We start from the raw sequence: 72,089 nt of genomic DNA on the forward strand, positions 1-72,089 counted from the left end.
AATCTGAAAAGATGGGAGAGTACTTTAGTATCATGTTTGTGATCATCTTAATGATTTAGAAATCAAATCACAATTAGTCCTCTAAAGGTCATCTTAGTGCATTCTTATGACTAAGAAGAGGAGTCATGAATTGTTGAAATGGTTAGATCAGGAAGATGAGTCATACTTCGTTCCAAAACAGTTCTTAGAGTCATACTCCAAGATTGTAACTTGAGTGACATATCTTAAAGAAAGGTTTAAAACACTTGTCAAATGTAAGAGTAAAAGTGTCCTACTCTTGTACATTTGAAATTGGTAAGTTGTGATGTTTTGGATAAAACAAAGACCAACTAAGGCCAATTGTGTGAAGTGTTTGTCTTGATAAAGAATCCACACTATCTCTTGAATATTTGGCAAGATAGTATTATATGTCAAGAGGATAGTGGGAGTCTTAAAGATCCTAAAAAGAATTTCAAGAACTAATCACGAATAAAAACTGAGGTTCTTCCCTAGCACACGACTTGAGGTTTATAACCTATCGTGTTGACATATTCTGTGCCCATTCCAGTTAAAGTTGGCTTTGCATAGGAGTTCTGAAAGTTCTCAATTGGTTGCATAACAACTTGGAAGCAATGGCAGGCCCTGTTCTGCCAGGTGGCAAGAAGTTAAGATTGCATAAGTTCAGTCCATATGAGTTTGGATTTGTCATTATCCTTGTCTTGTGACTATGGTTTTGACGATTCACATGGATAAGAACACATACACCATAAAATCTAAGGGTCATAAGGTTTCTCTCCGATTCATGAAAATGATGGTGAGGAAACACTTCCACCAAGTAGATTTGAAGCAGATGGCAAAAGGTCTAAACAATTAAGACTATGATTACGGCATCCCTTTTCATAGTTCTGAAATTGTTTAGACACACATGCATGCTATCTAAGGAAAGGTGTATGATTTTGATTACGACATCCCTTTTCATACTTCATTTCAGTTTTAAAGGCTTAGATTGAGACCTTAATCATCTTTAGTCAAGAATATATATATGAATTTCATGTTGGATTGGTTCAACTTAAGGAAATTCTATATATTGCGTTCTCAAAATTCGATTATGATTACGGCATCCCTCTTCATAGTCAAATTTTGAAAACATGGCAAATAAAAATATTGTAGCAAAAGACTGGTCTAGAATCATGTCTTTATGTGAGACATCATGAATCGTGTACCATTTGCTTTGGGTACAGGATCGATTGCATGTGCTATAATATTTGTCATTTCTAAATTTTTCCAAATGCCCAGAGGCATTAAGAAGGGAAAAGGTCGAGAAATGGATATAACTAAAATGATTAAGCAATTGTCGAGGACAATCTGAGGTTTACCAAAGATTGGTTGCTCAGGGACAGTTGGAAGTATAATGCTAATTTTGGAAGGACCATATTGACATATTCTGAAAAGAGGCATCTCTTATTCAGAAGTGATAGTCAAAATGAGAATATGGAGTTGTCTCCATAGGTGGAAGTTATATGTGTAAGATTAGAAAACTTAATGCAAGAAGCATGTCCAAAGCAATGTACTTTGAATATGAGACTTAGTTTCCATGGAGTTGATCTCCATTGGAATACCTTATAATGACTGTTGACAAGTCTTTGTGACTTTGTACATATTTATTACAGGAGGGTCAGTGCATATAAGTTTAAAATCTAAACAGATTTCGATAAATGATAGGAATTTGAAATTCTCACATTTTTCGATAAGGATTTGGGAGTGTGAAATTAGAATCATTGAAATTATGTTCAATTGGTTTATTTCACAAAGTAAGGATCATAGACAAACATAGAGTGCATAGTTGGTGTATGGCAAAGCTATTGTTTAAGAAAAACATAGTGTACATGCTTGGAGCATGGGACAACTAGTGTTTTTAATTCAAGTATAAAGTTGATAAAACCGAAACAATGAATAATGAGTAATCAGTATGGTGATAAATAAAAGTGTTTATTTATATTCATAGGGTTTGATACCATATTTGATTCATTTATTCTTGTGTTTCACTTTGCATGTTTTGACTTCGAGAATAACTAAGTCGCTCTTCCTGAATGATTAAGTTATTCAAACCATCCACAGTCGGTCATATGTTGGAAGTAGATATGAATCAAGACTGTCATGGGTTGGTTTGTAGAGGTCCAAGTTGGTGAACAAAGTGGTGCTACAACACTCATGAGTGCTCATAAGTTCTGAGTATTGGATTCAACTCGCGCTCATTTGAATCACTTCATGGATTTTATCACGAGTGATCATGAGACGATAATATCTTATATTCTTCAAACCTAGAGATATGAGTTGTTACTATGAGTTGATTATACATTGATTGCACGAAAACGCATTGGTAACTCGATGTTATAAAACATGTCTTTGTATATGATTCAACAAGTAGTAGAACAAGCCATATGAGTCGAAGTTTATCCATTCCTTTTACCTTCGGGATAAAAGCGATATCTGTGGGCCCCTCGATGATTTAGCGATGACACATGTGAGTGCTTGGCCAAGCCAGGACTGATTTGATTTGTTCAATCCATCAGTCATCATAAATCGAAAATCGCGAAACAACAAATGGACAGAGAGAATGATTATAATCCATGTCTCAGTCCATATGATATCTAGAATGGAGGAATATATGATCCCTTATCTAAGGGACAAGTCATTGAGAAGGTCAGAGTTCGACAGCGGCTTTAAGAGCTACGATTGCCAGTTAGGTTTTGAAGTTATACTCAATAATAGTTTTAGACTTATCCAAGTGGGAGACTGTTGGATTAATGTCTAAGTCCATAACTATATTTGGTATGTATTTGACCCGACCCAGCATGGTCCATTTGGGTTGCACTTCACCGGCACAATTTATATGGATAGTCTTTTAAGAATAGTATATTTATGATTTATATTAATATATTATAAGTTCTAATATATTAATATGGAATCATATTATTTAATTAGTATTGATCAAGAATTAATTTAGAATTAATTAAGTGATAAAAAAGAACTAATTAAATATGGACTCTTATATATATGGAATGGGCCAAGTTCATTTAGGTTGGGCTAAGCTTTCATGGATGGTCCATGGAGCTTTTAACCCATGGATCCTATGTAAATGAAAGGTCATGGGTATTAGGGTTTACATGGATGTAACCCTAATCCTCCATAATATATAAAGGGGTCCTTGGCTCACAAAATTGGCACAAGTGTGTGAAAATAAGAGTGGGCCGATTTTAGTGTGCATACATATTCTCTCAAGTTCTTCCAAGGTGTTTTGGTGATTTGTGATTCCATTTGAGGCTTCCACACTATTGGGGCTAAGCTCTTAAAGCTTGAAGACATCAAAATACATCAAAAGGTATGTCATCTAACTAGAACTTTGTAGTATAGGTGCTTCATAATATGCTAGTTAGGATGAAACCTTGGAATAGTTAATATTTGCATGTATAATAGAGAAAACATAGATCCAAGGTTTATAGGGTTGCATGTACACCATAGGAGTGTTAGAATGCTCAAAACCCAACAGATAAGTCATGCGAATGTGTAACACTTAGTTCTTTGCGTTTTTTAGTCTAGACCCTTGGGGGTGGAAAGTTTTTCGGATTTAGTCCCTAGGGCCAAAAGCATCAGTTTTAGGATAGATGGGGTATGCTGGGCATACTCCTTATACGTTGGGCATACTCATGAAGAAAGATCGCGAAGTTCAACCACATACACTAGGCGTACGTGGAGTACGCTTAGTGTACGTGAGCGGATCAAAAACCCTATTTTAAGGGATTGCACCCTATATAAGCCATAAGATAGCCTCTTTTTTCCTTGCTTAACCAGCCTCCATACCCTTGAAAACCTTAATTCATTCCTTTTCCTTTGTGTGACACTTGCTCTTGAGAAGCTTTTGTTGGGTGGTGTGCATCTTGAAGTGGTAGAAGAAGAAGCTTAAAGACTCATTCTTTGGAAGAGAGCCTTGAGTTCCAGCTAGAGCACGTTCATTTCGTGGCTTGTGACGTATGAAGTTCAAAGCTTGTCATCTCATTTCATAGATCTATTTTTTGGCTTGTTTTTGGTCATTTTAGGTCCTTTTGGTTGGTGATTGTGAGCTAAGGTCGTTTTTGGAGCTTATCCTTTTAGATCTGGACACATTAAGGGCTTCTTGAGAATAAAGGTGCAAAATTTATGGTGGATTTGGTCTCATGCATGTATTAAGTCATTTATTAAGCTCTTTTGAGCTCTAGATCCCCATTAAGCCATGCATGCACATAAATTTGGCAACTTCACGTGATAAACCACCTTAAGGAAGTCAGATCTGGGTTTGGGTTGAAGTCTTAATTGATTAAGAGATGAAATTGGAAAGTTGACCAAGCTGGTGACTACGTGTGGCGTACAAGCATGTATGTTGCATGTACAAGCCCTTTAGCTAGTGCGATGAGTGTACGAGCTGAGTTGGGCTTAGATTGGTTTGGGCTTTCGGTTTTGGGCCATGTTGGTCTTTGGTTGTCTTGGGCCTTGTTGGGCCATCTGAATTCTATTATTGGGCTGTTAAGATTTTATTGGACTTTATTGCGTAAAGGCCCATGAAAGGGATTTGGCCCAATTTAGAAAACTGGGCCATATTTGGGCTTTGGATTATTATTTCGGATTTTGGGCTTTATGGACAATTGGATTGGGCCTTGGCCTTGGTCCAAGTTGGAGGAAGGCTAAAAAGGTCTTTTACCCTAATTTGGACTTTTAGTGTGAGTCGGGATCTAGTTATTAATTTGATGTTATTATGGTAATTGATAGCGTAGGGATTTTAGCGGATTTGCAGTCAAAGATTTATCCGTGGGTTTCAGTTGTCGGAGGTGAGTCTCGTCACTGTATTATGGGTCGAAGGCACCAATTTTGGCCCATTGGCTTATGTATTATTGAAAGACCAAGGGGTGGCCCTTGGCACTGTATGAAAGACCCGGAGGTGGCTCCTGGAAACTCTGTATGCAAGACTAGGTTCGGACCCTGGCAGTTAAGTAGATAGTTAGTTGTAGATAGTAGGCTAGTTATCTTTGTGATGCTTGCATGGAAGACCAGGAGGTGGCTCCTGGCACTTGTCTGGAATACCCAGGGTATTTGCCCCCGACTCGGCAAGGAAAGACCACGATACGGCTTGTGGCACATTGGCAAAACCATGATATGACTCATGGCAGAATGGCAAGACTATGGCTTGCACATAGAATTCTCTATTGTATGTATGTTATGTGGTATTTTGGGGAACTCACTAAGCTTTATGCTTACGGTTTATTGTTTATGGTTTCAGGTACTTCCGGTTCAAAGGGGTAGGCCCGACATGATCGCAACGCATACACCCATGTTTTTCCGCAACTTTATGATTCTGGGATTGTACTTTGATAACTATTTTATTATCAGATACTTCTAGATGTTTATTTAAAAGATAAATGGGTGTTACAAGTTGGTATCAGAGCCTTGGTTTGAGGGATTCGGGCATACCCTCGGGTGTGTTAAACTCAAACTGAGGGTTTGGTAAATTTTTCATAAAATAAATATTATATTAAAGGTGTTTCTAAGAAAAGAAAGAGATGCGATGCGTGCAATCGGCCGAGCTCAAGTAAGTGATTCCCAGAATACCCATACATCATTATTATGTTATATGTTATGAGAATTACATGCTAGATTCGGGATAAGGATCTGCTCAGGATTTTATGCTAGGAGAGATACCTTTATATGTCTGATTGTTGATCTTTTTGAATTGAATGCTAGTATGGTTTTCTAATGATTGGAAAGAATGGCTTGATTAGTTGGCACATTGATTAGATTTCCGGTGCCAAAATGCTGCTTGTTTTTTGCTTTGTGGAACTTTTAAGTGATGTGAGTTAGCTATTAAGTGAATATGTTAAGTCACATGTGACAAAGGTTGAATAATCTCGGATTGATGGATTTGACCCTATTGCGATGCTCTCGTTTTATTCTAACCGTTGTCGGGATGAGTCTGTTGCTTGAAAGATTATCTAAGGTTTGTTCCATGTTATTGTATTCATGAAGTAGTTAACTGACATTATTAGAAGTTCTTCAGCAGCTGACGGCAGGGTGAGGTCGGGAACCTAGGAAAGCGTAGGGAGTGATTTTAGTGGGTTAATCGCGTTGTGTAGCGAATATTTGGGTATCAGTTTTAGAAGGTGACTTAGAGGATTTGGGATGATTCTTGAGGAAAGTATGCATAAGTTTGGAATGTAGTATTGGGCCCATACTACTGAAAGAACAGGATCCCTACTCGAATCGGGGAGAGTTTCGGAGAATCTAGGAAGCCTGTGGGATGGGGACTCATGGTTATGTTCTGATCTATTGCATGATTGTTTTTCAGTATGGTGATGAGCACTCAGGAGGGAGGTTCAGGTTCTGGTTACAGCTTAGGTGCACGTATTGAGCCGATTAGCGAGCAGATGCGGGAGTTCATCTCGTTGGAGATTACCTGCGGTATTTTGGAACAGACTCCTGTGATCTTTGGTACGTTCAAGGAAGGGATTTTGGAGACTTTGGATGAGCATCTGGGCGCATTCCGTACTGAGATTATGGCTATTTTTGGAGCTCACACTCTTTCTTTCCGGGAGTTTTGTGCTTGCGGAGCTCCCGAGTTCATTGGGGAGAAGGACCCCATTGCCAATAGGAGATGGTTAGTAGATATGGCTAACACGTTCAGGACGAGCTTCTGCCCCGAGGGGTCGAAGGTCAGATTTGCCTCCTGTCGTCTAAAGGGCAGAGCCCAAGATTGGTGGGAGGAGGTAGATTTCTCCTTGGGAGGCGAGGCTCTGGAAACGATGTCTTGGGATGAGTTTGTGACCCGGTTTAGGGCTGAGTTCACACCAGCTATTGAGGTTCAGTAGTTGGCGAGGGAATTTTAGGACCTTCGTCAGACTACAGAGACTGTGGCAGACATCACTCCCAAGTTCCGGGAGAGGGCATTAATGATTCCACATTATGCATCAGATGAGGAGATGAAGAATGTAAGGTATCATGATATGTTGAGGGATGACATTAGTAAATTCGTAAGTATTTCAGGGTGCAGGACCCTGAATGATATGATTGCTAGAGCCCGAGATTGGGAGATCAATTTGGAGCATCTGGGAAAGAAGGAGCCAGAGCATGTGCAGGAAGTTGAGCGTCCTCCGAAGAGACCCAAGACATCAGATTAGCGATTGAGGGGCTAGTAGGGTCGTGGTCAGTGCAGCACATGTAGGAAACAACATGATGGGGTTTTTCTTTCTAGGGAAATGGGATTCTTCAAGTGTGAAAGGGTTTTTCATGTCAGTCGGGATTGTCCTCAGGGGACAAGCCCGTTATGTTAACACTGTAATCAAGTGGGCTACAAGAAGGCCATCTGTCCGATTGAGGGGTGGAGCAGTGAGTGCACCTGCTCCAGTTAGTTTGAGGATCACTAATGGTCGTGAGGGTAAGGCAGGAGCCCCAGCAGAGAGGATATGAGCATTTAAGTGTTAGTTAGGGGAGACCAAAGTTCCATCAGGTGCTATTACGGGTATGTTATCTTTTACTTTCTTCTTGGATATTATCGGTATTTATATTGCTTTAAAATTTTGTATTGGTTTGGGTAAGCATTATGTCTGGTTTGGTTCTCTGTTATTGTCTGGTTATACCATCAAGAATTTTATATGCCATTTTTGCATGTCATGAATCATTAGTGGGCCGTATCTAGTTGAGCGGGTTTCAGTTGTTCGGTTGTTGTTCCGATTATTTGATGGGATCAGTTCAGCGGTATCGGTTGGAAGGTCTATGGTCGGATTAGCGAGTTAGTTCTCCAATGAAGTCAGAGTTTAGTTGTGTTAGCATTTGATCGGGTGCGATCGACGGTCGTCTATGGCAGAACCTTCAGATTCAATCACTACCGTTCTAGGAAAGGAGCGGTAGCAAGGAGATGGTGGTGTCAGTCGCACGATTTTGATTGGTCACTAGAAGTGCCAATGGAATTTATTTATTGCAAGAGTTATGTTCTTTGTCACCAGCATAAAGAACATAAGGATTTGGTGCTATATCATGGGTAGCAATTGGGGTCGTTAGACTTGCTGAGATTTCGGGGAGTGTTCATCTGGAGTTCAGGAGTTGTGCAGTCATTCGGATTGGCTAGTGATGGAACAATAGTATTGGTAAGCGCAGGTTGTCGGCGATTCAGTTCATAAGGAGGTAAGATGGGTTGGGAATCCATCACACTTCGTGAGCTGGGAAAGCTTCGACGAATCCAAGTGGGGGTTAATCGTTCAGATTTCTTAAAGCTGAATCAGGCGTGAAACAAGGATGAGTTTCACATCTCTGTCGGGAGGGAAGACGACTCAAGTGGTCGTCTGGATGGAAGATTGTGTAAGTTGGGAGTTCGGGAAATTTCCAACAGCTGGGTCTTCCTTGTAATGGATAACAGGTATATAGATGGATCCGTGTTGAGGGTTGTGTTAGAGCCTCTCTACCTATTCTTGTCTAATAAAGGCTTTAGGGTTCGAAGCATGACCCAAATACCTTATTGGAGTATAGTCAGATGTGTGTTCGACGCAGGATGAGCATGTATGGATTGGTAGATAAGCAGTAAGACCACGGGCAGTGTCCATGGCAAGGTTGGAGTGTTGTCAGAGTGCGAGGTGGCCCATAGAATTCACTAGGTTGGCAGATAGTGTTGGAGTGTTGTAAGACTTCGGGGTGACCCGTACCATTCACTAGGTTGGCAGATAGTGTTGGAGTATTGTAAGACTGCGGAGTGGCCCGTAGCATTCACTAGGTTGGCAGATAAAGTTGGAGTGTTGTAAGACTGCGGGGTGGCCCGTAGCATTCATTGGTCCTTGAGTAGCAATGATAGCATGGAAAATATGTGATTTAGTTTGTGGATTCCTTAGATGGATTAGACCAGAGTAGGTCAGTTTGTAAGACTGTGGGAAGGCCACAACATCCATGGAATTAAGGAAGTGGTGGGACGTATGAGGCCGATTGTGATATAAGACTACATTTGTTCATGTAGCCTTCACATTTAGCATTGGATTTGGTGGCGTCAGGATTGACGGTCGGTTATGCTCGGTTGGATCAAAAAGGTTGTTGGATCCTTATTGGCGAGATGGCTATGGAAATTATTGTCAGATGAGGCCTTCATTCGGAAGTCGTGTGGTGTGACTTTGTATGATTATTTGACTCAGAAACCGGGTAGAAATCCAGTGAATCGGTTAGTTGGTTGGTAAGTTGGGACTAGGGAGGTCTTGGTTGCTTTCGAAAGTAGTTAGGGGGCGAAAAGAGGATTCGAGGGGGTATTAGTGATTTGGGACTCGTGTATGGAGTCACTTGTTATTCGGAGAATATGCTAAGTCACTTTCAGCTTGGATTAAATAATCTCAGAGTAATTGATTGGACCCTGCTGCGCAGCTATCGTTTGAGTCTAACCGTTGCATGGATGAGTCTTCTACTCGAAGGATTATATGAGCCTTCTGTCAAGTAAATCTGTTCCACTGCAATGTATGGTTAGGGATTTTGTTTCCAATAGAATAATCAAGGTAATCAAGGGTTGGAAGTGTTTTGTTTAGTTTGGAATTCAATGTGGACTTGGTTTGGTAGTGGATCAGTATGGGCGGTCTGTCGGGAAGTCATATCAATTTGAGATTTCAAATTTCGGGCTAGGTAGAAGTGGTTTCTGCAAGGGATTAAGGAATTGTTCATCATTAGGTTTGGAGATATCTGCTAAGGTTAGGTTCAGTGGCCTTGGGAAGGCCGTTGTATGCTCGAAGTTGTAACTGCGTTCCTCATGTTGTCTAGCGTGCCTGGGATGGTAAGGAATGATTTCGAGGATGAAATCTAAAGTAAGTGGGGGAGAGTTGTAACACTTGGTTCCTTGCGTTTTTCAGTCAAGACCCTTGCGGGTGGAAAGTTTTACGGATTTAGTCCCTAGGGAAGAAAAGTGTCAGTTTCAGGATAGATGGGGTGTCCTGGGCATACTGCTTGTACATTGGGCGTACTCATGAAGAAGGTTTGTGAAGCTCATCCACGTACGCTGGGTGTACGTGGAGTATGCTTAGCGTACGTGAGCAGATCAGAAACCCTATTTTAAGGGATTGCACCTATATAAGCCATAAGATAGCCTATTTTTTCCTTGTTTAACCAGCCTCGATACCCTTGAAAACCCTAATTCGTTCCTTGGCCTTTGTGTTTTGCTTTTGAGCTCTTGAGAAGCTTTTAGTGGGTGTTCTGCATCTTGAAGTGGTACAAGAAGAATCTTGAACACTCATTCTTTGGAGGAGAGCCTTGAGTTCCAGCCTAGCACCTTCATTTAATGGCTTGCGAGGTATATAGTTCAAAGCTTGTTATCTCATTTCATAGATCTATTCTTTTGCTTGTTTTTGGTCATTTTGGGTCCCTTTGGTTGGTGATTGTGAGCTAAGGTCATTTTTGGAGCTTATCCTTGTAGATCTGGACACATTAAGGGCTTCTTGAGCATAAAGGTGCAAACTTTATCGTGGTTTTGGTCTCATTCGTGTATTAATCTCTTTTGCGCTCTAGAGCCCCATTGAGCCATGCATGCACAAAAAGTTGGCAACTTTACGTGATAAACCACCTTAATGAAGTCAGATATGGGTTTGGGTTGAAGTCATAATTGATTAAGAGATGAAATTGGTGAGTACGCGGGACGTACAAGCATGTACGATGCGCGTACAAGCCCTTTAGCTAGTACGCTGAGCGTACGAGCTGAGTACGCCCCGCGTACTTAGCAGCTTGGGCTTAGGTCGTTTTGGGCTCTCGTTTTTGGGTAATGTTGGTCTTTGGTTGTCTTGGGCCTTGTTGGGCCATCTGAATTCTATTATTAGGCTGTTAAGATTTTATTGAACTCTCTTGGGTGAAGGTCCATGAAAGGGATTGGGCCTAATTTGGAAAATGGGGCCATATTTAGGCTTTAGATGATTATTTTGGGTTTTGGGCTTTATGGACAATTGGATTGGGCCTTGGCCTTAGGCCAAGTTGGAGGAAGGGTAAAAAGGTCTTTTACCATAATTTGGACTTTTAGTGTAATCGGGATCTAGTTATTAATTTGATGTTATTATGGTAATTGATAGCGTGGGGATTTTAGTGGATTTGTAGTCAGAGATTTATCCGTGGGTTTTAGTTGTCTGAGGTGAGTCTCCTCACTGTACTATGGGTTGAAGGCACCAATGTCGGCCCATTGGCTTGTGTATTATTTAAAGACTAAAGGGTGGCCCTTGGCACTATATGAAAGACCAGGAGGTGGCTCCTGGCACTTGTCTGTAAGACCCAGGGTATTGGCCTCCGGCTTGCCAAGGAAATACATGATTTGGCTTGTGGCACATTGGCAAGATGTTGATATGGCTCATGGAATCATGACAAGACTATGGCTGGCACATAGAATTCTCTATTGTATGTATGGTATGTGGTATTTTGGGGAACTCACTTGTAACGCCCGTAGATCTGGGCTAGTCAATTTAGAGATAATAGGGGTCGAAAACGACTTTCCGACAAAAGATTATTTAGAATAAATAATCTTAACCAAGTTGTACAATATGTCTCAAGGGTGTCGTACATATAAAGAACGCCGAAATCCGCGTTATAACGAAGGAGTAAATAGTGAATTTACGATAAAGTACTTTTTAACCTTAGTGATCTAAACAAAAGTTGTAGTATACGTTCAACCGAGAACATACAAAAAAAGAACGCCCAAATCTGACTTCGTATGAGGAAGTTATGATTTTTCTAAATTTCAGCTTAGCAGTATGCAGCCTGGAGTTCGAATATTAGATCGAGCGATTTTTAGACGATACAACCTAAACGAGAATCGAATATCTCGATAATAGTAGCGTAACGATAAAAAGACAGATGAAAACGGACGTCGGATGAAGAATTTATGAAATTTTAACGGACTTTTCCTGTCCCGGCCTGTTAGAAATATAACTTTAAAAATAAAGTCAAAATTAGCCAACAGATTCTAAACGAAAGTTGTAGAGTACGGTCTCGCCTACGTGTGGATATAAAGAACGTCAAAAACGGAGCTCGTATGCGAAAGTTACGGATTTTAGAAGATAATTAGTTTTTGGGGTAATCTGTGAGTGACACGTGGCACAATCTGGGCCACAACTTCTTCCCCACGGCTTTGCATGAGATCGCGACATGTGGCACATTACGCCTAACGTAATTTTAAGTACGCTTAGTGTAACCCTTAAAAACCCACTACGCTCAGCGTAATTCTTGAGTACGCTCAGCATACTCGGCGTTGGCAGCCTATAAATAGAGGCACAAATCTCCCATTTTCTTCACACCTTTCATCCTCTTTCTCTCCCATTACCCCCAAGTCATTTCTTCCTTTCCCTAGCACTTCCTAAGTGCTAGAGGCAAGTGCCGGAGCGTCGGAAGGCTCCGAGAAGAAGAGCTTTCGGCTCAGAAGTTCTGCCCACGCAGAGCCCGGTTCTTCGCTAAACTCCAATATAAGTGAGTTATGCCTACCCTATCTTTAGTATAGCTTATGTTTCAATATAGTAATGTTATTAGGAACTTATAATGAGTATTTGGGCTATTATTATGAGTTATATAAGTGTCGTTATAATATCTTTTTAACCACTCGCGGTACGGCGAATCTGGTTTAAAGTGCCGCATAGGGTTGTTGGATTTCAGAAGTGCTATATGCCAAAATGGTCCTGCCCTCCGATGTTTTATGTCTGGCCCTTGTCTGTACATAGTGGGTGAAGAGTATTGTTTAAACGCTTATATAATATTAATAATAGCTATACTATTAATTAGTCGCGATTAACGTTCGACTAAACCCTAGTGGTATTGATACTAGGTTTTGTCAAGGGAAAAATTGTTTTGAGATAACGAAGTGCTGTCCGAGTACCGAGTCACCACCTTACCAGGTGAGTGCATAGTTACTTTCATCTTACACATAGATATGAAGTATTTTATATAAATTACGTGTCATGTGTGCATATTGTCTGAATACTTGCTGTCTATGCTGGGTGAAAGATTTTTATACATGTTTTAAATGATTTAAATTGTATATGTATTTTATATCTACAAAATGTGTTGGGTATAACATGGGTAGATGTAATAGTTGTTGTGTGACAAAATAAAATAATGAGAAGCCTCGATATAGATGTTATTGATGATCCACTCATCTAGCAGAGTATAGATGACGACCCCAGACTTCTCTAGACAGTCCAGTGGGACTCTAGCAGGCTCGTAACTTGTAAGAGTTTTTGAACTATGTATTCAGTAGGTATTTTTGAACTAAGTGTTCACCAGAGATTTTGAACTAAGTGTTCACCAGATATTTTGAACTACGTGTTCACCAGATGTTTTGAACTAAGTTTTCACCAGATGTACCCTGAAAGACCCTGGCGACTATGCGGACTTAGTGCCTAAACCCTGGTGACGATGGACTTCGTGTCTATTCCTTAGGATAATCCTTAGGAATGAATTAACAAGGAATAGCTGATTCTTAGGGTAGATCCTTAATAGTAAAAAAGATAACGGGGATGGGTAATTGGGTTAACTGTTTGATGATTAAACATAATAATTATATAATTGTGGGTTGAAAACCCTATGTACTCACCAGGTTTCCTAACCTGACCCACTCAGTTCATTTGTATCACAGGTGTCGATATGAGGTTACATTACACTGAGAGATTAACGAGATATAAATCCCTAGTGATAATGAATGTAAGTTCTGTTTATGCTTATGTTTTTGTATTGACGATGACATCCCAAAGTTTTAAAATGAATAAAATACATTTCTTCGGAAATGCTTTGATAATGTAATTATCATGTTTTTCTGGGAAACAATTCCACAACACTTTTTTTAAAAGGTTACTCTGATTTTCAAAGTAAAGCACAAACAAATCGGTTTTTTTCTGGCCATGAAAATGGGGATGTCACAGTTGGTATCAGAGCATTAGTTTAAGCGAACTAGGAATATGGATTTATTTCTAGACTTAAACTTAGAATGCTAAGCAATGATTGTGATGAGTGTGTCTAATAAAATTTAGGTAATACACCTTAATAGACACAAGCACTAGCTTATTTAGAGAAGATGCCTAAAATGCTTTTATGTGCTAACTGATTTATGATGCTTTATGATGTTATTATTTGATCGGATCTATGGTCTGTTGCCGACCGGATCTGGAAATTTTATGTGTTCAGATTTCTAAACGTTTAATTACAAAATTAGAACTGGCATGTAACTTTTCGGAGTAATAAGGAGGAATACGCGTCTAAATCTTCCTCTATCTATATTCTCGTCTCGATACACCAAACGTCTGCTTTGGTGTATAGAATGTCATGATAAAGACTCGTAGAGAATTGAGTAAATGGAGGAAATGAAAAGGCTTATGATAGTGAATGACACCTATCATAAGATATCGTAAGAGTGGTATCTTACTTTTAGAATATGTCTGATGACATAATAGTACGTTCAGAGGAGTATGGTACGTACGAATGTACTGTTGGGTTATGAGCATTCTAACACTCCTAAGTGTACATGCAACCCTAAATACCTTGGATCTATGTTTTCTTTATTATACATACAATTATGAACATCCAAGGTATTATCCTAATCTAGCATACAAAATAATAAATATAACAAGATAGAATACATACCTCTTTGATGTAGAATGTCTTCATGAAGCTTGAGTGCCTAGTGCCCCAAGTGTGACATCTCAAATGGTTCACACAACACCAAATACACTTGGAATAACTTGAGAGAAACTTGAACACTCCTTGAAATCGTCTAGCCCTCACACTCACACATTAGTGCACGATTTCTTGAGCCATGTGATTCTTTTATATGGTGGCTATTAGGGTTACACCATGTAACTCATAACTTTACCCATTCCTTATGCTCCATGGATTTTAACCTCCATGGAGTATCCATGGGTCACCCCATGGACTTAGTCCAACATAAGGAATCTTGGATCACAAGCCCACATATATAAGAATGAATGATTTACACAATCAACCCATATATTTAATTAGTCTCCTTTTGATCACTTAATTAATTCCAAATTAATTCTTGATCAATACTAATTAAATAACCTTATTAATATATTAGAACTTGTAATATATTAACCAACCTTAAGTGTTATTTCTCTCATTATAGTCTATCCAAATGCATGATGCCATGCAACCCAAATGGACCATGCCGGGTCGGGTCAAGTCTTACCAATTATAGTTATGGACTTAGACATTAATCCAACAGTCTCCCACTTGGATAAGTCTAAAACTATTATTGCGTATGACTTCAGGAACCGATCAGCAATCGTAGCTCTCAAAAGCTTCTGTCGAACTCTGACCTTGTCGATGAACTATGACCTTTGTCAATGACTTGTCCATTAGATAAGGGATCATATATTCCTCCATTTTAGATATCATATGGACTGAGACATGGATTATCAATCATTCTCTCTGTCCATTTGTTGTTTCCCGATTTCCGATTCATGATGACTGACTGATTGAACAAATCAAATCAGTCCTGGCTTGGCCAAGCACTCACATGTATCATCTTTAAATCATCGAGGGGCCCACATATATCGCTTTTATCCCGAAGGTAAAAGGAATGGATAAACTTCGACTCATATGGCTTGTTCTACTACTTGTTGAATCATACACAAAGGCACGTTTTATAACATCGAGTTACCAATGCGTTTTCGTGCAATCAATGTATAACCAACTCATAGTAACAACTCATATCTCTAGGTTTGAAGAATATAAGATATTATCGTCTCACGATCACTCGTGATAAAATCCATGAAGTGATTCAAATGAGCGCGGGTTGAATCCAATACTCAGAACTTATAAGCACTCATGAGTGTTGTAGCACCACTTTGTCCACCAACTTGGACCTTTACAAACCAACCCATGACAGTCTTGATTCATATCTACTTCCAACATATGACCGACTGTGGATGGTTTGAATAACTTAATCATTCAGGAAGAGCGACTTAGTTATTCTGGAAGTCAAAACATGCAAAGTGAAACACAAGAATAAATGAATCAAATATGGTATCAAACCCTATGAATATAAATAAACACTTTTATTTATCACCATACTGATTACTCATTATTCATTGTTTCGGTTTTATCAACTTTATACTTGAATTTAAAACAATAGTTGTCCCATGCTCCAAGCATGTACACTATGTTTTCTAAACACTAGTCATGCCATACACCAAGTATGCATACTATGTTTGTCTATGATCTTTACTTTGTAAAAATAGATCAATTGAACATCACTCCAATGATCCTCTTTTCACAGTCCCAAATCCTTACTGCAAATGCAAGAATTCCAAATTCATGCCATTTACTGAAATCTGTTAGATTCTAAACTTATATGCATTGATCCTCTTAATGATTATGCACAAAGTCAGAAAGACTTGACAACAATCATTACAGAGCATTCCAAAGGAGATCAGCTCCTTGGAAACATCCTTCTTTCATTAAGTTTCCTAATCTTACACAGATTGAATAATTTCTAACTTTGAAACATTTCCATATTCCATTTTGACTATCACTTCTGAACAAGAGTTGCCTCCTTACAGATTATGTCAATATGGTCCTTCCAGAATTAACATTATACTTCCAACTGTCCTTGAGCAACCAATCTTTGGTAAACCTTAGATTGTCCTCGACAATTGCTTAATCATTTTAGTCATATCCAATTCTAGACCTTTTCCCTTCATAATGCCCCAGACATTTGGAAAATTTTAGAAAGGATGAATATAGCACATGTAATCGATCCTATATCCGAAGCATATAGGACACGATTCATGATGTCTCACATAAAGACTAAACCAGTCTTTTGCTATAATTTTTCCATTTCAATTTGCCAAGTTCTCAAAATTCAGATTATGAAAAGGGATGCCGTAATCATAATCGAATTTTAGAACGCAAATAATGGACCCATATATAGAATTTCCTTATGTTGAGCCATTCCAACATGAAATTCATATATATATCCTTGATTAAATACGATTAAAATCTTAATCTAAGCTTTTATATACATGTAGGCTATTAGGGTTTGCAACTAGGAAACCCTAATCTGACTACTTAGGCCCTAAGTAGCCCATGGACTCCTTTAACATATCCCTTGGACGAATTCCTTATGGGCTTCCCATAGAATTCGTCCAACCTATATATTATTAGGTGATTCATTGCCTAATTGTAATTATCTTATAATTACAACTCCAGTCCCCTAAGTTTAATTAATCTCTTTTAGTCACAAAATTAATTCTTAATTAATTCTTGCCTACTATTAATTAAACAATGTGATTTCTCCTTTAATATATTATTCTTATAATATATTAATAAATCATAATTAAACCTTTCTCTCCTTAATTCATCCTACATATTGCTATGGTGAAGGCAACCCAAAAGGACCATGTTCATAATCGGTCAAGTACATATCAAAATAGTTATGGACTTAGACACTAATCCGACATTTATAACATTTATAAATCTTTTAAGAATACTTCATTTTTATAAAATAAGGTTTAGAGTTTGTTAAGCTTATAAAATCTCAATTTTAAACTTATATAATATTAATCATGAAATTTAATGTTTGTTAGTTTTAACGATAAAACTCAATTTACTTTCAAAATAATTTTTACCATATTACGTTAAAAGTAAATTTCGTTAAAACAAAACTCTTTGCGATGCTTATTTATGTTCAAAATATTATTAGCATGTGAAAACTAATTTTAACAATCAAAACAAAATATCAATATAAATAAAAGCAACACAACCATGCAAAACAATTATAACATATGTGCATAAACCAAATCATAAACTAATAAAATTTTTATGTGCCATCAGAAAAATATCAAGTTCATTCCTAAACGAACTTAAGGGACTTTTATCTTACAATATATTCTTATGCTCCATCTTCATTTTTGTTACATTTTTATCAAAATAAATTATTTCTAAAACTAATATATTACTTACAAAAATAAACAAACTGAAAACTATCTATTTAATTATTACATACCATATGAATAAATAATTATTACAACTATTTTAAAAAATCAAAGACAAACACAAACACAAACACAAACACAAGAGGTCCACCGCTACATTAAAACAACATTTTATTTTTCTAAAACAAATTTTGTGACCAAAAAATTCATGTAAACTATTGTCACCAAAAAATAAAATTATAAAGTTAAAGAAAATATGTATGCTTTTCTTAAAAAAAGCATATATGTTTTCCAAAAACAAAGACAATAACAATTATAATATAATCTAACCAAGCTTTCAAAAATGGCTCTAGTACTAATTGTTAGGGTTTTATTCAAAAATAGCCTAAAATAAATACTTAAAACTACGAATTTAGTAATGGAACCAATTTTATGTTTGAATAAACTAAAACAATTTTACTCACCAAGGACCGTTTTGCAAAGGTAGGAAAGTTTAAATCAACCATAGAAGGAAAGAGTTTACAACATTTGAAGACTTTTATTCTCATAGGAGATTCGAAGTTGATTAAGCGTGGCAAGAAGCTCCAAATGAGAAGCTCTCTACAAGTATCCACCAAGAAAGGATAAACCAAAAAAACATGCTAGTCTTCACTTATATATTATTTAATCCTAAGCCTTAAAGTATATAGAAAAAATACCTTCAAAGGAGAAGCAACTGACACCTTAAACTCCATGCTACACAAGGATAAGGAGAAGAAGCGAGAGAACCTAAGTGCTCTCAGTTTTGGGAGTAAAAAGAAATAACTCCAAGAAAGCCTTTCTTCATGTCTTTTATTAGTCATAAGCAACTATATAACGACCTTACATATCTAAGAGTGTATGTAAGTCCATATAAGAAGGCATGGGGCGTTCAAGAAAGTCAAACGCTCCAAAACTCCACCCCTTTTTGTACCAACGACTTTATGATGTAAAAAATGTAGCAAGATGTGTCTTACACTCAAGCCATTAACTAGTAGGTGAATATAAACTAAGTGAATTACTCAAAGTGTCCAAAAAGTTTTAGACAACATATATATACATACCATATGATATATTACTAGTTTTGTTCTCTTTTATTATTATGACCTAGAAACAATAATTCCCAATATGTTGATAAAATATTATTTTCATAAAATAAAGTTTTCCAATTAAATACAAGTGTTGATTATATTTATTAATAATCAAATTATACTAATAAATAAACAATTGGTAGTAAATTTCTATATGGTGTGACCCTATAGGATCATATGTCATTAGCAAGATCATTATATAATGACTCTTCGGCAAGGATCTATCAGTTTCATGAATGGGTCTGCGGAATTTTAATCTTTATAAAATTCTTGAATACTAATATATCCAATTTTAACTACATCACGAATATAGTTACACAACCTTAGAATGTGCCTCTTTTTCTAATGTGATCTTGTTTCCCTGTCTTGCGCGTTGATACCCTATATGTAATAAAAGATCTGTACGGGGTCCTGAATGGAAGGGACAACCCTAGATCCTCAATGAACTTTTTCATCCATGAAAACTTCTAAAGTATTAATGCATTTCAATTCTATAGTGGATTATTCAACAATGGTTTTTTTTGATATTATTCCATGAAACCTCACATCCATTGATTTTGAAGACATATCCTGATTGTGATTTGTAATCATATCGATCTGTTTGGAAGCTAACACCTATGTAAAACATTACATTAAGATGTTCTTCTAAACCTCCGATGATGAGGAACATTTTTTTGGTTTTTCATATGTACTTTAGAATGTTCTTTACACTCATCCAATGAATATCTACAAGACTTTGTTGGTATCTACTACTAATTCTCAAAGCATACAATACATATGGTCTTGTGCATAGCATGGTATACATGACGGATCTAATTGCAGAAGTATATGGAATACCATTCATTTTTTTAGTATACGTATTGTTCTAAGGCTTTGAGACGGGGTCACAATTGTGTCATGTTGTATTGGAATGAATCCTCTCTTAGTGTCTTGCATCTTGAACATTTTCAAGATCTTATCAACATGTGCACTTTGACTTAAACCTATTAGTTACCTTGATCTATCTCTATATATCTATATTCCAGTTATGCATGCCACCTCTCTTAAATACTTCATTGAGAAACACTTCTCGAATGAAGAATCGGTAACTTTCAAGATCCTTGATTTAATCCATAAAATGGATATTTTAAGCTTATACATTTTATTAGGATGCTTTGGATCAACAACCTCAATTTGAACCATATAGACATCTTCAAGCAAGTTTTCATTAAATAAAGTGGTTTTGATATCCATTTGCCTATCTAATAGTCGTAATATACGACTATGGAAAAAGTGCCCTAACATATTTAGTTATTGCAATAGGAGATAGAGTTTCATCATAATAAATATCATGAGTTCCTTTTGCTATAATTTTTGCTTTAAATGTGTTTAGATTTTCATTCATATTGGTTTTCTTCTTGAAAACCCAATTAATCCTTATATTCCTACTATGAGGAAGAAGATCAACCAAGTTCCATAGTTTATTAGCATACATGGATTGTATCTTAGTATTCATGGCTTCGGGACATTTGTTAGATTTAGAATCCAAAAAAGAATTTTGGTAGTTTATGGGTTCATTAAAATCCATCGTGAAACAAGTTGGATATATGTGCTCAAGAATCATTTTCGAATGATGTTTTCCAGCAATATATGATCCTATAGGGTCGCACCGTTAACAAGTTGTCAGTTATGGGATATTTATTAGTAATTTGATTATTAATAAATAAACTCAACTCTTGTAATTAATTAGGGAATAATTATTATTTCTGGAAATAATATTTTCTAAAGAGAAAAACAACTAGTAACTCATAGTGTATGATTTATATGTTGAGTACATCTTTTTGGACCCTTTGTAGTTCATTTATATAGAGCTAGTTTTTTATAAAATGAAAGACGTACATGCTTGTATAACGTAAAGATTACCAAACATCAATGCATTGACTTTCTCCTACAAAAGTAGTAGGTGTGTGGAGATGGGGTGAGGTTTCTTGTAGAGCAACCTTTTACGCATCTAAGACTCTTCCTTTAGCCCATGCTTTCATTATGAGAGTTATGGTGCATCATAATTACACGTGACTATAAAAGAGACCTAAAGCTTTCGTTTTGGAGCTAGTTTTTAGAAATATTTTTCTCTCTTTAAAGCATAGAACTGTAGATTCTTTTCTCTATCTCTATCTTCCTTCCTTTTGAAGCTAAGTGAATATTTGGTTCTTAGAAGTGCTTCTCCGTTAGTGCTTATTTTTGATACAAGAAGTAATTAAAGGCTTAAGAAGTACTTCATACAAGAGACAACTAGCATTTTTGGTGGCTTAATCTTGTTGGTGGATACATTATATAGAAACTATATTATTGAGTTTTTCCCATCATCATCAACCCCCCAAAACTAAGTGAGATCAAAACCATCAAAGGTTATATTCTTAACATCCTATGGTTGTAATAATATTTCTAGTTCATGTATATGGATCCTTTTCATGGTTTGTTAAAATGGTCGAAAAATAATAGTTATTTTTAACGTTGCTTTTGTTGTCGCTTAAAATTGTTTTATAAAAAAGGATCATTTTTAGCTTCCTCGAAAAGCATCAATGGTATCAGAGCCTCTTTCACATCTTAGAAATATACAATTAAGTGTATGATAACCTTTGGTTTTGGAAAATATTCTTGATATTTCTTTTGTCAAAGAAATTACCAAATATATTTTCTATGGAAACTTGTTTTTTTTTTATATATTTTTTATCTTTCTGTAACCAAGTTTTTTATGCAATTGGTTGTATAAAGTTGCCTTAGAAAAACAAAGTGTTTGTTTGTATATGTCATTTGATGTTATTTTGTATAAACAAGCCATTAGAACCATTTTGTTGTTTTTGATTAATATTTATTTATTCATAAGATTTAATAGATAAATAGTTATTTTTTATTTGTTTATTTTGTATGTAATAGATTAGTTAGACTTGTTCTATTATTTTTACGAAATATAACAAGCTCAATAAATGACCACCTGTAGATGTCTTAAGTACTTGACACTATAATCTAAACGTTGAGCTTATACTCTTGGTTTTGGACTTAATTGTACTCTTTATGGTATAAGTGTCATGACCTCTACAACACATGGTGCCTTGAAGTTTTTTTTAAAGCAAGAGTTATCATGGTATGTGGGAGCTTGTAGACATTTTTAAGTGTCCCTTAAGTCATTTAGGAATGACTTAATAATTCTTTTGTTAGCTCACAAAAGTTGTTACTAGAAAATGGTCTGCTTTATACACTTGTGATGCATGCTTGTACTATTTAATTTTTATTTGTTATATGTTATGTTTAATGTATGAAAATGGTTTTTACACGTTAAATAACATTTTATCGCAAATTAACATAACATAGAGTTTGAGAAATAAATATTTAGAAGATAACATAAGATATTTAAAAATGAGTTTTATTAATGTATTTTAAAATGTTTAATATTGGTTTTTTTATTAAAAAAGTGGTTTTTATTGTAAAACTATTAATAGCCAAATTTAAAATATTTAAAATGGTTTGAAATGTGTTTTCATCTATATCTAATTACATGTCTTTTATAATAAGTAAGAGATTTATTTAAGGGACCAAAACTCGGTTTATAGCGATATAAGGTCAAACTATAATACTAGGTATTATTTTTCCGTCAAAATTTTATATATGATATTAGATTTTTAAATGTAACGCATTGTGTTGATATTATGTTTTATGCATGCTAGATGTGATTTGGAATATAATCATCAACGATTAGTTTTTGTTTATCAAAATATGATTTTTTATCATAAGTTATATAAAATGAGTTTATAAAGAAAATGAGTTTTATTCTACAAATTCATAATGTCATAAGTTTTTGATTATTAAAAGGAGATTTAGAATTATGATTTTAGAACTCATCCAAAAATCCATGTCTGAACTATAAAATACAATTTTATTAAAGACTATAATCGATTCTTAAAGCGCTCTATGATTAAACCATAAATATAAGATATTTGTTTATAATTGATCGCGAGTATTGATTAAGAAAACAAAGTTTTATTTGGAACCTAAAGAACCTTATATAATAGATAATTTTTACAAAAGCGACATGAATTGTGGGATGCATGAAATATTCTTAAGACCATGGTTTTATATTTATAAACCATATATACAATTTTTTCTTTAAAATGTAAATTGATGTCGTCCTTTTCGATGAACACTTGGTCGTTATTTGTCTGGTCCTTGTGGCATAGGGGTCACCTAGTTATTATGATTTTATCTTATGATGGTCGAAGTTGTTTTCGAATTTACTGGTGGGTCACCTAACCACTAGTGAATGTTACTGCTGCAAGTTTTCGAAGGTAGGAAGACTTGATTCAGAATCTTGTGTGATAAAGGTCATTAAGCATAAGAGGCCTGAGGTGTAGATGGGATCAAACGTGACAAGTTTAAACAAAAGTTGTTTATAATCCCATTATATACGAATTAGATTTGATGTAATTGGTAATCGATACTCGCCGAGTTGGATTCAGATGACGAGATAAATGTCACCTAACCATTTACTTGTTTCGCAACTTGGATCCTAAAATTTAATAAATTAATGTATTAATCTTACGCCCCAACAAAACCTCTTTCTTGTTAAATTCTAAATGAAATTTAATAAATTAATGTATTAATCTTACGCCCCAAAAATGTATTAATTTTTAAAGACTAAATATTGAAAATACTAAATGAAATTTTGTTAAATTCTATATATGACTGCTAATAATCTTACGCCCCAACAAAACCTCTTTCTTGTTGACTTTCAAGAGATAGTAACATTTGATGGTTATAATTTCTACAACTAGTATCATGCCTTGACATTTTTCCTCAAGGATAAAGAGAAGTTATAGATACTAAACGACCCCTTTAACAAACAACCTCTGCAAACCAGATAATCTGATCATGATGCTTGACGGAAGCATTATTGTGATGATGTTGATGTGTCTCACATAATACTGAAATAATGACCCTTTGACATGTAGAAGGGATTTGTTGAATTATAATGGATATCATATGTTTTTTCAAGGAAAGAAGATATTCATTCAGAATAGTAGAACCTCACATCAAATAGAATATGAACTCTAAGAAACCTATAGTCCAGTTAAGGTAAATACAACATAAACTGTGACAACCCGAAATTTATATCTTGAATTGTTATTCAAATCAATCAAGGTCTGACTCGTTTTGCTATCTTCTAGCATTATTTAGAGTCAATTAGAGCGTTTTAAGCCTAGTACAACCAAGGATCGGGTGTTAGAAAGTATCTGCTTGAGTCCTTAGTGCACCAAGCAAGCCATAAACTTCATCATGTGGAGTTTACGGCCGTAAACTCATGAGGTGTGGCTGTAAACTCCACATGATGAAGTTTATGGCCTGCTTGGTGCACTAAGGACTCAAGCAGATACTTTCTAACACCCGATCCTTGGTTGTACTAGGCTTAAAACGCTCTAATTGACTCTAAACAATGCTAGAAGATAGTTAAACGAGTCCGCCCTTGATTGATTTGAATAACAATTCAGAAACGCTGCAATCGGAGAAGCTTTATGCGAAGTTCTCGAAATACGAATTTTGGATCCGAAGAGTCGAATTCTTAGGGCACGTGGTTAGCGAAGAGGGAATACACGTGGACCCTTCCAAAATTAAGGCCATTGAGGACTGGTCAGCACCGAAGACGCCTACAGAAATTCGTCAATTTCTAGGCCTCGCTGGCTACTATCGCAGGTTCATTCAGAACTTCTCTCGGATTGCGAAACCGCTTACAACATTGACCCAGAAGGGCGTGGCCTTTGACTAGGAAGAGAAACAAGAGAAAGCGTTCCAAACGCTAAAGCGAGCCTTATGCACCACACCGATACTGTCCGTCCCCGAATGGATAGAAGACTTCGTGGTTTATTGCGATGCATCCAACCAGGGGCTCGGTTGTGTTCTGATGTAACGAGGTAAGGTCATCGCCTATGCCTCAAGGCAGCTGAAGACACACGAGGTCAACTACACCACACATGATCTTGAGTTAGGAGCAGTGGTGTTTTCTCTGAAGATCTGGGGACAGTACCTGTATGGTACGAAAAGCACTATCTTTACAGACCACAAAAGCCTACAACATATATTCGACCAGAAAGAGCTCAACATGAGACAACGAAGGTAGGTCGAGCTACTCAGTGATTACGAATGTGAAATTCGTTATCATCCGGGTAAAGCCAACGTAGTAGATGACACCCTATGTCGGATAGAATACACTGGTCGTAGAGTCAAATCTTTGACTATGACTATCCATTCACACTTGTCCACGCAAATTAAAGAGGCTCAGCTCGAAGCTTTGAAACCTGAAAATGTGGCGGGTGAATCCATGCGAGGGATGGATAAGAACTTGGTAGTCAAGGGTGGCGGAGCCTTATATCTCATGGATCGGATCTGGACACCGAAGCATGGTGGTTTCAGAGACTTGGTCATGACCGAGGTGCACAACACTCGGTATTCCGTCCACCCAGGTTCAGAGAAGATGTATCTGGATCTTAAAAAGTTATAATGGTGGCCTAACATGAAAGCAGAGATTGCTACCCTCGTAAGTAAATGCCTTACTTGCTCCAAGGTTAAGGTCGAATACATGAATCCAGCAGGTTTACTTCAGCAACCGGAGATACCTGAATGGAAGTGGGAGCGGATCACGATGGACTTCATAACCAAGTTGCCTAATACAACGGGTGGTCTCGATACCATATGGGTGATCGTAGAGAGGTTAACCAAGTCCACACACTTCCTGCCGATCAAAGAGGCTGACAAGATGGAGAAACTAACAAGAACATGCCTTAGGGAGATAGTACGACTGCATGGTGTTCCCATATCCATTATATCTGATAGAGATAGTAGATTCACTTCGCGGTTCTGGCAGTCGCTACAAAGTTCCCTTGGAACTAGGCTGGACATGAGTACAGCCTACCATCTGCAAACCGACGGACAAAGTGAGAGGACTATTCAAACTTTGGAAGATATGTTGCGAGCCTGCGTGATAGACATTGGGAAGGCATGGAATACTCATTTACCCCTTGTCGAGTTCTCCTACAATAATAGTTATCACACGAGCATAAAGGCTGCTCCATTTGAATCCCTCTATGGCCGTAAGTGCAGATCCCCTCTGTGTTGGGCTGAGGTGGGCGACACTCAGTTAGCTAAAGGACGAGTTCCTGAAAGCACTCTCACAGGTCCGGACATCATTAGGGAAACGACAGAGAAGATCGTTCAGATTCGTGAACGATTGAAAGCCTCTAGAGACCGACAGAAAAGCTACGCAGACAAGCGAAGGAAACCGTTGGAATTCCAGGTGGGCGACCATGTTCTATTAAAGATCTCACACTGGAAGGGCTTAATACGCTTCGGATTGCATGGAAAGCTAAATCCAAGATACGTAGGGCCTTTCGAGATTCTCGCTAGAATCGGCCCTGTAGCTTACAAACTCAAACTACCTCGCGGACTCAGTATCGTACATTCTACTTTCCACGTCTCGAACTTGAAAAAGTGTCTGTCCGACGAGACTCTTGTAATCCCACTCGACGAGATCGAGATCAACGAGAGCCTCAACTTCGTGGAAGAACCTGTAGAGATCATGGACCGAGAGGTCAAGCAAATGAAGCAAAGCCCTATCTCGATAGTGAAGGTTCGCTGGAATGCCAAGTGAGGACCTGAATTCACTTGGGAGCATGAGGATCAGCTGAAACTGAAATATCATCATCTCTTCGTTTAGTTATTTGTAATAGCTTATTTGTTTAAACTCTAATTTCGGGACGGAATTTTCTCTAACGGGGGGATGATGTGACAACCCGAAATTTATATCTTGAATTGTTATTCAAATAAATCAAGGTCAGACTCGTTTTGCTATCTTCTAGCATTGTTTAGAGTCAATTAGAGCGTTTTAAGCCTAGTACAACCAAGGATCAGGTGTTAGAAAGTATCTGCTTGAGTCCTTAGTGCACCAAGCAAGCCATAAACTTCATCATGTGGAGTTTACGGCCACACCTCATGCGTTTACGGCCATAAACTCAAGGTGGCCATAAACTCAGGCTATAAGCATGATATTCCATCCTTATTCATCATTATTCACCATTTCAACCTCAAGAACTCGATTTCTCTCTCAAGTATCATAAGGATGTTCATTTTTATCTTAAAAAATATAAGTGTTTCATCCTTTGTTTAGTTGATACATCTCATTGTCTAGTATCACCCTTTGATTTCATCCATTAACTTCATCTTTTGGGTTTGATCTGCAGGATCACCAAGAACACCAAGAACACACACTAGTGTTTTGGGCCGAAATCAACCCTTTTGCTTCCAAATTGTAAGTAGGGTTGAAAGGAATTAGGACTGATAACTCGCCTTACTTCTTGTTTCTTGTTTGGTTGTGGACTTAGGGTATCGGTTGTTTGTCCGAAGGTCGTTTGAATCTTAGTTATATATTATGTGTATGTATATAGATATAAAAGTTCTTAGTTCAGTTCAATACCTTTGGGTAGCAAAGGTGTACAAACATGTTCATTCATACAAACAACATTGCTAGTTAACTATAATAGGTATAGTTTAGGAGGTCACTAATACTATTGCTAGAACAACGAAACATACAAAGAGTCAGTTCATACATGAGTCAGTTCAAACATACTATAATGAGAGACAATACTCACTATAAAGAGAAACAGATAGAGAATACTATAACGAGAAACAATACATACTACACACTATACACTAGAGAACATACTACATACTAGACAGAGAGAATATACACTGCACCAGAACATACTATACAAATACAAGAATACTATAACATTAATGTGAGATACTACTTCATGGCTCGACATATACTGTTGTGTATAGATCTATACGGGACTGACCCTCCTACACCTTGCTGCTAGCTACAGTGGCACCTGCAGGTCTACAGGTGACGAATGTCATATCAATTCGACGTCTCGAACGTCGTGTTATACTAGTCAATCAAATATGGTTACAATCATATCACATTTTACCTTAATTAAACTAACAAGTTTAAGGGCAGTTAGTACATTAGTAGTTACCTAGATAAAACTACTAGTACATCTTTATTTTTCCCATTTTCATTCACATTGTAATCTTCTCACATAACCGGTAATGAAAAACTATATTTGGGTAATGATAGTCATGATTTGGGAAAACACACACTTTTACAAAAGAACAAACATAGAGAACAGTTGAGTCTTGGTAGAAGGCTACACTAGTAGAAAATATAGGATTTTCTAGGAAGTTTACAAACATTTACATCACACACTTACAAACTTTTACATCAAACATTTACAACTACATTCTTCAAACTTATACAAACAATGACACTAAAATACTTATGAAGTCACCAGCTTTAATGTTGATCTACGCTTTCAAAATAACTTGTATTCTCAGGTCACCAGTAGACAGGTACCGATGACCAGGTTTTTGAGAAGGTGGAGCATATTCAAGACTCATCTCCTATTTTGATATGTATTTCTGGTGTCTTATAAACTGCAGATCACACTTGTATTAAAATTATTACTATTAATGCAAAGGATGATGTTGTTGCTTGTTTACTATTATGCATTGTTGTGATACTGTACATGACGTCCTCCACCCCCGAACGTTTCCGCCGTTCAGGTTTTGGGGTGTGACATAAACCCAAAATTCAAGAAAGGTACAAAATGATTATTGTTATTTCTATTGTGAAGAAACTGTACACTAGAAGAGGAACTGCTCATCTTATCTCACCGAGCTAAGGAAGTCTGGTATGACATGCACTTTAAATATCTATATGATAGAACGATTTATTTTTCCACCATACATTTAAGTATTTAATATTGCATGTGACACTAATATTTGATACTATGTGCAGTTGATCGGAAGAAATAAGCAATTGATTACGAATGAATGGTATTCCATGTTGGAGATATGATAATTGTTGTTATTAATACTGTTGGAACCTTTTACCAAATAGTTAGTGTTTAAATGGTAGATGTTTAGTACCTATTGTAAGTAGGAACATGTAATAGTTGCAAGTTTTGAATAAATTTAGAATTACATATCATTTAATCGATGTTTACATTCGTGTTCTAAAATGATGTATTCTATGTTAAAGAATAGTTTCTCATAACGTTACTTATGAAGTAAATCTATATGTCTTCATTATATTATAGTTCTAAAGATAACACCTATAAATCAAACGATATTTAATTTAATATTATCTATGTCATTATCATCCTAACTATATAAACAAGAAACACATATACGGACTTCAAAAGTTTGAATTTTGAAGAAAATAAGCCTAATTCATTTGATATATGTGAATCCTATTTATATGGAAAACGATTTACAAGTGTTTTTCTCTATTGGTAGTGAAAGAACAAAAGACTTGATAAAGAAATATTCATAGTGATGTATGTGGTCTTTGGTGATAAATACTTAATCAATTCACTGGTAACTTTTATTTTTTCTTGTTGACACATTTGAATTGCTCAAACTATTTCTTAGGAGTTGCGGACTCGGTTCACAACTCATTACGTCAAAGAACACTCAATCATCATTTGTACAGTCTTTGTGGCACTGGATTACATGAATGCTTAGATTTTGTCTTATGATCTTTGATGTAGTTATTATATTTTCTAATGGGATAGGGTAACCTGTCCACTAGTTGAATATCAATATTACAAGTTTTTGAAAAGGATAAATCAGATCTTATTGTATTCTAATATGATGTTTTTAAAGAACTCATTTCGTTAACATCTACTAATTGCATTTATGGGGCTACCCTAAATGATTACTAAGAATGAACTTTCTATAATGCCATTGATTGTCATTCCAGAAGACATATGATTAGAAAGTTATTTTTCTAACTAGAAGAAATATTTAACTATAATGGCTAAAGAACCATAAACTAAATGCATCATAGATTAGAACTAGCAAATTGTTTTTTAACATTTGGTGAACTTGTTCAAATAGTTGATCAGAAACTAACAGAACCATATAGATGCATTTATGTATCATAGTCAAGTATAGGCTTGACTAATCTTCCTCGATATAGTATGACTATAAATAGTAAGTGAGTTTTCAAAGGAGAAAACATAAAAGGATGAAAATATTTTCATATTTAAAGCCAACATCTCAATGTAAGAATCTTCTTTCTTATAATATATTGCATAATGTGATTTCTTTATAAATTAAGATGACTCTTGTGTTTACTATAAAGCTAATGGGAGTGCATTAACATCCATAGTCTTGTATGTGATTGAAATACTAATTATTGGAAAAAAAAGATATATAGATAGACCATGGAAAGTTAAAGATTAAGTATAATTGCATTAATTGTCAAGATCTTGAAAGGTTCATGATACAAGATTCTATGAGATTTTATCTTGTCAATACCATGCGACATGATTTTGGTTATGACTTAGAATCCTAGTATAATGGTTGAAGTAGTTATTATGATTGGATTCCTTATGATGTTATAAAAGGATTCATGACATGTATGATGTAATTCATGATGTACATATATATCGTCTTATTGGTAGAAATTTGAACTTATCATTTATATCTTGAACTTGAACTAACATCCTTGGCAAGCCCAAGGCCATGGATTTATTCAATGTCTTGGACTGTCATCGTTTTTCTTGTAAAATATCGTGTAAGGACTCAAGGTTTAATGAAAAAGGAATAAGATCAAGTCAACTACACGTAGTTAGTGCTTCATGAACATTGAAGATCCTCGAGAAAGCCGAGTCAAGCAAAGAATAAGGAGAATCCCAAGAATCTTGGAGTTTTAGTTATTCTTGTTATGTATAAAAGACTAGATGATCAATGCACACACGATCACTTCCACTTCTTCTTCTCTGATTCTTTCGACACTTGAGCATAAACACATTCTTTCTAAGATCATCTAGCACTTGTAACTTTTACTTATGATTTAATAAAATTCTAAGGAATGTGAGTTTATCATCTCCCAGGGTTTTATACTGGAGATCCAAAATGATAATGGGCTTTCCTCATACATCATTGTGTTCTTGCTTCGATTTTACTCATTTATGATTGTTTGATTGATTACAACATTTAATGCATTCTTATTGGATTGTTTTTTAGTTTTCACATCAACTTATCAAGATATTTTGTGGTATCTTGATATCTTTTCGAGTATGTTATTAATTTTTTACGCAAAATTACTTGTTAATCATTTCAACACTATTTTTATCTCGGGTATTTCAAATACACTTGCTTACACTTTAAAACGAATACTATGTTGGATATAGTGTCTAAGTCCATAACTATATTTGGTATGTTCTTGACCCGACCCGGCATGGTCCATTTGGGTTGCACTTCACCAGAACAATTTACGGATAATCTTTTGAGAATAGTATAAGTTATGATTTATTAATATATTATAAGTTCTAATATATTAATATAAAATCATATTATTTAATTAGTGTTGATCTATAATTAATTTAGAATTAATTTAGAGATCAAAAGTATGACTAATTAAATATGGGCTCTTGTATTTATATAGTGTGGGTTAATGCTTATTTGGAATGGGCTAGGCTTGCATGGAAAGTCCATGGATACTCCATGGAGCTTGAACCCATGGATCTCATGGAAATGAAAAGACATGGGTATTAGGGTTTACATGGATGTAACCCTAATCCACCACACTATATAAAGGAGGCTTTGGTTCTTGAAATAACACTAGTTGATGTGTGTAAACTAAGAGGGCCGATTTCAAGAAGTTTGTGACTATTCTCTCAAGTTTCCAAGTTTGTGGTGATTTGTGACTTCCATTTGAGGCATCCACATTATTGGTGCTAGACTCTCAAACTCCAAGCAATCAACTACTACTACAAGGTAAGTAATTCTACTAGTTTTATTTGATTCAAGTACCCCATGCCATGCTAGTTAGGATAAGAACCTTGGAAAAATAATTATTTGCATGTATCTTAGTCAAACATAGATCCAAGGTTTCTAGGGTTACATGTACACCATAGGAGTGTTAGAATGCTCAAAACCCATCAGTGGAATCAGAGCCAGGTTTGTTTATTTGATACTTGATGCCAAAAAAAAACTTGAAAATCGAAGTTTTATTCAAAAGCTCGTATCAAAATTTCAAGTTTTGTATATGTACTTACGATTCTTGAAATTTTTGATATGAACATTCATAAACATATGAGTTTAGAAGATCATAGAAATTATGTGCTAATAATTGATTAGATTAATTCTTGATCTTTATGTGTTTTAATGGAGTCCATAACTAGTTCTTAAGTTATGGATAACCAAAAGTCACATTTATAAATAACCATTAAAAGAACACATAGGTTACAAAAATGAAGAGTCTTCATTTTTAATAACCATTAACTCATAAGTTATGAGAAATGAAAAGTTTTGAAAGTTTACAAAACTTGCCCTCAAGTTTTGGAACATGTAAAGTCATATTAAAAACTTTAGTTCCAACCCGTAGAATTTTAAAAGTTAAAATTCAACCCTTATACTTTATAATATTATAAGTTTAATAATATTTATATATGTATAAGATCAAGTCTTCTTACCGCTAGTATGCCTCATTAACGAAGTCGGTCTATAAGGGGGGTATAAGATTGTTGCCTATAAAATGGCAATTTAATGGGTGTCCACTCTCACCCACCGCTTCCTTGATCGGTGGAGGGTCGTTAGCGAAACGGGTAGGACAAGGAGTTATAAATTCTCATTAAAAGTATAATGATAATACTAAAGTAACTAAACTTTATTGAATTCCCAATCTTAGTTATTTTAGGAAAATGTGAATAAGGTGCTAATCCATGAAATTACACTTTACACTTTGTTTAAGTCGTTAGTGGAGCGTGTGTGGTTAACCGGCACACTAACTTGAACTTAACAAGGTAGGTAAAGGGTGACTTAATGTTTATCATAGTATCGATGGAGCGTGTGTGGTTAACCGGCACATCGATTGAGGGGTAATACATTAAGGGTACCAAGTAATTTGCATGGTTACTTCATACCTTGTTTTGTGATCCTCGGCATCCCAGTCACAAAACTTGAAGGGCACACTCGAGATTGAAACATGCCATTGAAGAAAGTTCAATGAATCTCAAAGAATCTAGGAGTTTCTAAACCAATTAAAACCTAATTAAATATTTCGTTTTTCATGGTGGAAATTGGTGAATCGTCATTCACCTACCTTCAAATATCTTATAGCTTAGATTACGGCATCCCTCTTCTAAGTTATAAAATATTGTGTTGGGTCCTAGCCTTAATATTACATTTGGGTGTTTTGTTAAGGACTATCTCTATATCTAATCTAATCTATTCCCTCTTCTTTTCAGATGTCTTCCAATAACAATGCTTCTGGCTCAAACCCTACTAGCTCCTTCTCGCTCATGAATCTTTATGGGAGAGTCATCTTTGATGGGTCCAACTTTACAGATTGGATCATAAACATCAGGATGGTCACTCGGTATGAGAACAAAGAATATGTTCTCGACAAGGAGATGAAGGTACCCGAGCCAACTGCTACTCCTGAAGAGCTTGCTGAATATGAGGTACATGAAAGAGATGCTACAAAAGTGGCATACATCATGATGGCAACCATGACAGCCGAGCTCCAAAACTCCTATGAGGACTATTATCCTTTTGAGATGCACCAGGACTTGATGGACCGCTACCATCAAAGTGCTCGTCAAGAGCGATAGGAAATAATCTCCTCCATGATAACAACCCGAATAAAGGATGGTGAACCCATCATGGGCCACATGCAGAAAATGCAAAGGTATGTGGACCGTTTACTGAAGCTGAATGTGAACTTCCCTGAGGAGTTAGCAATAGAGATCATTTTGCACTCCTTTCCATCGTGTTATGATCAATTCCGCATGACATATCACATGAACAAGGAAGAAGTCACCCTCAGCAAACTTCAAGGACTCTTGAAGACCGCCGAAAGTGGTCTAAAGAGTAAGTCGGTTGTTACTACTCCTACTCCTACTCCAACTTTGGCCAATGTCTTGGCAATCGGGCATGGCAAAGGGAAGAAGAGAAATAACCCTTCTAAGGGTACCAAGGGTAAGACCCTTGAAGGCTCCTCTTCAAGCAAAACCAAGAAAGGTTTTGTCACTCCTTCTGCTAACCCTAGTGAGGCTGAATGCTTCTATTGCCATGAAAAGTCGCACTGGAAGCGAAACTGCCCAAAGTACCAGCAAGATTTGAAGGATGGGAAAGTAAAACCCAACCATGCAGGTATATACACTATATTGTCTAATAACTCACCTCATTCTAAGTCTTGGGTCCTTGATACATGTTGTGGTATTCACATATGTTGTGATTTGCAGGGACTAAAAAGAAGTGAGAATGTGGAGCAGGGAAAGATAAACTTGATCATGGGAAACAGGAAAGCTTCACCTGTCACCAAGATAGGAGTTTATTCCTTAGTGCTAAATAGTGGGTTTACATTAGATTTGAATAAATGTTATTATTCGCCAGAAATGGCAAGAAATGTTATTTCATTTCATGCATTGTATAAACAAGGTTTTACCTTTTATTTTGATAATAATAATGGTAGTATTGATGCTTTCTTTAATAATGTTCTTTATTTTAAAGCATTACCTTGTGATGGCGTGTATGAAACTGTATCTGTTGTAGATAATCTAGGAAATAATGTATTGTGTATTAACTCTTCCACTAGCTTAGATAAAGCATCCTTATGGCATTGTCGTCTTGGACATGTAAGCATGAAACGCATAGGCCAACTCCAAAAGGATGGAGTCTTGGAGTCATTTGACCTAAAGTCAGATGATAGTTGTGAATCTTGTTTGCTTGGTAAAATGACAAAGTCACCTTTTACTGGCACTTGTGCTAGGGGTGAAGGTTTGTTGGACCTCATACACACGGATGTGTGTGGACCCTTCAGAACCGCCACAAGAGATGCTAATCGGTTCTATGTGACTTTTACTAATGATTTTAGTAGATATGGATATGTCTACCTAATCAAGCATAAGTCAGAAACCTTTGAGAAATTCAAAGAGTTTAAGCAAGAAGTGGAGAATCAGTTGGGCAGGAACATTAAGATGCTTCGATCCGATCGTGGTGGTGAGTATCTTGGTACTGAGTTCCTTGACTATCTTAAGGAATGTGGGATTGTCTCACAATTGACACCTCCTAGGACACCACAGTTGAATGGTGTAGCTGAGAGGCGCAATCGGACCTTGTTGGACATGGTTCGTTCCATGATGAGTCGAGCTTCGCTACCAATCTCATTTTGGGGGTATGCCTTAGAGACTGCCGCCCATATCCTTAATCTAGTCCCTACAAAGAAGGTTGCAAAAACACCTCACGAGGTGTGGACTAGAAAAGTTCCCAATCTAGACCACATCAAGATTTGGGGTTGCGAGGCTTTCGTGAGACGCGAGACTCACGATAAGCTCGAACCCCGAAGCGAAAGGTGTATTTTCATCGGCTACCCACAGAAATCCTTTGGTTACATCTTCTACAGACCCAGTGATAATGTGGTCTTTGTAGCAAGAAGAGGATTCTTTTGAGAGAGAGAATTCATGAGCCAAGGAGACAGTGGGAGGCAAATTGACCTTGAGGAAATTTAAGAGTCAAGTGGTGAAGGAACCTCAAACCCTTGCCCTCAACCTGAGGAGGAAACTCCTTTTGAGCCGACTGAAGAATCTATACCTCTGAGGCGTTCCACCAGAGTTAGGAATGCACCTGAGCATTATTATGGTTTTCGTATTACTGCAGAAGGTGAGACACTTATCAGTGATAACAGACTGGTAAATCTGGATGAGCCTAGCAGCTACACAGAAGCCATGGCAGGCCCTGAGGCTGCTAAATGGAAAGAGGTTATGGATAGCGAGATACAGTCCATGTATGACAATCATGTTTGGAACTTGGTTGACAATGTACCTGATCGTAAGATAGTTGGGTGCAAATGGATCTTCAAGAAGAAGACCGACATGGATGGTAATGTACACACTTATAAGGCACGACTGGTTGCAAAGGGTTATTCTCAAACTCCGGGAGTTGATTATGATGAGACCTTTTCACCAGTGGCCAAGATTAAGTCTATTAGGGTTCTGTTAGCCATTGCTGCATTTCATGATTATGAAATATGGCAAATGGATGTCAAAACCGCTTTCCTTAATGGAAAGTTGGCTGAAGATGTTTACATGGTTCAGGCAGAGGGTTTTGTCAGTACATAGTACCCCAGTAGAGTGTGTAAGCTCGAGAAATCCATTTGTGGATTAAAACAGGAACCTCGCAGATGGAATCTTTGCTTTGATGAGAAAATCAAAGAATTTGGCTTTTCAAGGAGTGAAGATGAATCTTGTGTCTATATCAAGGCTAGTGGGAGTATAGTCAGCTTTTTGGTACTGTATGTGGATGACATACTACTCATAGGAAATGACATCCCAACCCTGCAGGAAGTAAAGTCCTGGCTTGGGAAGTGTTTCACTATGAAGGACCTTGGAGAAGCTGCCTATATCCTAGGGATAAGGATTTTGAGAAACAGGAGTAAAAGACTAATTGGACTTAGTCAAAGCACCTATGTGGACAAAGTGTTGAAAAGGTTCAACATGCATAAGTCCAAGAAAGGAGAGTTACCCATCCAGAGTAACGCCAGATTGAGTAAGACACAAAGCCCTAGTGCTGAGGCTGAGATAGCAGAAATGAGTCGAATACCTTATGCTTTAGCTGTAGGATCGATCATGTACGCTATGACGTGTACTCGACCTGATGTAGTCTTTGCTTTGAGCATGGTTAGCAGGCATCAGGGGAACCCTGGCAAGGCACACTAGACTGCGGTAAAGAATATCCTCAAGTACCTACGGAGGACTAAGGACTGCGTCCTTACCCTCGGTAGCAGTGAGGACTTGGGAGTTGTAGGGTACAGTGATGCTAGCTTTCAGACTGACAGTGATAATTTCCGCTCTCAGTCGGGCTGGATCTTTACTCTAAACGGAGGGGCAATTACTTGGAAAAGTTCCAAGCAGGAGACAGTGGCTGATTCCACTTGTGAATCAGAGTATATAGCAGCAAGCGAGGCAGCAAAGGAGGCTATATGGCTAAAGAACTTCATCGGAGACGTTGGAATTGTACAAGCTATAAAGGAGCCAATGGAGATTTTCTGTGATAGCAATAGTGTGGTTGCCTTAGCCAACGAACCAAGAGATCATGGGAGATCCAGACACATTGACAGAAAATATCACTTCATCAGACATCGAATACAAGAAGGAATCCTCGTGGCAAAGAGGGTATCATCGGATGAGAACCCAGCAGATCCCCTCACGAAGGGACTGACTCGGGCTAAGCATCTCCAGCATGCTCGGAGCATAGGGCTGAAGGATGATATTAGTTTTAGTAGTTAGATAATCTTGAAATTTGTAAAATGTAATTGACATTTGATGATAAATAAAAGCTGTTATTTATGAGTAAAGTGTTGCTATCTCTTGCCAATCGTTTACCATTATTTCTTTTTGCATGTTTTGACTTCCATAGTAATTATGTTATGGTTTATATCATATTATTCAAACTCTCCACAGTCGGTCATATGTTGGAAGTAGATATGAATCAAGACTGTCCTGGGTTGGCTTGTAGAGGTCTAAGATGTTAGACAAAGCGGGGCTACAACACTCATGAGTGCTCATAAGTTCTGAGTATTGGATTCAACCCACACTCACTTGTATCACTTCATGGAATTTATCTCGAGTGATCGTGAGACGGTAAAATCATATAAGTCTTCAAACCTAGAGATATGATTTGTTGCCTATGAGTTGGTTATGCATTGATTGCACGAAAACACATTGGTAACTCGATGTTATAAACCGTGCTTTTGTGTCTAATTCAACAAGTAGTAGAGCAAACATATGAGTCGAAGTTTATCTGTTCCTTCTAGAATTAGAAGCGATATCTGGGCCCCTCGATGATTTTGTTTTGACCAATGTACCGGGCCCGGTCAGAACTAAATTGATGTGTTCAGTTAAGTTCTATGTCAAACAAATCGGAAATCGGGAAACAAATGATGGACAATAAGCAAGACCATGTTCCATGTATTTGTTCGGCTGATATCTAGAACAGAGGATTATATGATCACTTATCTAAAATGGCGCTTCATAGTTCAGCAGAGTTTAAAGAGCTACGATTGCTGATCGGTTCCTGAAGTCATACTTGCTACTATAGTTATTAGACTTATCCAAGTGGGAGACTGTTGGATATAGTGTCTAAGTCCATAACTATATTTGGTATGTACTTGACCCGACCCGGCATGGTCCATTTGGGTTGCACTTCACCCGAACAATTTACGGATAATCTTTTGAGAATAGTATAAGTTATGATTTATTAATATATTATAAGTTCTAATATATTAATATAAAATCATATTGTTTAATTAGTGTTGATCTATAATTAATTTAGAATTAATTTAGAGATCAAAAGTATGACTAATTAAATATGGGCTCTTGTATTTATATAGTGTGGGCTAATGCTTATTTGGAATGGGCTAGGCTTGCATGGAAAGTCCATGGATATCTATGGAGCTTTAACCCATGGATCTCATGGAAATGAAAAGACATGGGTATTAGGGTTTACATGGATGTAACCCTAATCCACCACACTATATAAAGGAGGCTTTGGTTCTTGAAATAACACTAGTTGATGTGTGTAAACTAAGAGGGCCGATTTCAAGAAGTTTGTGACTATTCTCTCAAGTTTCGAAGTTTGTGGTGATTTATGACTTCCATTTGAGGCGTCCACATTATTGGTGCTAGGCTCTCAAATTCTAAGCAATCAACTACTACTACAAGGTAAGTAATTCTACTAGTTTTATTTGATTCAAGTACCCCATGCCATGCTAGTTAGGATAAGAACCTTGGAAAAATAATTATTTGCATGTATCTTAGTCAAACATAGATCCAAGGTTTCTAGGGTTGCATGTACACCATAGGAGTGTTAGAATGCTCAAAACCCATCATATTACTAGCTTCTTCCCATGGTCTTGGGCACGACCAAGATCTTTGGCATTTTTCTAAATATTACTGGCTATATTTCAACTTTATAAACATTTTTCTAAATATTACTGGCTTCTTCCCATGGTCTTGGGCACGACCAGATCTTCGACATATTTCAAGGATCTTAAGCACTCTAGTTTTTTACATTTTATTTCTAACATCACACCACACTTACTATTTGGTTATGAAATTAGTTGTTAATTTTTTACCAAAACAATTTGGCGCCATCCGTAGGATAAGTGGTGTTATTATATTTTTCTCCTTAAAGTACTCCAAAAGCTTTTTTCAGATTTTCAATCACTTACATATTTTTACATCGAAAATGTATTCTTTAACAAAACCTATTTCTAGCACTATTCCATCCATCTCAGCTCGTCAGAGCCTACCCCCACCTCCTGCAGCCACCTCACATAGAAGGAATGTTGGGATAACATCCTTGACAGTGCAGTACTCAGGAAGTGCAACTCAGGAAATACCAGTTATGGTCTCGAAAAATAAGATCATAGCCATGCTGACCAGAATAGATCGACATATCACTGAGGAAAGTGAAACCAATAAGATGATATTCTATCAGATGGAAGCATTGGGCTCAAGTTTTAGAAGACCAGTGGAAACTACACTAACTCCATCTTCAATCTTACATCCTAGGATACTGAATTTCAAGACCAGATCATCTTTGGAACGCTAAGTCGGGGACTTCATATCAAGTCAGGCTCCCATCCGCACAGATGGTGCAACTCCTAGTAGTGGAGGTCCTGTCTCCCAAGATCTTGGAAGGATATTTAACATCCTCCTTAGTACCCAAGATCATGGGATAAGCCCAATCATGGAAAAGAAACTAATACAGCTAAGAGATATGATCTCAAGTGTACCAAGTGTCATTCAACCAATACCATAGATTTCACCTGTCAGCCATAGGGTTTCAAGATTTAGACCCCCTATATGTGACATTGAAGTTCCAAAGAGGTTTCAGGCACCCAACATGAAGATGTATGACTAGACCACAGATCCTAAAGAGCATGTCTCCCAATATAGAGAACACATGGAGTTAGTACTAATTATGTAACATCTCAAGGAAGCTTACTTATGCAAGGGTTTTGGTTAAACACTTACATAATCCTCATTAAAGTGGCTCCTAAATGTCCCTTTACTCTATTGATTGATTCGCATATTTGGTTAACTTATTAAACAATCAATTTTCTTATAGTAGATCTTTTGAAAAACTAAAAAGTGATCTTTATAGAGTAACTCAAGGCGTTGATGAATCCTTGAGAGATTTTGTTATTAGGTTTGCGAAGGAACTCCAAGATATCCCACATCTAGACGTACTAGTAGCCATGTATGCTTTGAAGATGGGATTAAAGAAAGATTCTCCATTCTATGAGGATTTTTTCATGAACCCATGTAACAAATTAGAAGTAGTCAGAAATAAAGCCTTAAGATTTATCATGATAGAAGAAGACAAGAAGATCTAGAAGATGACGAACATATCCTACAATCATCCTAACATTAAGAATGAATCTTCCTCCCAAAAATCTTGTAGATCCAAACCTTACTCAAGATCCGAGAACCATAGGGTCAATTATCTAGGGGATGAAAAGGAAGATGAAATTTATCCTGAGATATCAGATTACCTTTTTTCTGTTAACTATTAAGGTCTACTCTATGCATTGCAGAATCTTGGGGACAAGGCCAGATGGCCCAAGAAAAATGAAAAGATTACATGATGGAAGGACATGTCCAAGTGGTGTGCTTACCACCAAGACTTCGAACATCTTAGCAAAGACTGATTTTCTATCAAGAAAGATATTAGATATCTACTGATCAAGGGAAATTTGAAAGAACTTCTGGGATGAAAAAAGGACAAGACTCCCAGGGATCCCAAGATCTCGAGATTCTACCACATAAAATATCTTCCCCTCTTTCAGACACCAATGTAATTAATTTTATCTCTAGCGGATCTGACATTTGTGGAACCTATCACTCTACAGCCAAGAGACATGGACGAAGTTCGAAGATGGAAAAAATGTAATGACCAAAATTTTGCCATTTCGCCATTGAGGTTAGTTCCTTTATGTTTTGTTGTTATGTTACTTTTGGCATGGTTAAAATTAACTTTTAGGGGATAAAGTGAAAGAAAAGGTTTCTTGAACATGTAGATGGGTTATATAGTCATTTTCTCAAACTTTGAGAGCCTAACATGAAAACTACCAAGTATTTAAACACTACTAAACCCTAAATTCGGGAATCGTCATCCATTTTCAGCCAAAAAAACCCTACGATTTAGCCTCCATCTTGATTGAGAGAGGGACAGAGAGTCCACGTGTCTTGCCTTTGGAGGTGGGTTGGACTGAAGAAATTGAGAAGAAAGAATATTGTTGGAGTATTCTGTGTGGTTCATTTGGTGGTCCTTTCTTTTAGCAATATTCTTGGAGACATTTTTGGATTTTACAGAAGTTATGAACACCTCTAATTACTTAATCTTTGTTGTCCTTCAAATCACACACAAGAAGGAACCTTGGATGATGCAAAACCATTGGTTTAAGTATGTTATTTGGTATCATTCATGTCCTAGTCATTCTATCAACTTAGATATGGTATTGAGGGGTTGAGATCATCCCAAATGAGGCTTTGATCGAACCCTAACCGTACTTGAGAAGATAATTCATCGATTTTCTGTCTTGTAACTGCCAATGACCACATGATGTGGACAATTAGCTACCACGATGTGGGGACGGGAGTTGATCGGGTCCCAGATCGCGACTGATGCTCAGACCACGATATGGCACCGTCGTTACCACGAGACGGTTTTTGTCTATACAAAACTGTTTTGTTTTATAATCTGATTTTGATCAACTCCTTGGGTATTCTTTTAAGGGTGTCATATTGCTTGTTAGAAGGTGTCTTTCCTCAGTTCATAACCTTTCACAACTTGGACTAGAGGCGAGTCATTTCTTGTGGTTGCTTAAGCATATGTTTGGGAACTTTCATTGTACATATGTATGGTCTATTTGTTGGTATGAGGTGTGAAAAACTAAATTGTGTGATATATGAGTTCTAATCTTGTAGAGTAATATAGAAACAAATGATTTATGAAAGATTTTTTATGCTAGAATCCTTAAAATGGATATTTTATGCATGAAGAGAATGTTCAGGGCATGCTAGCGGTGAGGAATGTTTTTAATTCTAGAAAATGATTTTATGCATGCTAGGTTGCTGTTTTGATATGCTTGTATGGACCTAGGAAATGCATGTTAGGAAGTTTGTTGCTAAAAGGTGTATCTCTTTATATGCTTAAATATGATGTTATCTGGCCATTATGAGTTAATACCTTTGATGTATGACATGTGATCGAATATGTCTTCAAATAATAAATAAAAATACAAGCATGACTATGTAATGTTAATGGGGAGGTGTGTGTATGAATCACACTAGTGAATTAATTAAATATAAAATTAATTAAAATAGATGGGAATACATATAGCAGGCGTAAAGGGTAGAAACCTCAACTTAGATGCTTGCCCTATTGGATGTTGAGGTGGAAGGATATTGTTTTGGTTAAAAATTACATAGGTATTGATCAACCAAATTGAATGAGAGGCTATGATGTTCGGATTATAAAAATATGAAGAGAATGACACGATTGTTTACAAGGAAAGCCCTTAATCCTTGCTAGGATCTCTGTCACAAAACCTTGGGAGGTGATAATGATCATCTGCCTTGATGACTTTATTTATAAAATGTGATGATTATAGAGAGTATTTCAGTAAGAACAAGTGAAAAAATTTCTAGACTAATCTCAGAGTAAGCAGATTGTGTCGTGTGTGAGATACATGTCTCAATTTATAGTCTAAACTAGATAACAAAATGTATGATATTCCCGGGATCCTCTATGACCAACCTTGTGAACCTTGGTTTGACTTGGTATTCCGGGTCTTTAGCATAGTTGAGATGAAACTCCGTTGAGAATAAGTCTTCTCTTGACTATTTCTGCACATGTGTTAGTTATGAACGAAATATAACCGTTATAAATGTTATTAAATAATAATAACGTTAATAGTCAGGATCCTGAGATAGTTGAGGATCCTAAATATCTGATGAGGTTTGAGGATCTTGAATGCTTTGTGTATGTAACACCCCGTTTGAAAAGTACTTCGGTTGTGGTTTCTGAGGCCTAGGGTATAAGCGATTCGGTCTTTTATGGGGTCTCGGGTTTTATCCGGAAGGTTTTACGCTTGGAGGTGTGGCTAGGAGCGTAGGGCTTCCCGCCACCTTTTCATGGATATCAAGTTCGTCGGAAACAGATTTAGAATAAAGGAGTTATGGCACTTTGAAGTTATTGTCAATTTTAGCCCCTAATGGAGTTTTGTGACAAGGCAAGCCATGCATGCAAGGAATGAATGCATGTGTTTAGCTGGGTATGCCCAGCGTATAAAGATATATGGTCGCGGGTGCGGAGAGGCGTACGCTCCTAGATAGTTTCCATGAAACCCTAATCCTCCGTTCAGTGTTCTTGGAGCTTTGGAGGCCATTAGAGATCATTTGGTGTTGTGAAGCCATTTTTCAAGCAAGTGAAGAATATAGCAAGGTGGTGGATCAAAGAGGAAGCAGTAGATGTAAGATTGTGGTTCCAGTTCAGACCATTTCAATGTATAAAGATATAAACTTGGTGATTATCTCCTTAGATCTCCTAGATTGAGTTTTTGGACCATTTTGGTCCAAAGATTGAAGCTTTTTGGTCCAATCTGATTTCTAGGACTTGGAGTTGCTACTCTCCATTCTAAATGAGTCCATAAGGCAGAAAGTTGCCATGTTGGATGTCCTAATGGGTTCATGCATGAGTTAAGACCATTTCCATGGAAGTTAGTTATCACATTTCAAGTTTGGGCTCTATTGGTGGGTTACAAGCCACCAAGTGAGGGACTTTATGGTTTAAGACGTTGAAAAGGACTTGGATCTGTGTTTAAATCTTCTGGAGTAGAGTATTAAGCACTTAATGGGAAGGTGACTTAACATGGGAGTAAGCTGAGCGTACATGCACGTACGTGCAGCGTACGCACCACTTAGCTTGTATGCTTAGCGTACATAAGAGTACGCCTAACGTACTCATTAGATATGGGTTTGGCTTGTTTTGGGCCACCGTTTGGGCCATGCAAGGGATTTTGGTTCTTTGGGCCATAGTGGGCCATCAGAAGTCAAATAATATGGGCCAAGAAGATGTTTGGGCTTAGGGTAAGGCCCATTATAGGGTTTGGGCCCAATTTAGCAAATTGGGCCATTAGAGGGCCACTAGTGGGCTTGGGAAACCTACATAGTGTTTGGCCTTTGTAGATCATGGTTTGGGCCTTAGAAAGGGATCAAGTTGGACTAGGGGTAAAATGGTCATTTTACCCTAAGAATGATTATTGATTTGGACTAAGTGATATTTTTGTATTGAAAGCTCGGCGAGCCGAAGGATTAGCAGCTCAGGAATTGTCAGATGGCAGCCAGAGGGGTATCAGCAGGACTCCAGCAGCGCAATGTGAGTCTCCTCATTGTGTGCATGGGTCTAAAGCCACAATGTCGGCCCATTATATTTGTTTACAATAGGAAGACCCGGCGGTTAGCCCTGGGCACTATATGTTATATGTTCCGGATCACGATCCGACGTTGGGCGAGGCCTGAGGATAGAGATCTTTGTGATTCTTACATTTGTCGGTACGATAGGTTCCGGACTAAGGTCCGATGCCGGGGAGAGTCCGAGGAAGATTTATATGCGCATGATAGATTATACTTGTTGTCTTTGTGATACTTGTATGTGCCTGGTAGGGGGTGAGTATGGGCGAGGTCCCGTATCTCATCACTAGCTGAGTATGGATGGGGTTCCATATCTCAATAGTAGCAGAGTAGGGGCGAGACCCTAGAGTAGTGAGTTTCGGCGGGGGTCTGTATCTCACTGACAGCAGGAGTGTGGACGGGGTTCCATAGCTCATCAGTAGTGGACCAGGGGCGGGGCCCAAGTTAGGCGAGGCCTTAGAACAGAAGTACAATAGAGTATGTTTCTTTATGTGCTAGTATGTTATATGATTGTATGTGTATAGCGGGCGAGGCCCAGAGACAGGCGGGGCCTAAGAGAGACAGATTTGTATATCGAGCGGGGCTCGATGCTAGGCGGGGCCTGATTCCGGGTGGGACCCAATGCCGGAGTGAGTCCGATGTCGGGCAAGTCCCGATACAGCGGGCGGGGGCCCAGTATTTGGCTATATGTTTGGTATGTGGTAGAATGGGGAACTCACTAAGCTTCGTGCTTACAGTTTTCAGTTTTGGTTTTAGGTACTTCCGGTAGCGGAGAGAGCAGCTCGGGATGACTGCATCGCACACACCATGATGTTTAGCCTGGGATGTTTTACTCTGATGTAATAAATAAGTCTTTTGAGAAGATACTCTGATTTGATAACTATGGTTTATTAATGAATTAAAATGAAATTTTTGGTCTTGATTTTTGGGACGTTACAAGTTGGTATCAGAGCCTTGGTTTGAGGGATTCAGGCATACCCTCGGGTGTGTCTGAACTCAAACTGAGGACTTGGTATGAAAATTTTCAAAAGAAAATCATTTTTATAAAAACGAGCTTTAGGAAAAAGAAAAGAGCTTTGAGAAAGAAAAAAAAGGGTGTGGTGCATGCAATCAGCCGAGCGCAAGTAAGTTCTCCCAAATTACCCATACATGTTTGTTTAGATATGATACACTTATGAGAACTGCATGCTAGATTAGGACTAAGGATCTAGGAAGGATGCCTTATGTGCATGTTATGTGTATGAGCTTTATGAGTTGCATGCTAGTATAGATTCCTGATATGTGGATAGAATTGCTTGATTATGTTCTGGTTATATTTTCCATTTGTCTGAACGCTACTTGCTTTGTGCTTTGTGGGAATCTGAGTGATGGGAGTTAGCCATTATGTGAATACGTCAAGTCACATGTGACCAGGGTTGAATAATCTCAGAGTGCTGGATTTGGCCCTATTACGCAGCTCTCGTTTGAGTCTAACCGTTGTAGGGATGAGTCCTTTACTCGAAGGATTATTTGAGCCTCGTCCCATGTGATGGTATTCAGGTAGTGGCTAATTGGCATTACGAAGATACCTTCAATAGCTGAGGACTGGGTTGGGTTATAGATTTCCCTAGGGTAACCCTAGGATGAGGTTACTGCTGAGAGCAATAGTAGTAGTGCAAGGGACTTGGTGGAGTCAAGGAAATCTTTGAGGAAAGTACAGATAGATGTGGAAGGTAGTAGGATCCCATACTACTGAAAGCAGAGGATCTATACTCGAATCAAAGAGGGCTGAGATAAAACCAGGGAACTTGTAGGGCGTGTGTGATCCCTCAGTAGTGATAAGTATTCTGATGATTATTACGATATGTTGCAGAATGGTGACGCTACGGGGTAGACCAGTTGGCGATTCAGGCGCCGGTGAGCGATCGGGCTCGAGCTCAGGATCCGTGCAGCTCGGGGAGCAGATGAGAGAGTTTATTTCAGCAGAGGTTACATGCAGCATTCTAGACAAGACTCCGGTGATCTTTGGTTCGGTCAAGGAGGGTATTTTAGAGCTTCTGGATGAGAAGCTGGGAGCTTTTCGTACTGAGATAATGGCCATGATAGGGGCGCGTACCATGACATTCCGAGAGTTCAGAGCTTGTGGAGCTCCAAATTACCATGGGGCTCGGGACCCCATCACTAGTAGCAGGTGGTTCGCCGATGTTGCCAACGCTTTCCGTACGAGCCGGTGTCCCGAGGGGGACATGGTCCGAATTGCCTCCTGTCTTCTGAAAGACAGAGCACAAAATTGGTGGGAGGAGGTTCGACATGCCATTTGGTATGATGTCGAGTTGGACGCGATGACATGTAGTGATTTATCAGCCAGGTTCAAGGCCGAGTTTGCACCGGTGATTGAGGTGCAGTAGTTAGCGCAGGAGTTTCAGGACCTCCGGCAGACGACTGAGACTGTGGCGGAGATTACCACTAAGTTTAGGGAGAAAGCTCTTCTTGTTCCCCAGTATGTCGCGGACGAGGAGATGAATAAGGCCCGATATCACGAGATGTTCAGGGATGACATCAGGAAGTTTGTGAGCAGGTCCAGATGCAAGACGTTGGAGGATATAATTGCTCGAGCCAGGGAGAGGGAGATCGACCTAGAGAACCTCAGGAAGAGGAAGCCGGATGAGATTCAGGTAGCCACAGGTTCCGGAAAGAGACCCAATGGGTCAGACTCGAGATCGAGGGACTATCAGAGCCGCAACCGATGTGGAAAGTATGGTAGGACGCACGAGGGTGCGTGCAGGAATGGTAGTAGTGGTGATTATAGCTGCTTCAAGTGCGGTCGGACTAGTCATTTTAGCAGAGATTGTACAACTACCACCACCCAGGGATCAGACCTGATATGCTTTCATTGCAGTCAGCAGGGCCACAAGAAGGCCTAGTTTCAGAGTTTGTTTTTAGCAGGACAGGTGATAGCACTTGCCCCTGCGACTTTGAGGATCACCGATGGCCGTCAGTGCCGGGCAGTGGCGCCTGCGGCGGGGAGCAGGGCATTCCAGTTGATTGCAGAGGAGACGCGAGCAGCCCCTGATATGGAAGGTACGTATCTTTCACTTTCCTATCAGCGTTTATTTGTGATTTATTTGTTATGGTATTGCATTGATGTTAGTTAATGTACTTCGGAATTATCTTTCCTGCTTATGATTAAGTTATATGCCATCTGCATACCATGGATGTTAGAGTAGTAGTTCGAAGATGTTTCCCTTAAGAGCAGGCTCTCAGGATGCAGTCACTGTAGCAAGTGTGAGTGGGTCTCGGGAGGTGTTCTGTTAGTCTTCAAGAGTGGTTCAGATTTGGTATTGGTTAGTTTTGGATTACTAGCAGTGGTAAGCGTTGGTTGTCAGCAGATCTTCCCTTTAAATGGAGAGAAGCATTGGAAATCCATTCCAAGCGGGGAGCTGTAGGGGTCTAGTTGAATCGAAGTGGGGGGGGGGGGGACTATCCCAAAGGTCAGGAGCAGAAGTAAGTGCAAAATTGGGATGAGTTCGCAACTTTGTTGGGAAGGAAAGTAGGCCAAGTGGCTGTTTGGATAGAGGAGAGCGCGAGTTGGGAGTTTGGGAAACTTCTCAACATTGAGTTCGTGTATTCATGATAGTTGATAACTGGTTGGTTTTCTCGACAGGACGCGAGTTTAGCTGGGATGTAAGACTACGGGATCGTCGTAGCATTCCCCGATATTTAGGCAGAGCGGGAAGAGTAGCAAGGCTGCGGGATAGCCGTAGCATTTCATTTGCAGCTAGTTAAAGGAGTGTGGGCGAGGGCCCGTATCTCCTAGTTCGCAGAGTGTGGGCGAGGCCCGTATCTCCTAAATAGAATGATAGAGATCGAGAAAGGGCAGTTCTTTGAGTTTCAGGATGGAGTTGGTCCTGCATAGCCCTAGATAGGTGGGATCTGCTAGAGACCTTAGGGTCAAGATAGGGAATCGAGGATCCCAGGACTTAGGGAGCCAGAGTGGCAAGGTAGATAGACAAGTTTTAGATAACCGAAGTTTCTTCGGAAGTCCCTGGGAGCGACTGAGAGTTTAAGCTTGGGTTCAGTAACTGGAGGGAATCTAGAATTCCAGATAGTGGACATATAGGTTCGGACCTGGGAGGTCCCGATTATTTTGGAAAGAATGCAAGAGGGAGCATGGTGTTCGGAAAGAAGTGACGATCATGAGGGTTCTTGTATGCGAACTAGCTTGTGGATCGGAAGTGATAAGCCACTTGCAGCGGGATTAAATAATCTCAGAGTAATGGATTTGACCCTGTTGCGCAGCTCTCGTCTGAGTCAAACCGTTGCAGGGATGAATCTTCTACTCGAATGATTATCTGAGCCTTCTGTCAAGTATAATTGACCGGCAGATGGTTGTGCAGGAGTAGTCGGTCAGGGAGACAGACCAGTTTGGGATTCGGACTCTAGGAAGACAGATGTGGTTTGCGAATGTTTGAAGTTCGTTTTCTTCGGAATGGAAGACCGATTTGGCATTCAGTCGTCTTGGGAATATTGTTTCACGCGTAGAATCATCGGTTGCGTTCCTCAGATCAGTTGTTGGGATATGGGTGTTAGTAAGGAGAGACTTCGAGGACGAAGTCTAGTTTAAGTGGGGGAGAGTTGTAACACCCCGTTTTGAAAAGTACTTCGGTTGTGGTTTCGGAGGCCCAGGGTATAAGCGATTCGGTATTTTATGGGGTCTCGGGTTTTATCTAGAAGGTTTTAGGCATAGGGGTGTGGCTAGGAGCGTAGGGCTTCCCGCCACCTTTTCATGGATATCAAGTTCGTCGGAAACAGATTTAGAATAAAGGAGTTATGGCACTTTGAAGTTATTGTCAATTTTAGCCCCTAATGGAGTTTTGTGACAAGGCAGCCCATGCATGCAAGGAATGCATGCATGTGTTTAGTTGGGTACGCCCAATGTAAGCTGGGTTATGCCCAACGTAAAAGGATATATGGTCACGGGTGTGGAGAGGCGTACGCCCAACGTACGAGAAGTACTCCCAGTGTACGCTCAAAGTCCCGAAACCCTATTGTTTAGGGTGTGTCACTATATTAACAACATTATACCCTCAAGGATCAGCCTCCTTCTCACCCTTAGACAGTTTCCATGAAAACCTAATCCTCCATTGAGTGTTCTTGGAGCTTTGGAGGCCATTAGAGAGCATTTTGGTGTTGTGAAGCCATTTTTAAAGCAAGTGAAGAATGTTGGGTTTTGAGCATTCTAACACTCCTATGGTGTACATGCAACCCTATAAACCTTGGATCTATGTTTTCTCTATTATACATGAAAATATTAACTATTCCAAGGTTTCATCCTAACTAGCATATTATGAAGCACCTATACTACAAAGTTCTAGTTAGATGACATACCTTTTGATGTAGCTTGATGTCTTCAAGCTTTAAGAGCTTAGCCCCAATAGTGTGGAAGCCTCAAATGGAATCACAAATCACCAAAACACCTTGGAAGAACTTGAGAGAATATGTATGCACACTAAAATCGGCCCACTCTTATTTTCACACACTTGTCAATTTTGTGAGCCAAGGACCTCTTTATATATTATGGAGGATTAGGGTTACATCCATGTAAACCCTAATACCCATGACTTTTCATTTACATAGGATCCATGGGTTAAAAGCTCCATGGACCATCCATGAAAGCTTAGCCCAACCTAAATGAACTTGGCCCATTCCATATATATAAGAGTCCATATTTAATTAGTTCTTTTTGATCACTTAATTAATTCTAAATTAATTCTTGATCAATACTAATTAAATAATATGATTCCATATTAATATATTAGAACTCATAATATATTAATATAAATCATAAATATACTATTCTCAAAAGACTATCCATATAAATTGTGTCGGTGAAGTGCAACCCAAATGGACCATGCCGGGTCGGGTCAAGTACATACCAAATATAGTTATGGACTTACACATTAATCCAACAGTCTCCCACTTGGATAAGTCTAAAACTATTATTGAGTATGACTTCAAAACCTAACTGGAAATCATAGCTCTTAAAGCCGTTGTCGAACTCTGACCTTGTCAATGACTTGTCCATTAGATAAGGGATCATATATTCCTCCATTCTAGATATCATATGGACTGAGACATGGATTATAATCATTCTCTCTGTCCATTTGTTGTTTCTCGATTTTCAATTTATGATGGCTGACTGATTGAACAAATCAAATCAGTCCTGGCTTGGCCAAGCACTCACATGTGTCATCGCTAAATCATCGAGGGGCCCACAGATATCGCTTTTATCCCGAAGGTAAAAGGAATGGATAAACTTCGACTCATATGGCTTGTTCTACTACTTGTTGAATCATACACAAAGTCACGTTTTATAACATCGAGTTACCAATGCGTTTTCGTGCAATCAATGTATAACCAACTCATAGTAACAACTCATATCTCTAGGTTTTAAGAATATAAGATATTATCGTCTCATGATCACTCGTGATAAAATCCATGAAGTGATTCAAATCAGCGTGGGTTGAATCCAATACTCAGAACTTATGAGCACTCATGAGTGTTGTAGCACCACTTTGTCCACCAACTTGGATCTCTACAAACCAACCCATGGCAGTCTTGATTCATATCTACTTCCAACATATGACCGACTGTGGATGGTTTGAATAACTTAATCATTCAGGAAGAGCGACTTAGTTATTCTGGAAGTCAAAACATGCAAAGTGAAACACAAGAATAAATGAATCAAATATGCTATCAAACCATATGAATATAAATAAACACTTTTATTTATCACCATACTGATTACTCATTATTCATTGTTTCGGTTTTATCAACTTTATACTTGAATTAAAAACACTAGTTGTCCCATGCTCCAAGCATGTACACTATGTTTTTCTTAAACAATAGCTTTGCCATACACCAAGTATGCACTCTATGTTTGTCTATGATCCTTACTTTGTGAAATAAACCAATCGAATATAATTTCAATGATTCTAATTTCACACTCCCAAATCCTTATCGAAAAATGTGAGAATTTCAAATTCCTATCATTTATCGAAATCTGTTTAGATTTTAAACTTATATGCACTGACCCTCCTGTAATGAGTATGTACAAACTCACAAAGACTTGTCAACAGTCATTATAAGGTATTCCAATGGAGATCAACTCCATGGAAACGAAGTCTCATATTTAAAGTACATAGCTTTGAACATGCTTCTTGCATTAAGTTTTTCTAATCTTACACAGATAACTTCCACCTATGGAGACAACTCCAAATTCCCATTTTGACTACCCCTTCTGAACAAGAGTTGCCTCTTTTCAGATTAGGTCAATATGGTCCTTCCAAAGTTAACACTATACTTCCAACTGCCCTTGAGCAACCAATCTTTGGTAAAGCCTTAGATTGTCCTCGACAATTGCTTAATCACTTTAGTCATATCCAATTCTAGATATTTTCCTCTTAAGGCCCCCAGGCATTTGGAAAATTTAGAAATGATGAATATTATAGCACATGCAATCGTTCCTGTACCCAAAGCAAATGGGACACGATTCATGATGTCTCACACAAAGACATGATTCTAGACCAGTCTTTTGCTGCAATATTTTTTATTTGCCATGTTCTCAAGATTTGACTATGAACAGGGATGCCATAATCATAATCGAATTTTGAGAACGCAATATATAGAATTTCCTTAAGTTGAACCAATCCAACATGAAATTCATATATATATTCTTGACTAAAGATGATTAAAATCTCAATCTAAGCTTAAAATCTCACTCTAAGCCTTTTAGAATTGACATGAAGTATAATATCCTCTCCCTTAATTATAGCAAAACAACTTTTTCAACCCCTGCAACCTCACGAATTGAAACTTTTGTTTTCTATAATTAACATTGCTAACTTGGAACACTAACAATAATTATCATGCTCCCACTAACAGCTGGACTTCTAGAAGTCAATACTTTATTGACTTTCTTATCAAAGTTCAGATTTCTGATACGAGATGCTTTGATAAAACTTTATCAAAATCATACACCTTTCCTTAGATAGCATGCATGTGTGTCTAAACAATTTCAGAACTATGAAAAGGGATGTCGTAATCATAGTCTCAATTGTTTAGACCTTTTGCCATCTGCTTCAAATCTACTTGGTGGAAGTGTTTCCTCACCATCATTTTCATGAATCGGAGAGAAACCTTATGACCCTTAGATTTTATGGTGTATGTGTTATTATCCATGTGAATCGTCAAAACCATAGTCACAAGACAAGGATAATGAAAAATCCAAACTCATATGGACTGAACTTATGCAATCTTAACTTCTTGCCACCTGGCAGTACAGGGCCTGCCATTGCTTCCAAGTTGTTATGCAACCAATTGAGAACTTTCAGAACTCCTATGCAAAGCCAACTTTAACTGGAATGGGCACAGAATATGTCAACACGATAGGTTATAAACCTCAAGTCGTGTGCTAGTGAAGAACCTCAGGTTTTATTCTTGATTAGTTCTTGAAATTCTTTTTAGGATCTTTAAGACTCCCACTATCCTCTTGACATATAAGACTATCTTGCCAAATATTCAAGAGATAGTGCGGATTCTTTATCAAGACAAACACTTCACACAATTGGCCTTAGTTGGTCTTTGTTTTATCCAAAACATCACAACTTACCAATTTCAAATGTACAAGAGTAGGACACTTTTACTCTTACATTTGACAAGTGTTTTAAACCTTTCTTTAAGATATGTCACTCAAGTTACAATCTTGGAGTATGACTCTAAGAATTGTTTTGGAACGAAGTATGACTCATCTTCCTGATCTAACCATTTCAACAATTCATGACTCCTCTTCTTAGTCATAAGAATGCACTAAGATGACCTTTAGAGGACTAATTGTGATATGATTTCTAAATCATTAAGATGATCACAAACATGATACTAAAGTACTCTCCCATCTTTTCAGATTTGAGAAACTTTTATCTTTCTGCCTAATTTGATTCTTCCCATTCGTTCTGCCATACATTGAGACTTTTCCAATGTTTTAGAATTATACTTAAACTTGTAAGTATAATCCATATTTACTAAACTTTAGTAAATCAAATAATCTTAACGAGCTTTGTGGTGGACATGACCAGTGCACAAGAATGTGTACTCGATCCCTTTAGTCCTTCACTTGACTCACACATCCATGTGAACAAGTAATTAGTCTTGATTTTCCAATGCTTGAAAGTTCTCATTCATCATACTATTCAACTTGCATGATTCCAAGTTTCGGTCCAATTGAAACTTGGGTGATGAGGAACTTTCCTGATTTGGTAAATTTAGACACTACCACAAATGAAAGAATCAAATCCATTTTCCAATATTGTTGTCAGTGGAATCATATAAGCAACAATTTTCCACAAATGTCATTGTAAGGATACTTCAAATAAATAAAATTAAACAATTTTCTTTTATTTTAAAACTTTGCGGAAAAACTTATCCTTACAATCCACATGGAAAATTGTTGTTATCTATTCCTTAGCAATATATCATAACTTCTTAAGCAACTGCTCAAAATTCTGATGCGATCGAAATCCACCTTCGCGATCAGAATCAGCATATACTTCCTTTAAGATTTTTCTCTATTCTTTGATTCTTAAAACATCAACATGTGACCCAGTGACATCCTGTAATGAGGATCTCAGAATAGAACTTAACAGAGTTAGATAATGGGCTCTACCTGATGTAGAGTCAAACTTATTGACTTTAACATCCTTAGGTAAATTTGGCAGCTTTGCAATCAACGCCCCTTCCTTTGGCAAAATAAACATATGGGCCCTTTGGTAATGGGACTATCTCAGACTTAGCCTTTCTCTTTACCATTTGGTCAACCGGGTTGACTATGGCCAATCCCTTTCCATTGGGAAGAGAATGCTTCTTCTGGATTTCCAGTGTCACCATTGTCACTGTCCATAAAGTTTTTGGGAAGTTGATCTTCTAATCAAATTTGATTTACTATCGTTCCAAATCATTGCTGATTCAGCAGCACCAAGCAAATAGATATGATCATTAAGGTTCATGTCATAGTCTGTTTCATAGTAGTCCCAAAGGAACTCACTATGTGACTTAGAAAGTGATTGAACATCCAACTTTCTCAAGACTTTGACACCCAACTCTCCCGGCTTGTCAATATGTGACTTCATCTCTAAGATGTGATCACACATAGACCTTGCTTGCCATTAGGGCTTGAGTGACCTTGAACTTGTGGGTTAGGGAGAATAATTGGAGGAGGTGGAGGAAGAGAAGTATGACTTCCATGAGCCAAACTCGGGAAGTCATATTCATTAGGAAAGCTTGGTTTGGGAAGATCATTGTAGTCTAAACCAGACATCAACAATGGGAGAAATTCACGTAAAGTTGATTTAAGTCCTTAATATAACACCCAATATGATATATTAAGGCTAGGACCCAACAAACTATTTTATAACTTGGAAGAGGGATGCCGTAATCCAAGCTATAAAATATTTGAAGGTAGGTGAATGACGATTCACCAATTTCCACCAAGATAAACGAAATGTATTATTAGGTTTTAATTGGTTTCGAAACTCCTATATTCATTTGAGATTCATTGAAATTTTCAATGGCATGTTTAAATCTCGAGTGTGCCCTTCAGGTTTTGTGACTGGGATGCCGAGGATCACAAAACAAGGTGTGAAGTAACCATGCAAATATACTTGGTACCCTTAATATTTACCCGTCAATCGATGTGCCGGTTAACCACACACGCTCCAACGATACTATGATAAACATTAAGTTACCCTTTTCCTACCTTGTTAAGTCCAGGTTAGTGTTCCGGTTAACCACACACGCTCCACTAACAGCTTAAACAAAGTGCAAAGTGTAATTGCATGGATTAGCACCTTATTCACATTTTCCTAAGTAACTAAGATTGGGAATTTATAAAATGTTTAGTTACTTAGTATTTATCATTAATACTTTTAATGAAGGGAGAATTATAGTCCTTGTCCTACCTGTTCGGCTAACGACCCTCCACCAGTCAAGGAAGCGGTGGGTGAGAGTGGACACCCATTAAACTGCCATTTTATAGGCAGTAACCTTATACCCCCCTTATAGACCGGCTTCGTGAATGAGGCCTACTAATGGTAAGACGACTTGCTCTTATACATATAATATATTAAACTTTTAATATTATAATTGTATAAGGGTGTATTTTAGACATTTAAAATACTTGGTGGTTTAAGCTATTAATTAAACTCTACTCTTAATTTAATTAAATTTAAACCATGTCATTATGGAATGATTAATTCTCTTTTAATTAAACACTTTAATTATCTATTAATAAAGTCCATAAGAGTTAATTGAATTATTCAATAAAAACATCATAATTCCAATTATTAAATTCAAAATTAAAACCATTTAATTAATTGTTTAAGTTATGAACCCAAGAGTTTTAGAATTCAATTCTTTTTTTTTATCATAAAAAAAACTTTTTCCAAATTCCAAAACTTGAGGGCAAGTTTTGTAACTCTTGAAAACTTTTGGATTCCATAACTTATGAAGTTAAATACTTGTTTTATGATGAAACGTTTCATGTTCCATAACTTAAGAACAAGTTATGGAATTCTTTAAAACATTAAGACTAAGTTTTGTAACTCCATAAAAACTTTGAATCAATTTTTTTAAAAACCTTTTCATATCCATAACTTATGGAGGTTTCAAAAAACTTTTTAGATCAAACTTTTAAAACTAATAAAATAATCATATCATTTTATCTTTTACTAAATTTGACCTAATTCAACTCATATAGCAAATGATTCAAATTTTACAAATAATTAGTTTTTCACAAAAACAAGTAATTATCTTAAAATTTGACAAACGTCATGTTTTTTTCCTTTTTTTCCAACTTTGAAAATAAAACATTTGCATCAATATAACAGAAAACAACCCATGGCTCTGATACCACTGTTGGGTTTTGAGCATTCTAACACTCCTATGGTGTACATGCTGATGGGTTTTGAGCATTCTAACACTTCCTAAGTGTACATGCAACCCTAATAACCTTGGATCTATGTTTGTCTAATAATCATGCAAAGTTGAATTCCAAGGTTATATTCCTATCTAGCATACATGGGGAACATTTTTAACTTGAATGAAAGATAGAATAACTTACCTTGTTGTTGATTATGATCCTTGAAACCTTGTGAGCCTAGCACCCTAAGTGTGATGCCTCAAATGCTTCACACAACACCAAATGCAAAGGAGTAAACTTTGAGAGAATCTTACACTTGCAAAATCGGCTCTAGCCCTCTTATTTCTTATGTAGCCTATTTTGGTGGAGAATGGGTTTCTTATATAGTGTTGACACATCTAGGGTTACACCATGTAAACCCTAATGTGTCATGACTCTTCATTTCCATGACCCATGGGTTTGTAACTCCCATGGAGCATCCTATGGGTGGAACCCAACTTGATAATCCATGGAGCCTCTTAGCCCACTATATAAGATATGGAAGATTTACATAATCTACCCATATATTTAATTAGTTATCTTTTGATCACTTAATTAATTCTAAATTAATTCTTGATCAAACTAATTAAATAATATTATTAATATATTAGAACTTATAATATATTAATAAACCATAAGTGTTATTTCTCTCATTTTAGTTTATCCAATTGCATGGTGCCATGCAACCCAAATGGACCATGCCGGGTCAGGTCAAGTACATCCCAGAAATAGTTATGGACTTATACACCTTATCCAACAGTCTCCCACGTGGATAAGTCTAATAACTATAACTGCAATACTTCAGGAACCGATCGACAATCGTAGCTCTTTCAAGGTCTCTCGGAACTGAGAAGATGATGATACGCCATTTAAGATAAGTGATCATATAATCCTCTATTCTAGATATCAGCCGGACAAATACATGGAACAATGTATTACTTATTGTCCAGCAGTTTGTTTCCCGATTTCCGATTTGTTTGACAAAGAACTTAATTGAACACATCAACTTAGTTCTGACCGGGCCCGGTACATAGGTCAAAACAAAATCATCGAGGGGCCCAGATATCAGCTTCTAATCCATGAAGGAACAGATAAACTTCGACTCATATGTTTGTTCTACCACTCATTGAATTATACACAAAAGCACGTTTTATAACATCTAGTTACCAATGTGTTAACGTAAAATCAATGGATAACCAACTCATAAGTAACAAATCATATCTCTAGGTTTGAAGACTTATATGATATTACCGTCTCACGATCACTCGAGATAAATTCCATGAAGTGATTCCAGTGAGCGTGGGTTGAGTCCAATGCTCAGAACTTATGACCACTCATGAGTGTTGTAGCCATGTCCAACAACTTAGACCTCTGCAACCAATCATGACAGTCTTGATTCATACCTACTTCCGACATATGACCGAATGTGGAGGTTCGAATAATATGATATACCAAACATAATTATTCTGGAAGTCAAAACATGCAAAAGAAATATAGTAAACGATCGACAAGAGATAGCAACACTTTACTCATAAATAAAACACCTTTTATTCATCATCTAATGTCAATTACACTTTACAAATTTCAAGGTTATCTAACTACTAAATCTAATATCATCCTTCAGCCCTATGCTCCGAGCATGCTGGAGATGCTTAACCCGAGTCAGTCCCTTCGTGAGGGGATCTGCTGGATTCTCATCCGATGATACCCTCTTTGCCACGAGGAGTCCTTCTTCTATTCGATGTCTGATGAAATGGTATTTTCTGTCGATGTGTCTAGATCTCCCGTGATCCCTTGGTTCCTTGGCTAAGGCAACTGCACTTTCACTATCACAGAAAATTTCCATTGGCTCTTTAATAGCTGGTACAACTCCAAGGTCTCCAATGAAGTTCTTCAGCCATATCGCCTCCTTTGCTGCCTCGCTAGCTGCTATATACTCTGATTCGCAAGTTGAATCAACCACTGTCTCTTGCTTGGAACTCTTCTAAGAAATTGTTCCTCCATTTAAGGTAAAGACCCAGCCTGACTGAAAGCGGAAATTATCCCTGTCAGTCTGAAAGCTAGCATCACTATACCCTACAACTCTCAAGTCTTCACTCCCACCGAGGGTAAGGACCCAGTCCTTAGTCCTCCGTAGGTACTTGAGGATATTCTTTACCGCAGTCCAGTGTGCCTTGCCAGGGTTCCCCTGATACCTGCTAACCATGCTCAAAGAAAAGGCTACATCAGGTCGAGTACACGTCATAGCATACATGATCGATCCTACAGCCGAAGCATAAGGTATTCGACTCATTTCTGCTATCTCAGCCTCAGTACTAGGGCTTTGTGTCTTACTCAATCTGGCATTACTCTGGATGGGTAACTCTCTTTTCTTGGAGTCCTGCATGCCGAATCTCTTCAACACCTTATCCAAGTAAGTACTCTGACAAAGTCCAATTAGTCTTTTACTCCGGTCTCTCAAGATCCTTATCCCTAGAATATAGGCAGCTTCTCCTAGGTCCTTCATAGAGAAACACTTCCCAAGCAAGGACTTAACTTCCTGCAGAGTTGGGATGTCATTTCCTATGAGTAGTATGTCATCCACATACAATACCAAAAAGCTAACTATACTCCCACCAGCCTTGACATATACATAAGATTCATCTTCACTCCTAGAAAATCCAAATTCCTTGACTTTCTCATCAAAGCAAAGATTCCATCTGCGAGGTGCTTGCTTTAACCCATAAATGGATTTCTCAAGCTTACACACTCTATTAGGGTACTCTGTGTTGACAAAACCCTCTGGCTCACTCATGTAAACATCCTCAGCCAACTTTCCATTAAGGAAAGCGGTTTTGACATCCATTTGCCATATTTCATAGTCATGAAATGCGGCTATGGCTAAGATAACCCTAATAGACTTAATCTTGGCCACTGGAGAAAAGGTCTCATCATAATCAACTCCCGGAGTTTATGAGAAACCCTTTGCAACCAGTCGTGCCTTATAAGTGTGTACATTACCATCCATGTCGGTCTTCTTCTTGAAGATCCATTTGCACCCTACAGTCTTACGACCTCGTACATTCTCAACCAAGTTCCAAACTTGATTGTCATACATGGATTGTATCTCGCTGTCCATTGCCTCTTTCCACTTGGCTGAATCAGGGCCTGCCATGGCTTCCGCGTAACTGTTAGGATCATCCAGAACTATCAGTGTCTCATCACTGATAAGTGTATCACCTTCCGCAGTAATATGGAATCCATAGTAATGCTCAGGTGCATTCCTAACCCTTGTGGAACGCGTCAGAGGTACATACTTGTCAATTGGCTCAACAGAAATTTCCTCCTCAAGTTGAGTGCTAGGGTTTGAAGTTCCTTCACCACTTGACTCTTGAATTTCTTCAAGGTCAACTTGCCTCCCACTGTCTCCTTGGCTTATGAACTCTCTCTCTTGAAAGAAAGCCCTCCTAGCTACAAAGACCACATTCTCACTAGGTCTATAGAAGAGGTAACCAAAGGATTTTTGTGGGTAGCCGATGAAAATACATCTCTCTCTTCGAGGTTCGAGCTTATCATGAGTCTCGCGTCTCACGAAAGCCTCGCAACCCCAAATCTTAATGTGGTCTAGTTTGGGTACTTTACTAGTCCACATCTCATGAGGAGTTTTGGCAACTTTCTTTGTGGGAACTAGATTAAGGATATGGGCGGCAGTCTCTAAGGCATACCCCCAAAATGAGATTGGTAGCGAAGCTCGACTCATCATGGAACGAACCATATCCAACAAGGTTCGATTACGCCTCTCAGCTATACCATTCAACTGCGGTGTCCTGGGAGGTGTCAATTGTGAGAAAATCCCACATTCCCTAAGATAGTCGAGGAACTCTGAACTAAGATACTCACCACCTCGATCGGATCGAAGCATCTTAATGTTCCTGCCCAATTGATTCTCGACTTCCTGTTTAAACTCTTTAAACCTCTCAAAAGTCTCTGACTTATGCTTGATTAAGTAGACATTTCCATATCTACTGTAATCATCAGTAAAAGTCAAATAATAACGATTAGCATCCCTTGTGGCATGTTTGAAGGGCCCACACACATCTGTGTGTATAAGATCCAACAAACCTTCACCCCTCTCACAAGAACCTGTGAAGGGTGACTTTGTCATTTTTCCAAGTAAGCATGATTCGCAACTATGATCTGACTTTAGGTCAAATGACTCCAATACTCCATCCTTTTGGAGTTGGCCTATGCGTTTCTTGCTTATATGTCCAAGACGACAATGCCATAATGATGCTTTATCCAAGTTATTATCATTAACAGAATCAATACACAATACATTATTTCCTAATTTATCAACCACAGATACAGTTTCATACACACCATCACAAGGTAATGCTTTAAAATAAAGAACATTATTAAAGAAAGCATTAATCGAACCAACTTCATTATCAAATGAAAAGGTGAAACCTTGTTTATACAATGCATGAAAGGAAATAATATTTCTTGCCATTTCTGGCGAATAACAACATTTATTCAAATCTAAACTAAACCCACTACTTAGAGATAAAGTATAAACTCCAATCTTGGTGACAGGTAAAGCTTTCCTATTCCCCATGATTAAGTTTATTCTTCCATGCTCCACATTCTCACTTCTTCTTAGTCCCTGCAAATCAGAACAGATATGAATACCACAACCGGTATCAAGGACCCAAGAGTTAGAATGGGGTGAGTTATTAGATAAGATAGTGTAAATACTTGCATGGTTGGGTTTAACTTTCCCATCCTTCACATCTTGCTGGTACTTTGGGCAGTTCCGCTTCCAATGTGACTTTTCATGGCAATAGAAGCATTCAGCCTCTTTAGGGTCAGAAGAAGGAGTGACAAAACCTTTCTTGGTTCCACTTGAAGAAGAGCCATCAAGGGTCCTAGCCTTGGTAACCTTCGAAGAGCTCTTCCTCTTCTTCCCTCTACCTTTCCCGATTGCCAAAACTGGGGCGGAGTTTGGAGTAGGAGTGTTAACAACCGACTTACCCTTAAGACCTGTTTCTGCGGTCTTGAGGAGTCCCTGAAGTTTGCTGAGTGTGACCTCTTCCTTATTCATGTGATATGTCATGCGGAATTGATCATAGCACGATGGTAAGGAGTGCAAAATGATATCTATTGCAAGCTCCTCAGGGAAGTTCACATTAAGCTTCAGCAACCGATCCACATACCTTTGCATTTTCTACATGTGGCTCATGACGGATTCCCCGTCCTTCATCATGGTTGTTATGATAGAGCATATGATTTCATACCTCTCTTGTGGTGCACTTTGATGGTATCTTTCCATCAGATCTTGGTGCATTTCAAAAGGGTAGAAGTCCTCATAGGACTTTTGGAGTTCCGTTGTCATGGTGGCCAACATGATGCATGCCACTTTTGTAGCATCCCTTTCATGTGCCCGGAAGTCAGCGATCTCCTGGGGAGTTGCAGTGGTCTCATCAATCTCCTTAAGCTCCTTGTCAAGGACATATTCTTTGTCCTCGTAGCGGGTAATTATCCTGATGTTTTTGATCCATTCATTGAAGTTGGATCCATAAAAAGTGACTTTCCCACACAAGTTCATAAGGGTAAAGGAGTCATTAGGATTAGAGCCAGAAGCAGCATTGTTTGAAGACATCTGAAAGAAGAGAACAATATTAGTTTAGATATTAAGAGAGTCCTTAATAAAACACCCAAATGTAATATTAAGGCTAGGATCCAATCACAATATATTATAACTTAGAAGAGGTATGCCGTAATCCAAGCTATAACATATTTGAAAGATAGGTGAATGACGATTCACCAATTTCCACCATGAAAAACGAAATATAAATATTAGGTTTTTAATTGGTTCTTAGAAATTCCTAGATTCTTTTGAGATTCAATGAACTTTTCAAAGGCATGTTTCAATCTCGAGTGTGCCCTCCAAGTTTTGTGACTGGGATACCGAGGATCACAAAACGAGGTGTGAAGTAACCATGTAAATCACTTGGTACACTCAATGTTTATTACTCAATCGATGTGCCCGTTAACCACACGAGCTACACCGACCTATAATAAACTTTAAGTCACCATTTACCTACCTTGTTAAGTCCAAGTTAGTGTGCCGGTTAACCACACGAGCTCCACTAACGACTTAAACAAAGTGTAAAGTGTAATTTCATTGATTAGCACCTTATTCACATTTTCCTAAAGTAACTAAGATTGGGAATTTAATAAAAGCATTTAGTTACTTTATAATATTCATCATACTTTTAATGAGAATTTATAAGTCCTTGTCCTACCCGTTCGGCTAACGACCCTCCACCAATCAAGGAAGCGGTGGGTGAGAGTGGACACCCATTAAGTTGCCATTTTATAGGCAACAACCTTATACCCCCCTTATAGACATGCTTCGTGAATGAGACGTACTAGCGGTAAGACGACTTGACGTTATACATATATATATTAGTAACTTATAATATTATAAAGTATAAGGGTTGAATTTTAACTTTTAAAATTCTAAGGGTTGGAAGTAAAGTTTTAATCAAGACTTTACATGTTCCAAAACTTGAGGGCAAGTTTTGTAAACTTCCAAAACTTTTCATTTCTTATAACTTATGAATTAATTGAGTAATAAAAATGAAGACTCTTCATTTTTATAACTCTTGTGTTCTTTTAATGGCTTTAATAAAAGTGAGACTTTTGGTTTTCCATAACTTGAGGACAAGTTATGGACTCCATTAAAACACATTATGATCATGAATTAAACTACCATGAAGGTTACAAACAATTCCTATGATCATCTAATCTTCATAAGTTCAAGAACATGAATATGAACACTTTCAAGAATCAAAAATTACACTTAAAAAAAACTTGTAATTTTAATAATTGCCATTGTAAATGGATTAGCATAAACATTACACCATCTAAAACAAGCTTTAAAACATCAAAACAGTTTAGGGTAATGTTTCTAGTCCATTTCCAGCAACAAATGTGCAAACTTTCATACGAGCAGAAAACAGAAAAACAATTTTTTTTTTCAAGCTGTTTGCACACAAAAAAAACAACAAACCTAGGCTCTGATACCACTGATGGGTTTTGAGCATTCTAACACTTCCTAAGTGTACATGCAACCCTAATAACCTTGGATCTATGTTTGTCTAATAATCATGCAAAGTTGAATTCCAAGGTTATATTCTTATCTAGCATACATGGGGAACATTTTTAACTTGAATGAAAGATAGAATAATTTACCTTGTTGCTGATTATGATCCTTGAAACCTTGTGAGCCTAGCACCCCAAGTGTGATGCCTCAAATGCTTCACACAACACCAAATGCAAAGGAGTAAACTTTGAGAGAATCTTACACTTGCAAAATCGGCTCTAGCCCTCTTGTTTCTTATGTAGCCTATTTTGGTGGAGAATGGGTTTCTTATATAGTGTTGACACATCTAGGGTTACACCATGTAAACCCTAATGTGTCATGACTCTTCATTTCCATGACCCATGGGTTTGTAACTCCCATGGAGCATCCTATGGGTGGAACCCAACTTGATAATCCATGGAGCCTCTTAGCCCACTATATAAGATATGGAAGATTTACATAATCTACCCATATATTTAATTAGTTATCTTTTGATCACTTAATTAATTCTAAATTAATTCTTGATCAAACTAATTAAATAATATTATTAATATATTAGAACTTATAATATATTAATAAACCATAAGTGTTATTTCTCTCATTTTAGTTTATCCAATTGCATGGTGCCATGCAACCCAAATGAACCATGCCGGGTCAGGTCAAGTACATCCCAGAAATAGTTATGGACTTATACACCTTATCCAACATATACAACCCTATAAACCTTGGATCTATGTTTTCTCTATTATACATGCAAATATTAACTATTCCAAGGTTTCATCCTAATTAGCATATTATGAAGCACCTATACTACAAAGTTCTAGTTAGATGACATAACTTTTGATGTAGCTTGATGTCTTCAAGCTTTTAGAGCTTAGCCCTAATAGTGTGGAAGCCTCAAATGGAATCACAAATCACCAAAACACCTTGGAAGAACTTGAGAGAATATGTATGCACACTAAAATCGGCCCACTCTTATTTTCACACACTTGTCAATTTTGTGAGCCAAGGACCTCTTTATATATTATGGAGGATTAGGGTTATATCCATGTAAACCCTAATACCCATGACCTTTCATTTACGTAGGATCCATGGGTTAAAAGCTCCATGGACCATCCATGAAAGCTTAGCCCAACCTAAATGAACTTGGCCCATTCCATATATATAAGAGTCCATATTTAATTAGTTCTTTTTGATCACTTAATTAATTCTAAATTAGTTCTTGATCAATACTAATTAAATAATATGATTCCATATTAATATATTAGAACTCATAATATATTAATATAAATCATAAATATACTATTCTCAAAAGACTATCCATATAAATTGTGCCGGTGAAGTGCAACCCAAATGGACCATGCCGGGTCGGGTCAAGTACATACCAAATATAGTTATGGACTTACACATTAATCCAACAAAGAATATAGCAAGGTGGTGGATCAAAGAGGAAGCTGTAGATCCAAGATTGTGGTTTCATTTCAGACCATTTCAAGGTATAAAGATCTAAACTTGGTGATTATATCCTTAGATCTCTTAGATTGAGTTTTTGGACCATTTTGGTCCAAATGTTGAACCTTTGTGGTACAATCTGATTTCTAGGAATTGGAGTTGCTACTCTCTGCTCTAAATGAGTCCCTAAGGCAGAAAGTTGCCATCTTGGATGTCCTAATGGGTTCATGCATGAGTTAAGACCATTTCCATGGAAGTTAGTTATCATATTTCAAGTTTGGGCTCTATTGGTGGGTTGCAAGCCACCAAGTGAGGGACTTTATGGTTTAAGACGTTGAATAGGACTTGGATCTATATTTGTAGCTTCTGGAGTAGAGTATTAAGCACTTAATGTGAAGGTGACTTAACAGGGGAGTATGATGAGCGTACATGAAGGTACGCCCAACGTACACACCATTTAGCTTGTACGCTTAGCGTACATAGGAGTACACCCAACGTACTCATCAGATATGGGTTTGGCTTGTTTTGGGCCTCGGTTTGGGCCATGCAAGGGATTTTGGTTCTTTGGGCCTTAGTGGGCCCTCAGAAGTCTGATAATGTGGACCAAGAAGATGTTTGGGCTTAGCGTAAGGCCCGTTAGAGGGTTTGGGCCCAATTTAGCAAATTGAGCCATTAGTGGGCCACTAGTGGGCCTGGGAAACCTACCTAGTGTTGGGCCATTGCAGATCATGGTCTGGGCCTTAGAAAGGGATCAAGTTGGACTAGGGGGTAAAACGGTCATTTTACCTAAGAAGGATTATTGATTTGGACTAAGTGATATTTTGGTATTGGTAGCTCGGGGAGCCGAAGGATCAGCAGCTCAGGAATGGCCAGATAGCAGCCAGAGGGGTATCAGCAGGACTCCAGCAGCGCAAGGTGAGTCTCCTCACTGTGTGCATGGGTCTAAGGACACAATGTCGGCCATTATATTTGTGTATAGTAGGAAGACCCGGGGGTTAGCCCTGGGCACTGTAGGTTATATGTTCCGAATCACAATACGATGTCGGGCGAAGCCCGAGGAATGTTAGTATGCTAGAGGTCTTTGTGATCCTTGCATTTGTCGGTATGATAGGTTCCGGACCAAGGTCCAATGTCGGGGCGAGCCCGTGGAAGATTTATATGCGCATGATACATTATACTTGTTGTCTTTGTGATACTTGTATGTGTCTGGTAGGGGTTGAGTGTGGGCGAGGTCCTGTATCTCATCACTAGCTGAGTATAGATGGGGTTCCATATCTGAATAGTATTAGAGTAGGAGCGAGGCCCGAGAGTAGTGAGTGTGGGCGGGGGCCCGTATCTCACTGACAGCAGGAGTGTGGACGGGGTTCCAAACTCATCAGTAGTGGAACAGGGGCGGGGCCCAATTTAGGCGAGGCCTTAGAACAGAAGTACAGTAGAGCATATTTCTTTATGTTCTAGTATGTTATATGTTTGTATGCGTATAATGGGCGAGGCCCTGAGACAGTCGGGCCCTAAGAGAGATAGATTTGTATACCGAGCGGGGCTCGATGCCAGGTGGCACCCGATGCCGGAGTGAGTCTGATGTCGGGCAAGTCCCGATGCAGCAGGCGGGTGCCCAATATATGGCTATATGTTTGGTATGTGGTAGATTGGGGAACTCACTAAGCTTCATGCTTACGGTTTTCAGTTTTGGTTTCAGGTACTTCGGGTAACGGAGGGAGGAGCTCGGGATGACTCCATCGCATACACCATGATGTTTAGCGTGGGATGTTTTAGTCTGATGTAATAAATAAGTGTTTTGAGAAGTTACGTTGATTTGATAACAATGGTTTATTAATGTATTAAAATGAAATTTTTGGTCTTGATTTTTGGGATGTTACAGTGGATCTTGGCCCTAACAATTGCCCCCAAGTTAGTCCTGCAAATGTAGGAGTTAATTTCGAGAATATTCAAGGAATAACTTAAACTAAAGAGATAAATGGAGAGAGAAAAGTAATTTTTCAAAATTAACCATTAACGGCAAGGTAATTTTGAAATCCAACGGGTGGATAACTAGCTGTTAATAGTCAAATCAACCTCAAACCATCAACATAAATAGAGGTGATCAGTTCCACCATTATTTATTCATCTCGTTCTTCTTTTCTTTACTTGTGATATCTTTCGATTACCGACGATTCATTAGAAGGTAATTATCTCTACGTTTTTACTTCTTCTATCATGGTTAGAAAAATGGCCGTTTCTCACAAAAACATCTTAGCTCTCCGTGAAGACGACTTCATCAACCAAGGGATTGTATCCTACGAGGAGACGTTTTCCTTTGGTGATGATGACATTGAGTCTTTGGGCCTCAATGGATCCTTCCCCCTGAAGCTGTTTTTAGGCCCTGCGACCCTCTCATTCAGTCTGACTTTGTTTCTCCTACCTGGTTGTGTTTCCCTGAATACCCCTTCTCATTGGGTTTAAAATACCCTTCACCAGGGATTTTCTCTGAGTTCTTCAGGGTGACAGGGATCACATATATTCAGGCAATGCCAATTGTTTGGAGGATCCTATACTGGATTGACCAAGTAAATCAGTCAAAAGGCCTTGACATTGGTCTTCCTGAGCTGGCCTACATATATGATCTCAAAACCTTCGGGAATTCTCATATTCTCTTCAAAGTCAAAACCCACAGATCTCCTCTAGTCCTGAAAACCAAATATAATGATGGAGCTTGGAAAGAGAGATACCTTTTTATGAGACGTGACTCTGTTCAAAGTGGGGATTTCCTATCGGATGCCTGGTTCAAGAACGGTAGGATTCTTTTATATTGATATAAGGATCCTGGAATTCAAATCTTCTTATTTTGTTTCCTTTTTTGCAGCTTTCAAATTCGAAGAGCTCATTCCCGTTGCTGAGGGATCTGAAGAGAAGATCGAGAAGCTCTTGGCCCTGTCTGAAGCTGAGAGATACTTTCGATTTGATCAAGCCATTCTGCAAGAAAGCTCTTCTGCCACTAACCTCATGTCGAAAGGTAAGGATCCTTGATTCCTTTCGCTCGTGATGAAGGTTTTTAGTATTCTTCTATTATATATCTATATAGGATCCAAAGTCTCTCGCTCTAGTGCTCGCACACTCGCTGATCTTGATACATCCATGTCGAAGGATCAGCTGACAGTGAAGAATGAGAAGACCTCATCTTCTCTTCCTCCCAAAAGATCGATGGTCGAATTGACAGTGAAGACCCAGGGATCCCGAAAAAGGAAAATTGTCGAGTCTGTAGTTTTATCTTTGGAGAACCTCGGGGACGAGGAAGCGCTCACAAATTGGTTTCGTTCTCCCAAGTTGTAAGTGTTGGTTTTATTTTCGTTCTATATTTTACCTTTCGCTGACTCACTATGTCTTCGTTTTAGGTCTTTGATCACGGATCCGATCGGAGAGGGTTGAACAAGCCCTTCAGGGACAGGAGGGGATGTGGAAAGTGACCAACGAGGATCTGCTGAGGAGGGTGGAGCTGATCAGCAAGGAGAAGACTGAGAAGGAGGAGGAGCACTTGCACGATATGGAGGAAGTGATCTCTGATGCGAAGTTCAGTGCTACAATAGCTGTTTGGGAGACCAATATCCATCTTGCGGAGGATCTTGAGAACACAGGTTCTTGGGATGTGGACGGTTGGCGCGAGGCATTGGCCAAATTGATTGGCAAGCCTGCTACCGACACTCAGGATCCTGTATTGCAGCTGACCGAGGGAGGGGGAAGAAGGGCACGACCGATGATGACCATGGTAAGGTCTAGGACTGCTGGAAGTTAGTCTAAGTAGTTTTTGTTTTTATCAGTAATGTAAAACAATTAATCTTTTGGTTGGGTTGGTATGTAGCCCTTTTTGAATGCAGTGGTTTTGTTTTCCTTTTATATCTTTCTTCTGATTTCTCTTCATGACTGTTAGGATATTAGGATCCTTAAATAATTAGGATCTTGGAAAACTTGGGTCCTACAAACAATCCTGAAATAAAATTCTCTTAGTGAATCATTTTTAGCATACTTGAACTTGGATAATCAAATGATTTTTGCTTAGGATCCTAGAAAATTCAGGATCCTTAAACTTCGCTTAAAGTTTTACTAGAGTAAAGACAGATGGATTAATAGCTTCGCTTAAACTTCGCTTAAAGTTTTCCTAGAAAATTCAGGATCCTTAAGCTTCATCAGCTTCTCAATCTTAGAATTTGCTGAGGATAAGAATTTAGGATCACTGTTGACTTCTGATGATAAGGTCTTTCATTGATGAGGATCAATAGCAATGAGGATCCTTAGTGATGAGGATCCTCGGTCAATACATCATACGGCGAAATTCCCTTCTTAGGATAACTTGTTTAGGTTATAGACTTTGACAATATTATTGGGTAACACCATTAATTCAACTAATAACATGTTAATGTTATATACTGGGGAGGATCCCAATTTCTGACGTATCTCATGGGAAGTATCCCTACTTATGAAGATGTTATGATTCATATGTATTTTCCAGGGAAAAATCCCAACGTGTGATTGTTGGATTAGGTGTCTAAGCCCATAACTATAATTGGTATGTACTTGAATTGATAACAGCACAGTCCTTTTGGGTTGCCCTCAACCTAGCAACTGGACAAGGAAATTATGAAAGGAGAGATATTAATTTATAAGATTAATAAATTAATATAAATGATTTATTAATATGTTAAAAGATTAATATATTAATTAGAAATCATTATGTTTAATTAATAGTTAGCCAGAAATTAATCAGAATTAATTTTGGGGTTAAAAGTATTAATTATAAAGTGCAGGGACTAGTTTGCAATTATCAGATAGTTGAGTGGAAGACTCCAGAACCCCCTTGGAAGGAGGTGGACGAAATTCTTAGGGGAAACCCTAGAGATTTCGTCCAAGGGGTCCAAATAAGGCCTTTGGATCTTGCTTAGGCCCTAAGCAAAGGATAACTAGGGTTTTTCCTTAAACCCTAGATCCCTCAGCTATTTAAGGAGCCTCCTGGCTCACATTTGAGGTCACTGATTTCTTTGGAAGAAACCCTAAGACCGAAATTGCATACTCTCTCCATCCTCTCTCCTCCAAGTTTCCTTCTTGCTAGTTCTTGGGTGTGATTCCATTAGAGGCATTACATTTGTGGTGCTAAGCTTCCAAGAAGATGAAGATCAAGATCAAGAGGATTATCAATTGTTTGCTATAACAATTGAAAGGTATGTAACTCCTAAACCCTAGTTTGTTAATTTCGAAATTAGCCTCTCTCCTCTAGGGTTCTTGTTTTGCAATTCAAAGTTATATGTTCAATAGTTAAAACATAGATCCAAAGTAGGTTGCATGTGAACTTAGGAATTGTTTTCTAGTTTATTTGTTTTACCTAAAACCCATCAGTGGTATCAGAGCCATTGTTTGTTTTAAATTGAATTGCTATAATTGTTGAATTGCAAATTAGGGTTTATAGCTATTAAACCCTAAAGGCCAAATTTTCGATTTCTAGGGTTTTGGATAAAAGGGTTTTTTCGAAAACCCTAGCCTCCAAAGAACCCTAATCGAAATTAGGATTAGGGTTTTGAAAACCCTAGCCTCCTCCCTTGTAAATTTTGAAATTGCTAGAAGTTTTAGGGTTTCTTGTTTTGGATAATTGTTACTTAATTAGATTAATTGGATAATTATCCTTACCCTATTTTTCGAAATTTAGAGGGATAAGGATTAGGATTAAATTAATTGATTAATTTAATTAGATAATCCTTACAAGATTTAATAATTTGATTAATAGTTAATTAAAAGATAAATATTAAATCTAGTTAATTGGTTTATTTAAATTTAAATTTAATAGTTTGAATTTCGAAATTTATATAAATCCTTGAAGTTTTAAAATGTTTTAAAACACACCCCATATATGTATTATGATTAAAAGTTTAATATTATATATGTATAAGAATATGGTCAGTCAAATCGCTAGTATGCCTCATTCACGAAGCTAATCTATAAGGGGGGTATAAGGAAACTGCCTATAAAATGGTAGTTGAATGGGTGTCCACTCTCACCCACTGCTTCCTTGATTAGTGGAGGGTCGTTAGCAGAACGGATTTGATAGGACAACTACTTCTCATTAAAAGTATAATGACATTAAAGAAAGTACTAGAACATTATTTTTAAAATCCCAACTCTAGTTACTTTAGGAAAAAATGTGAAAAGTATGCTAATCCATGAAATTGCACATTATGCTTTATTGGTCGTTAGTGGAGCGTGTGTGGTTAACCAGCACACTAAAGGGCACTAATAAAGAGTAGTAATGGGTATCTCATAATTGTCATTTTGATGGAGCGTGTGTGGTTTACCAGCACATCAATAGTTAATGATAAAGACAATGAGGTTACCAAGCACATTTGCATGGTTATTCACATCTTGTTTGTGATCCTCGGCATCCCAGTCACAAATAGAATAGCATAATCTGAGATTAAAACATGCCATTGAATAGTTTCAATGTATCTCAAAAGAATTAGGAATTTCACTTCGTTTGTTTCGTCTAATGGTGGAATTGGTGAATCGTCATTCACCTACCTTTATGAAATTTACACTTGGATCTCGGCATCCCATTTCTAAGTTGTGAATCTTCATAGTTGGATCCTAACCTTGATATTTTCTCTTTGGGTTATTATATCGAGGTATCTTCAAATCTAACTAAAACTTTCTTTCTTTTCAGATGTCTACTCCTGGAAACACTTATGCTTCATCCTCCTCCAACCAGAACTTCTCTTTGCTCAATATCTGCTCCAAAGTCGTTATGGATGGCTCAAACTATAACGATTGGATGCGCAAAATCAAGATGGCTCTTCGTTTTGAGAACAAAGAATATGTTATTGAAAAGGAGCTCAAAGAGCTTGATGAGTCTGAAGCTACTCC

This window comes from Lactuca virosa, chromosome 5, assembly GCF_052849685.1.
Source record: "Lactuca virosa cultivar CGN04683 chromosome 5, Lactuca_virosa_CGN04683_v6, whole genome shotgun sequence".
NCBI lineage: Eukaryota > Viridiplantae > Streptophyta > Magnoliopsida > Asterales > Asteraceae > Lactuca > Lactuca virosa.